At 51.0% G+C, this 69675-nt stretch overlaps 3 protein-coding genes across 3 annotated transcripts; 2 read left to right on the forward strand and 1 right to left on the reverse strand.

Moving 5' to 3' along the window:
* Positions 1-9090: 9090 nt before the first annotated feature.
* Positions 9091-22700, reverse strand: CLSPN (claspin; the record flags this gene model as incomplete). Its single annotated transcript, XM_080357806.1, has 25 exons — positions 9091-9618; positions 9827-9988; positions 10188-10270; positions 10410-10509; positions 10775-10902; positions 11117-11238; positions 11323-11487; positions 11900-11994; positions 12289-12370; positions 12747-12861; positions 13053-13279; positions 13376-13536; positions 14008-14213; positions 14585-14649; positions 15574-15776; positions 16100-16284; positions 17491-17682; positions 18348-18895; positions 19503-19611; positions 19705-19777; positions 19953-20042; positions 20385-20552; positions 20799-21262; positions 21802-21931; positions 22677-22700. The coding sequence occupies 25 exons, from the start codon at positions 22698-22700 to the stop codon at positions 9505-9507; spliced, it is 4011 nt and encodes a 1336-aa protein (XP_080213932.1). The 3' UTR covers positions 9091-9504.
* Positions 22701-24761: 2061 nt separating this feature from the next.
* Positions 24762-38994, forward strand: LOC308048397 (protein argonaute-4). The gene is made up of 19 exons (XM_080357545.1): positions 24762-25148; positions 27581-27746; positions 27851-27971; positions 28975-29156; positions 29540-29676; positions 29755-29889; positions 30066-30153; positions 30571-30718; positions 30798-30917; positions 31140-31268; positions 31408-31541; positions 31887-32071; positions 32357-32516; positions 33070-33385; positions 33604-33738; positions 34509-34610; positions 34798-34997; positions 35088-35598; positions 37935-38994. The coding sequence occupies exons 1-18, from the start codon at positions 25130-25132 to the stop codon at positions 35194-35196; spliced, it is 2586 nt and encodes an 861-aa protein (XP_080213671.1). The 5' UTR covers positions 24762-25129; the 3' UTR covers positions 35197-35598; positions 37935-38994.
* A 1579-nt stretch (positions 38995-40573) lies between these two features.
* Positions 40574-56695, forward strand: LOC308048550 (protein argonaute-1; the record flags this gene model as incomplete). The annotated part of the gene is made up of 19 exons (XM_080357743.1): positions 40574-40641; positions 46471-46654; positions 47357-47477; positions 47571-47752; positions 48011-48147; positions 48269-48403; positions 48651-48738; positions 49588-49735; positions 50004-50123; positions 50991-51113; positions 51566-51699; positions 52115-52299; positions 52443-52602; positions 52836-52926; positions 54126-54320; positions 54402-54536; positions 55232-55333; positions 56093-56292; positions 56587-56695. Exons 1-19 carry the CDS (start codon positions 40617-40619, stop codon positions 56693-56695), a joined length of 2574 nt encoding a protein of 857 aa, XP_080213869.1. The 5' UTR covers positions 40574-40616.
* Between the last annotated feature and the right edge of the window lie 12980 nt (positions 56696-69675).

Raw genomic sequence — 69675 nt, forward strand, 5'->3', positions numbered from 1 at the left:
ATAACGGAGAAGGGAAATCTCCCAAAAAGCTCTCAGAGAAATTAAAGTAAACAGCGTGCTGACCTCCAAGCCCAGGCTGCCCCGCCGCTGACTCGGCCCGGCTGCGCGGCCACCGGCTCCTCGGCCAGCGCTGTAATTGTAAACATGTTCAGGTAAATACAAGCGGGGAGTGTTGGGGGGTCCCTGGGGAGCCTGTGGCCGGGTGGGAGCAGCTCTCAGCGGAAACCACAGCCGAGCATCTAAGATGTGGCCATAGGGCATGCTGTGGACTGATGGCTCTGGGCAGTGTGGCCGTGCTGTGTCCCCAGATGCAAGGAGCTTGGCACGGCCAAGACTTGGGGACCGAGGTGGCCCATGGACCTAGGAGCCACCGGGACCATCACACTGTGGGGTTGGGGCTGCAAAACTCAACACCAAGAGCGCTGGCAGGTCCTGCTGATGGAGGGAGGAGGAGGATGCTCTAAAGGGTTTGTCCTCTTGGCCTCGCAACATATAAAACAACACTCTTATTTTTGTAGATGTTGGGTCATTTTTGTAGGCTGAGGGAAGGAAAAGCAGCCCCGGGCTGTGTGAGTGCTGGGGCTCCTCGCCGGGGAGGGGACGGCAAAGCCACCGGCATCCGAGGAGGTGGTGGGAGATGAGTGTCGCTGCCAGCCTGGCCCTGCTCTGTCCTCAGACCTGTCCCCATCCTCATCCCCTTCCCCATCTCCATCTCCATCCCCATCCCCATCCGCATCTCCATCCCCAACCCCATCTCCATCCCCATCCTCATCCCCATCCTCATCCCCAACTGCATCCCCATCCCCATCTCCATCCCCATCTCCATCCCCATCCCCATCCCCATCCCCAACCCCATCTCCATCCCCATCCCTATCCCCATCCCCATCCCATCTTCATCCCCATCCCCATCCTCATCCCCATCTACATCCCCATCCCCATCTTCATCCCCATCCTCATCCCCATCTACATCCCCATCCCCATCTTCATCCCCATCCTCATCCCCATCTGCATCCCCATCCCCATCTTCATCTTCATCCCCATCCCCATCCCCATTTCCAGCCCCAACTCCATCCCCATCCCTGTCCTGCGGTGCCCTCACATGCAGCATCCCCTCGTTTGCGTTTCCCGAGGGGATTTTTGGAGAAAACTCCCCTCCAGGGCAGGGGAAGGGGCTGGAGGGGGCTGGATCCGGGTGCCCCGCAGCCCCAGTGCCGGGCTGGTCCCCACTCCCTGCCATCTACCTGTAAAACAAATCATATTTCAATCAGACTCAAAGGCAGTGACAGATGCGCTGTATTTGGTGAAAAATGCCAGGAATCCACAGCCAGATTGGATTTCAGAGGAGCCAGGAATCCCATTGAGGCCAGAACATTTGCACAGGACTGGGGGGCAAAGCCCCCCCCCCAGGCCTCAGGGTCAACCCTGAGTGGTGATGGGGAGAGGAGGAGGAGGAAGGGGCTGCGGGGCCAGAGAGCCCAGCAGAGACGGGACAAAGCATCGGTGATGGGGACCCAGCTCTGGCCCAGGGACATGCAGCCCCATCAGAGACCCCGTCACCAAACCCCCGTGTTCGGGGAGAAACCTCCTCCCGAGCCCTCCTGCCTTTTTGTGCCCTGACCCCCAAACCCGGGGCTGATCTTGGTTTGGGAAAGGGGCTCTGCTGAGAGCGCAAAGCTGGGGTCCCACAGACATTTCCTCTGGGGTTTATCAGCTGCGGAGCTACAAATGGGGAATATTGACGGCAGCTCCACCCCTTCCAGCAGCCCGGGACCCAAAAATCACCATTTCCTCTTGGCCTGTGAATCACTAATAAACTCCAGACAGAAAGCTCTGATTAGGAAATTGTTTGGGAACCGGAGGGGAAGGGGGAGGGATGGGCGCTCGCCGCCTCAGCCGGGGGCTCGGGGCAGCTTTGGTGCTCGGTGTCACCTCCTCTTGAGGTCCCCATGTCTGTTCCAGCCGCGAGCGACACCCCATGCCCAGCTTGGGGGCTCCTTGGGTCTGGCTGCAGCCAAAGCTCACCAGGGGGTGGAACTGTCTGTCTGTGAGGATTTGGGGATGGAAATCACTCTGTACATACTTATTTCTTTGATGGGACCGTCCCCTCCCTCCCTGCAGATGAAAGGCTCAGGGCAGCTCCCTGCACCCCCCAACTGCCACGCACTTGTCCTGCAACAGAAAGGCTCCACATTTGGACCTCATAACGCAGAAAACTTCAGGATTTTGAAATTTCAGTCTTGGACACAAATCTGATACATTCCATAAATGCTTTAATTTATCCCTTTGTCACAATATTCGATAAAAGGTTTCATTTCAGCCACTCTGCTTTGATTAATAACTGTAACAGATTCTAACCTGAAGGAATCGTCTTATATTGCGTTCGTGGAAATTAAATGTGTGATTGCACATAGTCAGGATTTTCTGATGTGGAAACTGCCCCACTGGAGAACTCTAATCAAAACCCACTTTTTTTATTCCTCAGTCCCCCCTTCCACTATAACAAGTCAAAACATCTGTTAAAATTCAATCAGAGCAAAACTGGCTTAAAAAAAAGTTCAAATTCTGAGTGTACAATTAAATGAGTGTCCACGTTGCAGCCAGGTGGGACGGGGCTGACAGCCCTGCACGCCGGGTGTGGGTCTGGGGTCCTGGGGGGGTCCCACTGCCCCGTCCCCCTGTCCTGACCCCGTGTCACCGGGAGCCGTGCGGTGCCACCGGCACCTGGTGGAGCTGCCACTGCTGGGGCCAATGGTGACATCCCACCAAGGCTCGGGGCATCGCTCCATCTGTGCTGGTACCGAGCAGGATCTCCCCAGCAGAAAAGGCCTTTGAAGCAGAAGGCGCCTTTTAAACCGAAAAGGACGTTTTCCTTATGTTTGACATCCTCTACTTTTTAATAAAAATAGAAACACTGGAATTCCAGCGTTGGGTTCCTTTTCCTTCCTCTTTTGTCCTTGCCCATGGCCAACGTGGGGTTTAAATGTCCCTAAGCCATGAGAAAAGGATGGAAAAGCAAAAGGGAAAACCCAGAGCCCAGAGCATTTGGGAACAGCAGCACTTGTGTGAGCGGCCGCTGCTGCTGTTCGGTGCCGATCCGGCCGTGCCGCAGGTGCCCCTGTGCTGGCCGGGGAGCGGTGGCACATTTTTGAGGTCAGAAAGCAGAGTTTTCAGCAATTAGAGCAGCATGCCAAGACAAACCCCGACTTCCTGGCGGGTCCGTTCCCACCAGCCGGTTTGGGTCCCGGCGAGACGGACCCGGCGTGGGGCTCTCCTGGCGGGAGCAGCCCGGCAAATTCTCTCTGCATGGGTGAAATTCCCTCCGCTACCGAGGTTATTATCTCCCAACAGGAACCAACAATATCCTTTCATTTAGGCACTAATTTGAACAATGTGCGTGGCCGGGGGAGGAAGGGCACTGGCTGCTCCGGAGCCTTTGATAAATCCGGGCAGGAGCCAAAGCAGAGGGAAAACCAAACCTCGCGGTGATGCGAGCGGCTCAGCAATGCAGGGCCACCGGCTGGTGCTGGTGTACACGCGTCCCCAGCAGCTCCCCAGGGATTGGTGACAGTGTCCCACGGGCTGTGGCCACCTTGCCCTGTGTGGTTTGCAGCATGATCAGCGCAGTTCGCAACTGATCCCAACAGGGATCTGCCACATGGCCAGCAGCAGCAGCATCCCCATTCCCACCCCATTCCCCTTCCATCCCACCTCATTCCCACCCCACCCATTCCCACCCCATTCCCCTTCCATCCCACCTCATTCCCACCCCACCCATTCCCATCCTATTCCCATTCCATCCCATCCCACCCCATTCCTGTCTCCATTCCCATCTCCTATCCCATCCGTATCCCCATCCCATTCCATCCCACCCATTCCCATCCTATTCCCATTCCATCCCATCCCACCCCATTCTCATCTCCATCCCCATCCCACCTTGATTCCCACCTCCATTCCCATCCCATTCCCATCCCACCTCTGTCCCCGTCTCCATTCCATTCCCATCCCATTTCCACCCATATCCCCATCCAATTCCATTCCATCCCTATCCCCATCCTTATCCCCATCCAATTCCATTCCCATCCCTATCCCCATCCCCATCCCATTCCATTCCCATCCGTATCCCCATCCAATCCCATCCCCATCCATATCCTCATCCAATCCCATTCCCATCCCATCCCCACTGGCCACCCCAGTGCTGGTCCCTCCTGTGCAAACCCTGTGGGTGTTTGCAGGGGAATTTGGGGGGGATTTCTACTGTATTTACTCTTAAGGTGCAGCCGTGATGAATATTCACACCCGTGTGGGGAGAACAGGCGCGTTCCCCACCAGGGATATCAGTTGGAACATCATCTAATTGATTACGTGGAAATTGCTCCTGGTGGAAAGGGAAGCCCTCGCCTGGCTCTCGGTGAATTCATTTAGCTTTCGCCATTCTTCGCTGTGCTCAATTAATCTTGTTAAAGTGATATAATTTTAGCTTGCACTTCACACACAGGGGTATGGGGAAGGCCCTGGCTGATAACGAGGGGAGGTTTGTTAATGAGGGGGTAGCGGGGGCTCAGCCCCTTTGCACAGGGTGGTCAGTGGTGGGATAGGGGCTCCTATCCCGATGTGTGGGATCAGCCCAGGGACCGGTGGGACCCCAGGGTGCCATCCCAGGGCCACCGGGATGCAGGACGCTGGGTCCCTGTGCTGTCCCCAGCCCCAGACAAAGAGCGTTGGCTCCGCGGCCCCCCGGCAGCTGGCGCGGGGACACGTAATCCCACAAATGTGCTGCTGCGGGGGGCTCAGCGGGAGAGCGGGGGGACACGCCGCCGAGCCCCCGCCGCCCCTCTCCATCCCCGCTATTGACTGCCTAAACAGTTCTTTGGTGATTACAATGTAAATATAGCTTTTCATGGAGTAAAGGCCTTTTATGGGCTGCACACACACTTAACCACTTAACCCCGGCACAAAAAGAGCAGTGAATGAGCTGGTTAGAGGCTGCTCGTGCAGAAAAGCGGCCCCTGAATAGGATTTGGGGAGCTCTGTGTATCAATTGCTGCGCTCCGGGGGCCTCAATGGGGCTTCCCGCGTTCGAGCATGTGCCAAAGGGCTCGCGTGGGGATGGATGGAGCATCAAAAAGAAAGAGAAGAAGAAAAAAAGCAGCTGCTTCTCTTTTATAAAACAATGATTTATTCATAGCGACTTGGGGAAGCGGCGGGGGGACGTGGGGAAGTGCCAAAGTGATGCTCGTCCTGCTCCATGCCCAGGAGATGCTCGGGGTTGAGCACAGGGACCCATGGGGACCCCTGGACACCAGCAGGTACCATCTACACACCTGGGATCACGAAGGGCTGGGGACAAGCAGATTGAGTCCGGCTCCAGCCTTATTTTTAGGCCTGTGCAGCTGGAGGGATAAAAGGAGAGGGGGAGGCAGAGCAGGAATGGGAACAAGAGACAAATAACGGCCTGGCAGATGTTGGGACTGACGCTCTTCCCCCCGCAGGATGCGGCTCCTGGTGACGCTGGGTCTGATGGGGGCTTTGCCAACAGCGTGGACCCCATCTAATCTTTCCTTTCTTGCCTTTTCCCGTCCCAGCAGAAGGGGACGGGGCAACAGGTTGGGCTGGGGGCTGTTTGCAGCAGCACCTTAGGAGCCATTATCAAACTTCGGGGCTCACGTTATCTCCTCTCCAAAGATCGCACACACTCGGTGAGCCGCCCCACAACTGCCACATCCAGGCTCGCTGGGCTGGGGAGGAAGATGGAGAAAGGAAAATCCTTTTATTTTTTCTCTAATCTGGTGTTTAATTGCAAAAGATCAGGGAAAACGTGGCATCGAGGATGCTGGGTGGGTGCGAGGACACACGCGAACACACGCACGTCTCGCCCTCCAAAGGGAACTCACCTCTCATGTGCTGATCCTGCGGCACCACGAACATCGTCAAACATTAACAATCACTGTAAGGGAAGCAGCACAGAGCGTGTTGCATGAGAACAGCCTTGAGGAGCAGGGGAAAAGAATTAGATGAAAATAAAATGAACCTCTTGCAAAGCTGTAAGATTTGCTTCTCGCCCCTCCCCTCTGCGGCGCAACCTTTCGTGGTGTTTTCTTTAATTACAGCTGGTTTAGGTCTCTGCTGCCTGGAGAAGCGTTGCTGGAGTTGGCCATAAATTTGGCTTCGGGATGCTACAAGAGAAAATAATAACCCCCAAGGACTGAACATCTGTCCACGCGGAGCACGTGCAATGTTATAATTAATATTAATGACTAGTAAATACAGAATGAGACTCGTGCTCTACGGGTCACCTAATAAACCCAGCCTTTGCACCGTCAGTCCTATAAGGCTTTTTTATTCTCTCTGCTGTTGATTGTTGCTTCTCAGTGAGGAAAGTGCTCACCTGTTAATAATAGTGAGCTCTCGTTTTCATTTTCCTATATTCTCATATAGTATTTCTGTATTTTTTGGGTTACCTACTCTATTTCAGTTAGGCTGGGGCCATTCCTGCCTGTTTCTGCTGCTCCATCTTCTTCATTTCCTTCTGTAATAACGCAGAACCCAAAGGAAAAGAAGCAGGTGTTGCAAACATCACCTGCGCTGTGGGATTATTTCCATGCGCCCAAACCCTAGAAATGCCACCCTAGCTAATGAGGAGGGTAAAGAATCATGACCCAGGCACTTACCCGGGTGCCCGGGGGGCTTTTTGTCCTTTAACACTCATATGGGGTCTGGGATGACCGATGGAGGTTCCAGGACAGCCGAGGCGCAGCCTCGTGAGCATCGCACACCAAACACACCACACGCTTCTCCTCGTGTGGCCGCTCGGACAGAGCTTCCCACACGCTGGAAATACAGATGATTTTAGCCTGGATCCATCTGGTTTCCCAAATAACCTGTCTATTTGATGAATAACATAAATTAAATTAGACAAGACAAACAAATAGTTGTTTGTGGTTTTTTTTTTTTTACTCCTCGCTCCCTTTTAGTCTCTTGGCAAAAAGGAAAAGAGAACATAATTCAGTGAGTACCTTGAGCCCCCGAGGAGGCGCGTGGTGGTGGAAGCTCCGGTTCTGAACGTGTCTGCAATGCCAACCTTTAACACGCACCCAGGGCCCTTCCTGACTCCGCTGCCAAGTTCTTCTTTAATTTCTTCACTGTCATTTATGTTCCTATGAGCTCATTTTGTCTGCACCCTCAGCAGTTAACACCACAGAGCTCCTCTCACCGAGGCTCCACGGTGCAGCCGAGGATCAGCTTTTATTCTCCCTGTCCCTTGAGCAGGTTGGGGAAACTGAGGCAGGGAGAGGGGCAGTTTTACAGCTGCCCAACGGGGATGAAACCTCAAGCTGCTGCTGTTTTTGTGCCTCAGGCAAAGCCAAAACTGAACATCACCAGCCGGATCTGCTGGGAGTGCACCCAGGATGTGAGGAGCGGGGAGCAGCAGGGAGGGAAGGAGCTCGTCCTCCAGCCCAGGACCCCCATTCCCACCCTGTCCCCTCTCTCTGTCACCTCCCGGGGTCAATCCCCCCACCAGACCCCTCCAGCAGCAACCCAGGGGGGGATTTTTCTCCCCGCTAGCACAGCAGCATCATCTCAGTGCCAGGAGGGGCGAGCGGAATCAATAGGTGAAAATGAGAAGGCAAAACCGAGTTAATGTGCCAGACAGGAGGTGGGAGGAGCCCCGGGGGATGCAGAGGGGCTCAGTGAGCAGGGGGGGTCACCCCAAAGCCCAGCGGGGCATTTCTGGGGTGCAGCACCGCACTTACCAGTAATATTCAGCAAACCCTGAGCTCCTGCAAGGCTCTAACAGCAGAAACATTTACTCTGGACAACAGCAGCGCGAAATCTTCCCACTCTGAAGTATTTCAATGTATAAGCTCTTCAGGGCCAACAATAGTTTTGTGCACTTGGCTCTGGAACAAGCGAAATACATTTTGAAGGGAAAAATTCTAAAGGGAAAGCGAAACAAACGCCGTGGTTGTGGCTCGCAGATGCTGAGGTCAGTGTGCTCTTCAAGCCTTCACATGCAAAAATATAGCAATTAGAGGTCTATATCAATTTAATCCTTTGCAACACTAAAGAACACTGAAAACTGTACCAATTTCCTCTGGATTCAAGAGGGGAGTTCAAGGTTTAATCCTCCTTCCTGGCCCTTTTGCTGGAGGAAGAGCGTTCTCTTGCTGCTCTCTAGTGGCAGCCACTACTCACAAAACTGAGAAGACGCTGAGATTTTGCAGCTTCGAATGTTTTTGCCCAGTAAATCTGTGCTGAAAAAAAAGAACAAACCCAACCAACACACACACACAGATTGAAATGAATACCAACTGCCTCCAAAATTAAAAACGTTTTATTGTAAAATTGCACTCCAGCTAGTACCATAACTCTTTATAAACATAATATACAGTAAAATATTTTACACGTGGCACACCAGGTGTATGCGGATGATGTTACAAAATGTACAGTTTAGGATAGTTCTCTGACAGAGCTGACAGTTTAAATAGGTGACCTCAAGTCCCAGAAAGAGGTTTAGTATCACAGAGCCGGCCTGTTCTGCTGGTACTCGTTCTCTAACACATTCAACGTGCAATCAGAAATGTCATATATTCTGTCTTAAGTTTCTTTCACACTATTTAGTTGTGAGCGATGGCTCCTTACTATTTAATTTCTGCATTCTAGAGGCCTCTTGCTACTGCTCACAAATGGATGGGTTCTCCTGGATGGGCACAGCTTGAAACAACGGAATAGATGATTTAAGTCTTTAGTTGGGGGGAACGAAGCAAACAACTCCCCCAATCCAAGCAAACAAAAAATCCCGACACATCTCCACTTCCTCTCCCACATCTGTTATTCACATTCTTCCCTCTCCACACACCGACATTCATCTGGATGCATAAGAATATGAACAATAATAAAAAACACGGAAAGAAAGCCTTATCGTGTTGCCTCATGAAAGACTTGGACCTTTTTCAAAAGCATACATTTCAAATATAAATTAGAGCTTCTCAGAATGTCAAGCTAATAAATGCTTTAACCTTAGAGAAAGAGAGACACGGGAAGGAAAGCAGCGCTACCTTCGCACTGCACGTGTAAACAGCATGTCCTGGCACCACTAACGCTGCTGCCTTCTCCAAAGCTGCAGAAATACCTTTGAGCTACCTGCGGTGTTTCTGCAGCACACAAATGGTGTTTCCAGGTGGAACCAGCACCACCGAAACACGCGAGATGCTGGGAGGACAGAGTTCCGTAGTGCGAGTTTCCTTAATGCCTGGGAAAGACCAGGTTAGCGTTTCGTTCCGAACCAAGTGTGGATTTTGTGCTCACCTTTGTCGCAAAGCACTGAGAAAAAACCAAAGGGGAATAAACAAGATCATTGCCCAGAGATTCCTGGAACCTGTGAAAGAAGCAGCAGCAGAATGTGCAGCGATTTGTTCGCCTTCCTGATGATCACCGGCAGATTTGCAACACAAACAGCAACTGGCAAAGACACGAGATAGAACCTCCGGCCCTAACCAGGGATGTTCAGCTCTCCAGGTACTGGAATATGCTTCGGCTTTGACTTGTTTCCTCTGTGCTCTCCACCCTGGGCCGCTTGGCCACAGATGTTATTGCTGCAGCAGGACCTCTTTTCTTCGCCTGTGGGGGAGTGGGGTACATTAGAATTCACAAAACCTCCACAAAGCTTAAACTCTGAGTTATCAGAGAATTATTTGGTGCAAGAGCACACACGAGGCAATCACAGAAAATATTTCAAGCAGCAATGCTCTTAACTACTTGGCAGTGCTTAGTGCCTGTACGTTGAAATAATCTACACGTCAGCAGCACATTCCACACAAATCTTTACCTGAAGTTTTGATTTCTCCTTTGCCTCTTCACTCTTTTCTGGGGAAAGAGTGTGGAAGACAAAATTCCTTGAATTTCGAGGTGCGTTTGGATTCAGATCCGACATTGCTGCCAGTTTCTGAAGGACAGCCGTAGGTCTGTTCAACAGAGACCCATTTTTGACCTGAAGAACAATGAAATGCTGTCGTTAAACCACTCACACGAACAAGACAGCTCTTTATTAGTATGTTACTCCTAACAGAAAAGCTCCTCCCTACTAAAATGTTACTTGCCACCACACAAAGCAGAAACGGCTGTAATCTGGGGTCAGTTGACCGCACAGACACAGTTTGGAAATACCATTTTTCAGCCCCATTCCTGACCTGGACGTCGCTGGTGGGTCTGAACGTCTCAAACGGGCTGCGGGGTAGGAGCGCTGTGTCCTGTACCACGGCTGCCGGGCTGGCTGCAGACACAAAGCGGAACGCGTCAGCCTCTGAAGTTCATTGCAAATACCACAAATTTCATATAGAACTGAAGAGCTTAGAACTGAGTGGCCACGCTTGCTTTCTCTTGATTGCCACTTGGATAAAAAGTGAGCTTACCTTTCTTCTGCAGGGATTTGGCAGTCACTTTTTTTGCTAGTTTCATGAATTGGCTGTCTTCACCAATTTCCTCCTCCTCCTCCTCTTTATTTTTCTCCTTCTGTAGCAGAGAGAAGGCACGTTGTAAAATTGAAGAATTCATATTAAGAAGGAACATTCCGTTCGGTATTTTAAGTAGACAGAGTCATTTCCTCTCCCTTCTGAATTAGCTCCTCTCTCTGGACAAAACTTGTAGAAGAGAAGGAGCAGAATTCACAAAGACATTTATAAATGGTATTTTTTTCCAGATTTTAACTTGGGGAACTAACAATTTCACATCTAGCAACGAGACTGAGCAAGACGCCTTTCCTGAAGCTAATGAATACCTGCTCACGAAGCCACTGCTCTCGTTCAAAGCGCTCCTTCCTCCATTTCACTTCTGTCTCGTCAAACTGTTCATTTTCATCATCATTATCTGAATCTCTCTGAAACAAGTCAACCTGTGAATCATAATCTAGACAAAGAAAGAGAGAAATAATTAGGTATCGGTTTTAAAAGAGGCATAAAATACAGACTAGTAAACAAAGAAAAATCAAAAACACATCCCACCCCCCAATTTATGTCTGAAACTCTGTTTCCTTCTGGAGGATGACTGAGTGCTGTTTCATACGCACGTTCTTCCTTGTCAATATTTCACCCCATCTATTAAGCAGGAATCAGAAAGGTACCTATGTTTTTCCATCGGAATCTCCTCGTCCTGCCAGGGCCGTCGCTGTGCAGGTCCCCATCCAGCAGGTACCTCTCCTGGTACAAGCGCAACTGGCGCTTGTCGTCATCCAGCATCGCTTTCCTGCCAGCGCGGGAGAGAGCAGGTTAGGCTGGCTTAGAGCCCAGAGCTTCACACGCAATAACACACACTAATACTGCCACTCACATGTGGAATTTCTGTATTTGATTTTCTAATTCCGCTTCATTAGGGAGCTCCTCATCAATCACCTCTTCTTCGTATTCGTTCAGATCTTCGCCATCATATTCATCCTCGCTTCCCACGTCGCTCCCCGACAGCTCTGCTTCATCTTCCATGAAATCCTGCAGTTTTCTATAGAAGAATGTTAAAGAGTTTGCTTTGGTAGACCAATAATCACCCAGACCTTCTGAAAGCAAGATTTCTCTTTTGATGTAAAATTAACATCTATCCCACATAAGAAGTGATGATTCATTTTTAATTTTGGAAAAGACTAATTTGGGTCAAAAAACCATTGCGTTGCTGTCATCCCGGCCTTTTGATTTCCACCTACAATGGAAATTATAACAGAAACCCTCTATAGCCCAGCAAAGTAGTTAAATTCATGCAACCCAACAGCACGAAAGCAAAACAACAACCACCAGAGCCAACGCTGTACAAGCATTAGCTACTAATGCTGGGGAGGGAATAATAACAGACTAAATTTCTAGTGCTGTTAATATTCTATTCTGTCTGGCAATCAAGATACAAAAAAATATGTACTTACAGTTTTTTCTTCGAGCCCCATCTGGGTCTCAGCAGCTCTTCTTCTTCATCACTAATTTCTGCTTCTGCAGGATCACTGTCTCCACTTTTTTCATCCTATCAAAGAGAAATTAAGAGATTTCTGAGAGCGCATTGCTTTGTAGGGACAGTTTCTTCTGTTCTTTAATCAATAAGCACAGACTAAAACACCACAGGTATTTCAGAGGATTTTCAATGCCTTATCCAATTTATTATAATGTTAAGTGGGCACTTTAAATGACACAAACATTGCTCTTCGAAATGTTTCAGTAACTTGTTCTGGAAATCACAATACTTATAATGAAAAACCTAATAAAGAGAGTTCTCATAGTCAGAAGGCTGCAGCAGTTGCCTCACTCCATCAGTTCATACCTCGTCACTGTCAAAGGCGTTGTCATCTGTTACAAGACGAAAATCACCAAATTCTTCTTGCTCCTCCTCATCTTCCTCTTCCCTATGGGAAAAGTGAATGAAAAAACGCAAGCATCCAACTTCCACCTGGTTATTGTTCCTGTAGTTTGGCAAGAGCCCAGAACAGAACCCCAAAGTCCTACATTCTGACAATCTTTTCTCAGTTTGATGGGAGTTCTTCAACGTTTCTTTCACTATTAGTGAAAGACAAAGAATTTCCCTTCACAGTAGCTGTGGGAAACAGTACATGCTGCTCATTTAGAGTGATCACTGAGCAATTTGCAATATTCATCTCCCTTCACCCCCAAAACGGTTTTGCTTACAGCACTTTGAACTGGTATTGAAGAAGACAACCCATTAAGAGTGAAACAAAACAACTGCCACTATAAGCTTCTGTAAATTTTTGGAAGAATACTAACTTGTCTGTGGGAAAGGAGCCTGAACAAAGTGCCAGAGCTTCTGCCATTGGATCTTCTATGTCACTGTCTTTTTCTGCCTTGGAAGACACTGAAGATGCCCACGTTGGAGAACCTGCTACAAAAAGCAGTAAGATGGCAATTTAGGAGATAGAAATGACAGTCAGCACGCTCCCACATGGGCAACCAAGTGTTAAGAGGTCTCAGAAGTTCTGTGTTCTGCATTAGTGCCCAGAACTAATTGGTTCCTTAGTGTAAAGCTTATAACTCAAGCAAGCAGCAAAGCTGACAACAGAATTCAGGACCTACTCTGAGACGTGAATTTTCCTGAGCAAAGATTGAGCAACTCTTCCATATTCTGCTTTTTGTTGGTGCTGGTGCTCGGCGCGTGTTCAGCTTGGCTGCTGAACTTCCCAGAACACAAGTCCAGCAGTTCATCCATGTTGGCATCCATCGCGTTCTCATCCATACTGGCCAGAGTCAGCTGGTGCTTTGAGGACTGGTATTTATTCCTGTGCTGTCCAACGTTCAAGAACCTGAAAGAATATCTGTAGTTAGAAAAAGCTTGCTGATCTGTATGTCCTATTTTTGTTAAAGGGCACAAACCATCATCCTTTACACCTATTACTCACCCATCTGCGTCAAGCAGCTGGCTCTGAGTGTCATCTTCTAGAGAAAATTGAAACTGTGACTCCTCAGCCCCTGGAAATAAACTCTTGGGCTCAGGAGAGGCGTTATACAGGTCCTGGGAATCTTCTATGGGAAGAGAGGGCTCAGACGCCTTTCCTGAGCTCTAGCCAAAGCAATGCAAAAATATACAGGTTATTCATTTTGCAATCCTAGCAGCCAAAAGGAAGAACAGGATAAAACGTTTAAGCTATTTTAAAGGATTAACATGATGCAAGTATCAAGTGTGCCCCCACTGCTTTGATAAATCACAGGAGTTCACTGACATCAGACATTGTGTAGCCCACATAGCTAGGCTTCAAAAAATATTTACAGTGCACATATTTTAGATATCAAAACCAGATGACAGCATCTTTTCTGTAACGTAAGTTTTTATCATGTCATTTTTATCCATTCCAATGTGGAGACATTTGAAACTCCAGGGACAGTTGGCTTTTCTGAAATCTTACATACAAGCACTTGGCTAGATGCTGTCTCTGGTATTATCTTTTGTGACAGTCAGGACAAAATACACTTATTCATTACTGCTATTAACACAATTGTTAGTATGAGATGGGAGTAGGACTGAGAACTTTACCTTGGAAGCAGAGCTGATAAAGCTTGTTTTGAAAAAACCCGGGGAAGGTGACCTGAAACCTCCTGCTGCAGATAAAAAGTTCCCTCCGCGTGACATCTGTTTGTTACAGGGTTGATAGGACGGAATCATGGAGCCGATCAGCTCAAAGCTGCTGTTATGGCTGTTGTCTTTCGCCAGCGTTGGCAGAGAAAACGAGTCATCGTCCTCTGAGAAGAACATAAATATTGAAATAGAGTGCATAACTTCTCTTGTAGTGATCCAGTAAAACCTCAGGATACTGTCTTGCAACACCAACACCTTGCTAAGAATTCAATATTCTGTGCTCAGGTCAGATTTCATTCTTCACAGAGGCATATTGCACTTTTGTACTGAATTTTGTCTTGATTTCTGACCATTCCTATATTTTTTCCAGTATCATTTTGAACTTTGTTTTCCTCTAGTTTTTTCAAGCCCTCCCATTTCTTTCAGTCTAAACTTCTATAGCCATCCTGTACAGCTACACAGACAATGAAATACCAAAAGTATTGAATACCAAACCCAGACAGAAATAATAGCTACAATAATGGTTCTACTTTACCTAACTTGGTAGGTCCTTTGTCTCCAGTTTCTTCCATTTCAAGTTTCTCATCAGGAAGAGAATATCTGCAATTAATGACATAAAATGTATTTGCTAACGTATACAAGATGAATTGCTATTTTCTGTCAAACCTAACTGCAAAAAACAAGGTAACATACAAAAATACATCTAGTACAGTTTGATTAAGAAATAGACGATACCACTAAATATTTACAGTCACAGAATCCCAAAATGTCAGGGGTTGTAGGGCCCTGCAAAGCTCATCCAGTGCAATCCCCCCCTGGAGCAGGAACACCCAGATGAGGTTACACAGGAAGGTGTCCAGGCGGGTTGGAATGTCTGCACAGAAGGAGACTCCACAACCCCCCTGGGCAGCCTGGGCCAGGCTCTGACACCCTCACCCCCAACAAGTTGCTTCTCATCTTTCACTGGAACCTCCTGTGTTCCAGTTTGCACCCATTACCCCTTGTCCTGTCCCTGGTTGTCACCCAGAAGAGCCTGGCTGCATCCTCCTGACACTGCCCCTTTCCATCTTGATCCCCATGAATGAGTCCCCCCTCAGTGTCCTCTTGTCCAGCTCCAGAGCCCCAGCTCCCTCAGCCTTTCCTCACACGGGAGATGCTCCACTCCCTGCAGCATCTTGGTGGCTGCGCTGGACTCTCTCCAGCAGTTCCCTGTTCTGCTGGAACTGAGGGGCCACAACTGGACACAAGATTCCAGGTGTGGTCTCCCCAGGGCAGAGCAGAGGGGCAGGAGAACCTCTCTGACCTACTGACCACCCCCTTCTAACCCACCCCAGGTACCATTGGCTTCCTGGCCACAAGGGCACACTGCGTCAAGTTTTTTAAAGGAAATATATATGAATGCACATATAACTACTGGAACAAGACAGAAAATACTTACAAAAAGTACTTTAAGTCAAAACACCTACAAGTACTGATAAAATTTGAAATTGCTCAGGCACTGTTTTCAAAATTTGGTGTATTTACCCCATTTTTGAGGAGCTGTCCTTAAAAAGCATCAATGTAGATTCTGCTGATGGTGGTTTGGGAACAGAATCACAGTGCCTTGATTTCTCCAGCTTGTCTCCATCAATTGATTCTTTGTCAGTTTCTTTATCACCGTCTTCAACTTGTTTCTCTTCTATATCTTCGTTATCTTCCTCTGCTTCGTCAAGAAGAGATTCCACATTCTAAAAAGCATTCCCAAACACAGCAGATATGGTGATTATTGCTTTGATCCATCAAATTCCTTGCATACTTCAAGAAAATGTTTTAATATATGGAGGGTGAAACTGAACGACATTCACTGCTCTTACACATACCTATTCCACTTTGAAGCAACTGACATAGGTGCTTGAAACTCAAACGTGCTAACTGTAGCAATTTTTTAGCTTCTAGGAAGAATTCTTGGCAATTTTCCTAATATTATTAGTGTACAAAAGCCTAATTTCACTGGGGAGAGGCCACAGAATTGAGAAGCTGGCTAGATGATGTAAAAATGTTGCATACAGACCTCATTATCACCTTCTTCCTCTTCCTCCGACTCATCCGTCATCTCTTCCTCCTCCTCCTCTTCTTCTTCCTCCAACATCTCCTCGTTATCCAGCTTAAACAGCGCTTGCCGCTTCTGCCGTTCTTCAGTCCTGCGCAGCTTCATGGCCTCCTGGAGTTTCGCCTTCAGCGTCTGCAGCTTCTCACCTGGCCAAAAATGAGCACATGAATATCTGAGACGAACCACAGTGAACCCTTCACTTCATTGCCTTCAAGCATCCAACCCAGTGTAACCACGCACATTAAAAGGGAATTAAAAAGTTACTTGTTTCCAATATTTTTTGAGTTGATCTGCCAGCTGTGAGAGCTGCAGTTGGTTTCCAAGAGCTTGATTTAGAGAGAGTGCAGAGCCTCATGAATTATCAAGATGCCTCATTACCTACCCATGCAGTGCTCGGAATGCAAGCAAGGTCTGTTTTCCCTCCAGCCAGTTCGCAGTCCACCTCACTACCCGCTCATCCAGCCCGCATTCCCTCAGTTTAGCTGTGAGGATGCTGTGGGAGACTGTGTCAAATGCCTCACTCAAGTCAAGGTGGATCACGTCCACCGCTCTGCCATCATCCATCCATCTTGTTACGTCCTCATAAAAGTCAATGAGGTTGGTCAAGCACGACTTCCCCTTGGTGAAGCCACGTTGACTGCCCCAATGACCCTCTTATCCCTGATATGCCTTGAGGTGGCACCAAGGAGAAGTCGTTCCATCAGTTTCTCAGAGATGGAGGTGAGGCTGACTGGTCTAGAGTTCCCCAGGTCCTCCTTCTTGCCCTTTTTGAAGACTGGAGTGACATTTGCTTTCCTCCAGTCCTCAGGCACCTCTCCTGTTTCCCAAGACTTGGCAAAGATGATGGAGAGTGGTCCAGCAATGACCTCAGCCAGCTCCCTCAGCACCCGCGGGTGCATCCCATCCAGACTCATGGATTTATGGATGTCCAGACTGCCCAACTGCTCCCTAACCCAGTCCTCATCAACCCAGGCAAACTCTCCCATTGTCCTGCCTTCCTCTGGGGCCTCAGCGGTACGGGATCCTCAGGACAGACTCCAGCAGAGCAGATGGAGACAAAGAAGGCGTTCAGTAACTGCCTTCTCTGTATCTTCTGTCACCAGGGCACCCACCTCGTTCATCAGTGGCCTACATTGCCTCTGCTGTTAGTTTTACCTGCCACGTGTTGGAAAAAGCTCTTCCTGTTGTCCTTGACCCCTTTCGCCAGGTTTAATTCTAAGGAGGCCTCAGCTTTCCTGGTTGCCTCCCTACACCCTCTGACAACAGCCTGATATTCCCCCCAAGTGGCCAGCCCGTCCTTCCATGATCTAGAAACTCTCCTCTTCCGTCGCTATTTCTCCTGCTGCACCCACCTGGCTTGGAGGGGCCAGTGTCGCCCAAGGTCTCCGCAGCCAACACCGCGGGCACCACGTCGGCTCTCAGCTCCTCTTTGCCTTCGGACGTCATCTCCTTACGAATAATGGGCATGTTTATGGTCCTTTCAGCTTTGGCTTTTGCTGTTTGAAGACTGTGCTTCAAGAAACGTTCTTTCAAGGCTTCTAATTCTTTAAAATACATATGAATTACATTTCAAAATGCAAATTAGATTAATTTGATAGCATTTAAAAGCATTGAGTGTTAGAGTTTCATCAAGAGTAGGTCTTGAGAATTTTTTGTCAAAGGAAGTTAAACTCTAATATTAAAATATTTGCAAAACCATTCTATTTGACTAATAAACGAATAAACTATTACTGAGTATTTTTGCTATAACTTGTTCTTAATTGATACTAGCTAATATTCAATTACTTTACCACTATGATTTATGCACAAGACTTCGAATCACTTCTAGTCTGGCCTTCCAGCCACCCAGCACCTCTCAGTCTCTGTTAACATACACACCTAAAGCCAGACTGCCAGCTGACAAAAACACTATTTCTCAGCAGAGCTCAGTCTCCTGAACACAGGGGAGTAACAAGTCAGACATGTATCTTCATCATTTAATAGTTAACACCGCATTCCTTCAAGCTTTCAATTATTAAGGACTCAATTTCCTTTATAACATCGGCTGAAAGGAAATGGATATCAACATTACGCAAAGAATCTGTGTGAGTAAGAGAACGCACCTGACTGTTCTGTCACCCAAACGTCTCTCAGAGACTTCCCAGTCCAAGTCAGGTGAACTCTGCTTACTCGGACAGCCCTGACAGGGTGACAACAAGAAAAGCGATACCTTTATTTGATTCAGATTCGTCGAGGTTAATGAAGGATTCATCACCAGAGCAGATCCTTGGCTTGACGGACAGGTCTATTCCCAGTTCACGGAGTTTCTCCAGCTTGGATTTCCTCGCTTTTTCAGGCTGTGCCACCGCTCCAGCCCCCACTTGCCGACGGCTTTTTTCACCATCTGAGTCTGGCGCCGTTTCATCTCTTTGCTCAAGGGCATCTCCTCCAGAGGCTGGAGGAATTTCATTCTCTTTTTGTTCACTGCAATCAGCGCTTGGGAAGTCAGGGCGCTGCTGCTGTTCTGCGCTATTACCAGTCCCCGCGGTGTGAGAATCATCACTGTCCTCCCCGCGCTTTTCCGCACAGTTTTCTGCCAAGTTCTTCCTCACATCAGCAAGAGGCTCGTTCGCAGCAGGTTCAACATCTCCACCAAGGCTCCTTTCTGGTTCATTAGCTGCTGGTTGATTGCCTTCTGCTTGCCCATCTTTGCAATCCGTGCCCATGTTCTTAGTGTCTGCAGATTCCTCATCTAGGGAGAGCTGGTATTTAGTGGACCTAATGAAGGCAGAAAGAAATGCATCAGCTGTGCCTGTTGTGGGAGGGGAGAAGAGGTTGAGAACAAACCCGGAGAGAAGTAAATAATTTTCTAGTTATTGTCATGAATGTGTAGGAAGAGGTGAATAAGTCTCGAAAACTTCATTTTGAGGAGATAAGGAAGATGAAGCGTGGAGCAGTGTAGAGTTTGTCCTAGTTACATTATCACAGTATAAAATTCCTGAGAGATTTTGTGACAACAGTAGCTGAATTATTTCACTATGCATCACACAAAAGAAGAAATAGCCCAAGTCCAATAGCCCAGTCTAAACCACATTAAATAACTTTGCGTGAGCACGTTGCTTCATCTGGAGAGCAGCACTGCCTCATGTTAACAGCAACACGCTCCAGGTGTTCACAGAATTAAAGGAGCCAAAGAAAGTTTCCTAATAAAACTTCCCAGGCAAAACAGCTAAAACGAAACCAGAAGTGGGATGTGACTGCACATAGCACAGGTGTGGACATCATACAACGCCTGCAGCACGCAAAAGCCTGTTTATCTTCAAAAGCAAAGCGGGGGTATCCTTAAAATTTATGAAAAGGACATGCGGAAGGTTTAAGTCCTTACTTCAGCAAGGCCATTGCATTTCCTTGACATATCGGTCGAGGTCTTCGCTTGTAGAAGTCATGAATGCTTTTGGTCTCAGGCACGTGATATGGGAGAGACACAGATGATTCTATCAGAGAAACGAGGTGAAAGAAAAATTAAAATGTCACCCGAGGCATTTATTTATTTTACTTGTATTTTATACAAGGAATTTAAGTTTTACCTCTAATAAGTCGTTGGGTCTCACTATGTAATTGCTTAATGGCTTCTTTACTTAATCTTGCTGCTTTCCGCTCCTTAAGGAAAGAAAGGGTTGTGAAGTTAGAAAACAAAATACAGGACTCTATACTTTCTAAACAGATTATTTTTCCCTTTTAAACAGAAAGGAGTCAGAATAAAGCAGCCAGATTAACAAAAAACATTTGAGTCGCTACAACAAACAACAGAGCTTAAAAAAGAAGAATACTTCACCTTCCTTTTTGGTTCTTTTAATACAGGTTCCTCATTCTCATCATCAAATACATGTTTGTAGCCTTCTCCCTCAGAAAACCATTCTTTGTTCTACAGTGCATGAAAAGAGATTCATTTATTTGTCTAGATACACAGACACTACCAAGGGCAAACAAAGCAAAGGTAAAAAATAAGTGTACACATCATCACTGGTCAGCAAAACCAGCAGATATTCTCCTAAAACAACACAAATCCCATATAACACTTATGGTAGATTTTCAAAGCTTCTACTGTAGCATTATCTTTACAACTTTCCAGACAACATCACAGCATCCTTAAGAACAAAGAGCAGAGGAATATTCTCTCTTCTGTCACAGCAGTAGAAGCACAACATGCTCAGGTACAATACTTCCCACTAATCACCGATAAGTTTGCATCACTATCAAACGTTACCTTATATTTCTTTATTTTGTGTTTCACTGCCTCTCGTATTGATTCTATCGACTCTTCATCCTCTGGGGGGGAATCATTTTCCTCTTCTAAGCCATTATCAAAAAGCTCTTTGTCATCAAGAAGACATCCGCTGTCATTAAAGGGATACGTCTCGCCACCATCTACCTGCTTGCCATAAGAATAAAGTATTTGTGTGATTCATTCCAGATGCCATCTTTAATGCAGCTGCAACACCAATCAAAAACGTTTGTGCACGCAACAAACCCCAAGGAACCCAATTTCCACCTGGGTTCCACACCTGCTACAGGAACGCAGGCACCAGGAGTGCCGAAGCACTGAAGCAGGACAACCAAATGCAGCAATAAATTTAACTTGGTGGAGAAAACACCTGAGATTTGCTGCCAAAATATATACCTCTGCTCGTGGCTTCTTTTCCTTTTTCAGCTCTTTAAGGGACTCAATTCTTCTCTCCTTCTCCTTTCTCCTTCTAGATTTTCCAACTGCTTTTTTTGCTGTCTCTTCTTCAAAATCCTCTTTATGTTGTTTATGTTTTCTGTACTTTTTCCCAGGTTTTAGGGGTCTCTCCTCTTGTGGCTCATTCTCCAGCAAGCCAGACTTTCGGCTTGTTTCAAGGCTTTCAACCTGCAATTGGTCACCGGCATCACTGTCATCACTATCTAGCAGACCTTGGTGAATCCGATGAGATTTCTTGTCCCTCTGAGTGGTAACATTCTCTTTTTCCTCCTCATTTTCATTGTCTCCACCCAGCACATCGTTCTGCACAAAAGAGCCACCATCCTCTCCATCTTCGCTCTCACTGTCTTGAAAGACCTTCTTGCTTTTTGCTTTTTTACGTACAAAAATCTCCTCCTCCGAATCTGTCAAAATATATTAAAAGAAATCATGCGTGCAACAGAGAGGAAATTTCCACAAGTTAATTAACAAAGGTAAAGATACAAATCTATTGAATTTTACAGATGTCATCATCTATAGCAAATTAGCTTCAAGTCGTTTTCCAAGCCCAGCTCTCCCTGCAGCGCAGTATATAATTGACTCAAATGGGTGTTATAGGGTTTTAACCCTTAAAAAAAAAGGCAAACCAGAAAATCCTTTACCAATAGACTAGTGACTTGCCTTAGAACAATAAAAACATCCACAGTAAGTAACTAAATATGTACATAAGTGAATCATAAAAAGAAAGGGAATAAGCCATTAAGACGCTCACATCCCACTTTTTCCTTTTTGTACCTCAACCCCTCCACCACGTGTCAGCGATTTACAAATGTCTACCCGTGTTCTCAACAACAAGAAAGGCAGTTTGGATTCACACAGGCCAAGCAATGTAAAACGGTGTTTACAAACAAGAAACACACTGCTCAGGGCAGCACCCAGCACAGCCCATGGGGACGGCACCGACCTCTGTCCTCCAGCGCCGCTGTCCCCAGGGCGCCGTGTCCCGGAGAGGCCGTTTGGCAGCTGCCCTGCCCGCTGTCCGAGTCGCTGTCGGGGCTTTTCTGTGCCCCTGAATTCAAATCTTCTAATGGAAGCTACAAAGCAAAATCAAATATTCCTCACTGTGATAAGTGTTGTTTATGTGGTAACGACTTCTAGCGTCTGGCTTCACTCCAGAAGCTCGGGTAGCCGCTCAGACATGATTTATACACACACATTGTCATTATAGTTTAAGAATTAACTGGTATTTATATAAAGTGAGATGACATAATGACATAAATGACATAATGACATAAAAATAAAAACTTTATTAGTATTTAAAGGTGAGTTTGCATGCAGAACAATCAGTGCACGGGCTGATCTCCAGTGATTATCATTCAAACCCATTAGAATTAAAAGGATAATGAGAAACCTATAATTCTATTATTCTCTCACATCTGCATCTGCCTAATCAATTAAACCGGGGACCTTCCCGGCGTGCACCGCGCCCGCGCCCTCCAGCATGCACCGCGCGCACGGGGATTGGCCGCTGACAGCCCTCCCAGCATGCACCGCGGGCAAAAGGCGGAAGAGCGGCCGCCGGGCGTGCTGGGAAGTGTAGTCGGTATGGAGCGAGGCCGGTGGCGCCGCGGTACCGCCCGGCCTCAGGGGCGGCTGGGGAGGTGCCGTTACCGCCGCCGCTGCCACTACCCTGCCCGCTGCTCCTCGCTACCCTTCCCGACCCTCCGCCACACCACGGCCTGAGGAGCTCCAAGGCCGCAGGAAGGCCGCGACCTGCCGCTGCCACCACCGCCGCCGCCGCCACCAGCCGGCTACGCAGAGCGGAGCGACAGGACTCACCTCAGCGAGGGCCGCTGCCGCCATGGCCCCAGCCGACACAACCCCGCACTCCCGCCAGACAACCGCGTAGGAAACCGCTTCAAGTCTTCGCGCGCTGCCGCAGCCACTCCCAGCCCCGCAAACAGCCAATGGCTGCGCAGAACTGCCTCGGAAGCCCCGCCTCTCTCCTCTATTGGGCTATTTTTCCGCCTAGCCCCGCCCTCTCCGCCTGGCCCAATCATGACTCGCGCTTCAAGGCCACTCAGCACGCCTTATAAGGCCGCGCTGTAGGAGCGCCCTCGTGTGGTTGGGGTGGCGGTGCTGCTGCGGGCGGGAAGGTCCTGGAGCGGGAAGGTCCAGAGCGTTCAGCCCGTCCATGGCCCCGCGGGCCGGGTGGGTGTCAGTGGGTGTGCGCAGCCCTCCCGGTGTGGCACCAGGCTGCGTGGGTGCCTTGAGGATCTGTGGGCACAGATCCCTCAAGTATGGTGGTACCTCAGAGCTCAGACTGTGGCCTACAAGGCACCTCAGTTGTGAGGGCAGCCTGGGCCTGTCCCCAGAGCCTGGGTGAGCCAACACTGCACCTGGCGCTGCTCCTGTGAATCTTGCTAGTGGGAGTACAAAAGCTTTCCTGTTGTGATCCAGACCGGTGAGTACGGATGAGTCTGAGCGTCACGCCTCAACTCATTTCTCTGTCTGCTCCGTGTAAAGTGCTGCCACCACATGACACCACCAAGCCTGCGGGTCTTGGGCTTCAACATCACCAAAGAGCAGAAAGGGTGGTGGGTTGAGCTCAACCCTGACACTCAAGAGGCTTCTCCAGAGCTGTAGGAAGTCACAGGACAGCACAGAACAGTTTGGTTTGGCTTCAGTGGCTGTGAGGTGCGTGTCACCTTCTTTCCCTGCCCAGAACAGGGAACTTTGAGGTGTTTGCAACTCACTTCCTAGCGCTGGCAGCTGGAGGGAGAGCAGCGAGCTGGGCTGGACATCGGGGGCCTTGTTCTGGACCAGAGTTTGGGATGTTTGGCACATTTTCATTGTTACATTTGCCCTGTAGAAAACACTTCTGCAGTTAATGATTTTTGTCTTCCAAGTCAAACAGCAGTAATGTGCTGTCACTGAAGGCAAACCCAGGAAAAATAATATTTATCAAGTTAATTGCTTTGCTGGCTTTTTAAAAATTTAATTTATAATGCGCTAAGTATAGGCTTGAATTGTACTCAGCATCTTACAGGACCAAGCCTTTGTATTGCAGATTTCTTCAGGCAAAGACTGTATCTTGGTGGGTTTTTTTTTAAGTATTGTTTGCGTAGCCCTACAGGGCAATTATATGAGAATCTCAGATTTCATTTCATTTTAAAATATGTTTTTGATGTTTTGACTTGGAGAATATCAACCCTGCAGGTTAAAAAAGGCAAATAAAGGGGCCTCGGTGTTTATTATTTATAAAATGTTCTGACTTCTGACCTTGTGAGTCAGTTGAGACTTGTTGGCTAAACAGAATGTGAGGGGCGAGACAGGGAGCAGCTCAGGGCAGCACCAAAGCTGCTTAAAAAGGCAAAAAGTCAAGAACCCGCTTATTCTGGGGATCTTGACCCGAAATGTTGGCCGGTCCGTGGTCACAGCCCCGAGGTGCCCGGTGCTTTGCCGGACTTGTACAAATGCTGCTTTTCCGGGTGTTTTAAATCACGCCGGGGCTGTTCAGCTGGCCCGGGATGTTAATCAGGCTGTAATTAACGAGGCTGGGCAAAGTTCCCCACGGCGGGGCGGTGGAAGGCGCCGGCGGGGCCGCCCGCACGGAGCGCGCCCGAGTTTTCGGTGACCGTTCGGTTAATTATTAAACCTGCGAACAGGTGTCGGGCTCCGGGACGGGAGCGCGCGGGGAATAAGGGCGGGAAGGCGCGCGGGGAATAAGGGCGGGAAGGCACGCGGGACCGCTCCCTGAGGCGCGGGGCGGGGCCGCGCGCGAGACGCCGTCACCGTCACCTGTTGCCGCCGCGGGGCCGCGCCGGCGTCGAAAGGGTGCGGGCGGCGTGCGCGCCCCCGCCGGCAACGGGCGGCGCGCGTGCGCGAGCCGGCGGCGCCGGGCGGCGTGGAGGGGCCTGAGCCGCTTCCTCCTCCTCCTCCTCCTCATCCTCGCCCGGGGGGCGCGCGCGCGCGCAGGGGAGGGCAGGCGGCGGCGCGTGCTGGCGGCGGCGGGGGCGCGCGCGGGCTCGGTCTCGGCGGCGGCGCAGCGGGGGGATTGTTTGCGCCGCCGCTCGGGAAAGCGGAGCGCCAGGAACGCTCCCCGCCGCGCCCCCCCCCACTCCTCCTCCTCCTCCCCGCGCCCCGCCGCCGCCGTTCTCACGCCGGGCACCCACCCCGGAGCCAATATTCCCGAGATCAAGCGCTACGCGGCGGCGGCGGGGCCGGCGGCGGGGCCCGGGGCGGTCGTCGGGGCCGGGGGAGACCGCAGCGAGGCCGCCGCCGCCGCCGCCATGGAAGCGCTGGGACCCGGTGAGAGCCGCGGGGGCGCGGGGGGGGCGAGGCGGAGGGGGCGGCGCGGGGGCCCGGCCGCGGCCTGGCGGGCAGCGGCGGCGCGGGCAGGCGGGGCCCGGCGGGCCGTGGCAGCGGCAGGAGCGAGCGAGGCCGCGGGCCCGGGGGCTGCCCGCGCCATCCCGGGCGTTCGCGGCCGTGCCGGCGGCCACCGCGGGCTGTGGCGGGCGGGCCGGGCTGTGCCGCAGGCCGGGCCGCCGGTGACCCGCAGCAGGGCCCGGGCGCGGGGACACGCGGGCGGGCTCGGGGGCGGTTGGCAGCCCGTAAAGAGGAACTGCAGCGGGTCGCTGAACTTTGCGAGGAGATTTGCAGGTGTCCCCGCTGTCACCCGCCCCGACTGGCGGGGACTCGCCCGCCCGAGGGTACCGGGGTGGCCAGGCCGTGGGTGCGATGGTGACAGCGAGGGGACAGGGGAGCACGTAGGTCACTCAGTGCACACGGCAATGTGCTCCCTGTGCTGGGCTCCTGTGAGCCGTACAATAACGCGCTTTATTTTTGACATTGAGCCGTTATGGAGAGCCTGAGATGATACTTTCTGAAAATATATCCATTATTTTAATTTTTTTTAACAAGCTCTAGTGCTATTTTGCATGTGGCATTTTCTTACTTGTGTCTTATTCCATAATTATTCTTCTGTCAAACATCTCCAAGATGTATTTCTTGAGTTAAGTGGCCTGCACGTCTTATCAAGTTCCCCTTCAAACTATTAGTATAATCGAAGTAGCGTTAATTTTGGTGTGATAGGAAGGATTTATTGACACAAAGGTGCAATTCCAGAAGAATGCAGGTTTTAAGATAGCGGAGGGGTGGCTTGGCGAGCCTGCTCTGTGTGTGTATGATGTTGGGCGGCCTCTTTGGAGATCCTCTTTTAGTTCTGTAAAACTGCTTCCTGTCTGCAGTAACTTGGTTGAGGGTGCTCAGTATAAAACTAACAGAGAGTAGGAGAAATTAAAGGGCTAATTAGAACCCTAGAACTAGAACCCTAGTCAGGTAAAAATCCTGGTAAAATCGGTGTGACTTGCAGTGGCTTTCAAAGGGGAAAATAGTTCTTAATCTTTGAAAGTAAAACTTTAGAAAGGAGAAGGTGTTTTATCTCCCTTCATCAAAAGCGTGTGAGGTCAGTGTTGCCATGCCTGTGTACAGAACTTGTCAATACCGGGGGAGGAAAATGGGTAAATATAGTTGTCATTTAATCTCTTGCAGGAGGTCAGCGCCTGCACTTCAGACTAATTAGCACGGGATTAATGGATCATCTCTCTAGTATCCAAATAAGCATGGCAAACTTTGATTGCCCTGGATGATTCACGCTTGACCAGGCAGCTGTAGTTTTTAAAGTAGTATCTGAACCCCGGGATGGGTGTTATGGGGACGCTCATGGGTCTAGTGGGCTACAGGTGTTATTTCTGCTTAAAAACTCTCTGGGGTTTGTGTCCTCGGATAATTGTATTTGATAGTGTAGTAGCCACTGTAGTAGCCTGTAAGCCCGGTGTAGAAGGCTCCTGAGGCTGTGATAGGTTTTTAAAGCATCTTTTTAATGTTCTCTTAACACTGTGAGGAAGACTTAACTAGTGACTAGCTTGCGTGTGGGTGCTTTCTAAAGCCTCTAATAGTTTCCTCCTTATAACTCTTCCTGAAGCTCTTACTTTTGTATAAAGAAGTTATCTTCTCCAAATCTGTTAGGAGTCTATAACTCTTCATGCTTTCTCCCATATTCTTCTTTTTAGAAGAAAGCCTAAACCTTTCCTCACTCCTTTCTTCATATTGGAATTTTAAATTGGCTGAAATTGTGCTCTAGGGGAAAGGTGTTTAACTATTAACAAAAACGATGTGTTCATGATGTAAGGGAAATGACAAAACTTTTAGCTTAGATCCAATATGGAAATACAATTTTCATTTAGGTTAGAATAAAAATATCCCTTACTCACTTCCAGATAATATCAATTTTCAGGTAAAAATTGGGGATGTATGTCCTACATATGCCAAGAGTGACAGCATTAACATCTGAACTTTAAGCCTAGAGTGACAACAATGAAAAAATGTGGCTTGTGTGGCTATTGGCTGGTTCTAGAACTGGTGGTAGGAATGTATTTATCTTTACATTACGTAAAAGTACATAATACGTAAGTGGTTGCATTCTGTCTCAGCTCTCTGTGAAGTTCACAACCACAGTCGTGAATGAATGTCACTAGAACTTTCAGAATGAATGATGGCACTAACCTATACGTGCTTTGGGCAACGTGGGTTTTTACCTGTAAGTTCCAAGCAGCTGGAAGGCTGAGCCACTTGGAACGCTTCCATTTGCAGCCTCAGAACGCTGCTTAAGGCCGCTGGAGCACACCTGAGTGGCTGCTGCGCACAGTGACATCTCAGACGTGTCCCCTTGCTGTCCCCAGGGCCCCCAGCCAGCCTGTTCCAGCCCCCGCGCCGCCCCGGCCTGGGAACTGTGGGGAAACCCATCCGCCTCCTGGCCAATCACTTCCAGGTGCAGATCCCCAAGATCGATGTTTATCACTACGATGTCGATATCAAACCGGAAAAACGCCCCCGGAGAGTGAACAGGTATGATGTGGTTAATAAAAAAAGTTCTTTAAGAAAATGAGAAAAAGGAATTACAAAGTGTATAAGATTTTCTGTTCTTCAACCTAACTCAAATTCCTCTGCAGAGAGGTGGTGGATACTATGGTGAGACACTTCAAGATGCAGATATTTGGTGATCGGCAGCCTGGATACGATGGCAAACGAAACATGTACACTGCGCACCCGTTACCTATTGGCCGGGACAGAGTGAGTGTTGCTGTCAGGACCCTTAAGTGTCTGTGGGAAAACGGTTACAGTGTCATTTGAAAATGACATAAACCCAAATGCTGTCATGAGCGTTAGTGTCATCTCGGAAATGACAGACAGTGCCAGTCAGGGATTTCTAGGGACTTAACTGGTGTTTTAGTGAAGTTTGTGTTTGAGTTTCTAATTCCCAGCTCTTCAGTTGGAGAACTTGTCAGTGATACTGTGAACTAATATGTTGTGCTCTTTTGGCTATTAATAGATTTTTTTTTTTCCACCCTGGTAGAAACTTCCCGTTTCTCTATTCTAACCCTTGTTCTGTTGCTAAATGATAAAGTAGTTGTAGATAACAAATACGTTCGTTTGGTTTGGCTGAGCTGTTGAGATACATCCTGCTGGTCCATGAGAACGATGAGATCGGCTGCACTGGCCCTTGGTGCTCTGGGCTGTGCTCACCAGCTCCCCGCAATTCAACCAGTCCTGATCCAAAACTTCACCCCCATCTACTCTCCTCCCCGGGGATCTGGTTCTTGTTGGTACAGCGCCACGGGGAATACACAGGATGAGTTCACTTTTACTCTTTGGGCTGACCCTGTGTGAGAATCATCTCAAGTACTGTGCTACAACTCTGAGATTTGTGTTTCCCACTTAGTCTATTTTTTGGACCAAAAGGTTTCCTTGCCTTCCCATTTGGTTCACAAGGCATATTGCTGTTAATTGGCTGACTTAAAAAAATATGACTCACAGTTTTCCAGAGCTTTGATGTCACCATACTAATTACTGCTTAAAATTTACACTTCAGGTTACCTCAGTGTGGTTTCTCAGATGAATAAATTACAAGCTTTCAAAATCCGAAGGAAACCGATTGTAATATTTTAAGAGAACTACACATACTAATTGTCAAAAATATAGATTCAAAGGATACCGTAGGAGAAAAACATAACATTGCTTAGCGTTGTTATGGTCTGCAACCTGTAACAAAAGCTTGTGCTTAATTCTGTATCAGGTGGATATGGAGGTGACGCTTCCAGGAGAGGGGAAGGACCAGACGTTCAAAGTGTCCATTCAGTGGGTGTCTGTCGTCAGCCTCCAGCTGCTGCTGGAAGCTCTGGCCGGGCACTTGAATGAAGTTCCTGAAGATTCCGTGCAGGCGCTGGACGTGATCACACGGCACCTGCCCTCCATGAGGTGGGTGCTGGCGCTGCCTTCCTGCCTGGCTTCATCTCCTCTGTCTTACCGTCTGCATTAGTTATTACTCGCTGCTGTTCTGCTATTGCACTTCCCTACGGTAGAAGGGATGAGGGATGCGATTGTGTAATCCAACACCTGCCTTACAAATTTGCACTAGAAGAGGGAAATCTGATCTGAACTCGGGACTTGTATCTGCTGGTCATGTTTCTAACAGGAATTTGCTATAACCTTCCCAGCTGCGCTGTCATTAGAGGCTTTGTGTGCTTACCATAAGTTATCTCAAACAGTTCTAACGTACTGTAGAAATGCGTTTTAAACACTGTAGGAAAAAGGCGTATCAAAAAGAATGATCAAAATATAAATGTTGTTGATTTTTTCAGGTACACTCCCGTGGGTCGCTCCTTTTTCTCCCCCCCCGAAGGTTATTACCACCCCCTGGGCGGCGGCAGGGAGGTCTGGTTTGGTTTCCACCAGTCGGTCAGACCCGCCATGTGGAACATGATGCTCAACATTGATGGTATGTAGGAAATTCTGTCTCACTAATGTAACGGAGTTCTTTCTGCTTCTAAATTAAATGTCTTCTCTTTTATCTTAGTGTCAGCAACTGCTTTCTATCGTGCCCAGCCTATCATTGAGTTCATGTGTGAGGTCTTGGACATTCAGAACATCAATGAACAAACCAAGCCTCTTACAGACTCCCAGCGTGTCAAGTTTACCAAAGAAATCAGAGGTAAAGGCTTGTTCTGAAGCTGCTGCAACAAAATACTGGAAACCTGCTCATATTACACTGTCATGAAAATTTGCAAGGCACTTCGGAAACTGGCCTCTTCCTTTTTGCCTTCATCTTTTTCAAAGGTGACTCCTATGCTTGAAGTTATTTAGATGACTTTTGCGTTGGCTTTTCAGGTCTAAAAGTAGAGGTTACCCATTGTGGCCAGATGAAGAGAAAATACCGGGTTTGCAATGTTACTCGGAGACCAGCCAGTCATCAGACGTACGTATACGAGCACTTTCTGAGAATCTTTTAAATCTTGGACATCTTAGATATAGTAGGTAGATTGTTTATGGAAGAATAGTTGATTCTGGAGGTGAAGCAGCTGTGTGGCTTTACCAGAATGTTTAGTTGTAGTGGAGCAGAGGAATAGTGTGGGTTTAGACCACTGCTTTATTTCCTTCAATGCAGGAAAATGGAAGCTGTATCCTGATTTTAAATATAGTTATCAAAGGCTATAATTTTTTAAATGGCTGTGAAAAAATCAGTATATAGTCTGTAAAATGTTTTCATAAAGAAGAGATCCAGTAGCTAAGGAAAATAAATGTTTCAAGTCTGGAATAGATTTGTTTTTTCCATACCGTTTTTTCCTTTAAAAAAAGTCTTGAAAAGTCTAACCAGAACAAATGGCCTTTGTAGGTTTCCTCTGCAGCTGGAAAATGGGCAGGCAATGGAGTGCACAGTAGCTCAATATTTTAAGCAGAAGTACAGTCTGCAGCTAAAATATCCGCACCTTCCCTGTCTCCAAGTAGGACAGGAACAGAAACACACATACTTACCGCTTGAGGTAAGAATCTAAACTTCCTCTTGCACGTAGTATATCCTCTGTTAAACAGTGTCAGGCCACCTCCGCTGTCCCTGTGCAGGTGTGTAACATCGTGGCCGGCCAGAGGTGCATCAAGAAGCTGACGGACAATCAGACGTCCACTATGATCAAAGCAACTGCGAGATCCGCGCCCGACCGGCAGGAAGAAATCAGCAGACTAGTAAGTGTGTTTTCCAGCCAAACAGTCTGTTGTCGTGTCTTACGGCTCTCCCAGAAGCATTGTAGCATATAATGATAAGCAGAATGACCAAGAACTGCAGAAGTTAAAAAATCTGACTTCTTTCAAACAAGTCCTTTTCAATAGAAAGCCTATTCATGGCAAAGAAGACAGAGCCACTTGAAACGTGCAGTGTAGTTACAGAAATACTTTTCTTCTCGCCAGGTGAAAAGCAACAGTATGGTTGGTGGACCTGATCCGTATCTGAAGGAGTTTGGCATCGTTGTCCATAATGAAATGACGGAGTTGACAGGCAGAGTTTTGCCAGCACCGATGCTGCAATATGGAGGCAGGGTGAGCTTTCATGCTGTGTAAAATACCTCGTCCTGAGACTGTTCCCTAGATCTTCTCATAAGGTTTCCTTTGTACGAGCACTGTTCGGCTACAGTCAAAACAGTATTTTATGTTTAATTTGCCTTTGGTTTCTACCTAGAACAAGACTGTGGCCACACCAAACCAGGGTGTGTGGGACATGAGAGGGAAACAGTTCTATGCTGGCATCGAGATTAAAGTCTGGGCTGTTGCCTGTTTTGCTCCTCAAAAACAATGCAGGGAGGATTTACTAAAGTAAGTATTTTCCTGTTAATTCCAGATACCTATTTCAACATTTATTCTCCTCATGTTTCTGAAAGGTGATGTGCAGTACAAGTTGATTTTAATCCATGTAATAGTAAAAAGAGGAAATGACAGTTCTGCAGTGTTTTAAATATTTAGAACTTGAGAGAAAGCTACGAAAAAGTTCATAACCTAATTGGCCAGCCAGGCAAAGCATTAATTCCCTTACAGCCGAGGCTGCGTTTCCTGCTCTGGGGGCTGCATTCCACTTGTATTCCGTTGTTTTTACAAATAACCAATGATAGTCTTTCATTCTAAAACCCGAACTTTATTTTTTGCCATGTATTTAATTTACAGGAGTTTCACAGACCAGCTGCGCAAGATCTCAAAGGATGCGGGGATGCCCATCCAAGGCCAGCCCTGTTTCTGCAAATACGCCCAGGGTGCGGACAGCGTGGAGCCCATGTTTAAACACTTAAAACTGACTTATGTTGGTCTGCAGCTGATTGTGGTGATTCTACCCGGGAAGACGCCTGTGTACGGTATGAAGAAGAGGCTGTAAAGTGTTAATGAATGGCACAGCAAGTGGGCATCTTGTTAAGCACTTCAGCAGTAGGAAGGAGACGCAGGCAACATGTTCTGTTTACAGAGGGGTTTTGGAGTTGGGTTTGTCAGGCCAGGGAGAACTTGTATGAGGGCAAACAGAACCTGTGTCAGTAACTTCTAAGGATCTGAATTAGAATGACGTGAAAAAAATATAAGAAAAAGCAAATGGAACTACTGGCTGTTCAGGTAGTTTGAAGTACTAAATTATTTTTCTGTCACAGCTGAAGTAAAGCGAGTTGGTGACACTCTCCTAGGAATGGCCACTCAGTGTGTTCAGGTAAAGAATGTGGTAAAAACCTCACCGCAAACGCTGTCCAACCTGTGTCTGAAGATAAATGCAAAGCTTGGAGGAATCAACAATGTGCTTGTGCCTCATCAAAGGTGAGATTAAATCTAAAGTTCTTCTTGAAGTCTGGATTGTCAAGCAAAACGGTGTAGTTAGTTTCGTTTGCTAAAATGGTATCTTTCAAAATACGGCGTGCTATGGAAATACCCACAGTCTGAAGTGGACAGAGGATGCTTCTGCATTCCGAATGTGCTGAGGAGCACCTGCTGCTAGAGCTGTCCGGCAGTGTGTGAAAACAAGCTCACACAGGCTTTTTTTTCCATATCTCTTTGGGTTCACTCAATCTTACCTGTTCCCTTTGCCACCTCCCCAAGTGTACTGTATGTCCCTCCAAACGGTGAGAAATTAGTGAGGAGTAACTTGTGATAAATGCTTGTAACTTTGTCTGCCTTTGCTCCTTCCCTTTTCACTTTCTGTTCTCTCTGGACTGTGAGAGATGGAGGCAGAGACCTTTGTCCTTAAACATTCTGACAGGATTTCGGTTCTCTTGAACAGTTTGGATATACCTTGGTTGTCATTTTGTTTTCCTTCCTCACCTGCCTTCTTTGTATTGTTATTTATTTAATGAACCTCAACCCTGTTGAACAGGCCCTCGGTGTTCCAGCAGCCAGTGATCTTCCTGGGCGCAGACGTCACTCACCCTCCCGCCGGGGACGGGAAGAAGCCGTCCATCGCCGCGGTGGTGGGCAGCATGGACGGGCACCCCAGCCGCTACTGCGCCACGGTCCGCGTGCAGACGTCGCGCCAGGAAACCTCCCAGGAGCTGCTCTACAGCCAGGAGGTCATACAGGACCTGACCAACATGGTGCGAGAATTACTCATCCAGTTCTACAAATCCACTCGGTTCAAGCCCACGAGGATCATTTACTACAGAGGAGGAGTATCGGAAGGACAGATGAAGCAGGTATTGTCTAATGGTTTCGTGTTTGCTTGGGAAAAGGGATTCGCCCTTGAAAATACGTGTATTTATGCGGATTGCATTTAAGCAGTTTCATTGAGTTTTCCTGGGCAAGCACAATGTACAGTTATCCTGTCTGATCACGCATTCGTACATGGAAAAAAATGCAAATAATATTATATGTACTGAATTTAGCACCTTACAGTGAAATCTTCTACTTCTAGGTAGCTTGGCCAGAACTGATAGCAATCCGGAAGGCCTGTATTAGTTTGGAAGAAGATTATAGACCAGGAATAACCTACATTGTTGTGCAGAAAAGGCATCACACCCGACTATTCTGTGCTGACAAAACTGAAAGGGCAAGTAATGTTGACTACATAAGGAGGAGGTGATGGCAACAGGAAAGTAAAGTTGTTGGTTAAGTGGGGTGGTGTCCATCCTGCCCACTGAAACAGAATTAATCTGTACAAGCAGTAGAGGTTTTGTGCAAACCAAAATAGCCAGTTCCTCCCTTTTTTATTGCTCTGGATCAAGCGGTCAGATGGAACAGCGAGTTCCCAGCCCCTTTTGGAGCAGGTGTACCCTATTTCCCTGCAGCTGTACCTTGGGATTTTATAGCCTGGGTGGGATTCCTGACTAAAACCTGAATTAGTTGTTCAGTTTGTCGCCCGTTCTGTCTCTAGATGCATCTGTAAGATTTGCCCATGGCACAAATGCACAAGCCAACTAAGAAACCTTTTTTTAGGAAAGTTATGGATCTCAGGTTTGCTTGAAAAATACAGATCTCTGGGGTGTGAGGGCAAACAAGGGTATGAGAAATAAATTTATCTCAGAAAACCTGCGTTTTCAGATCCCAAATGACTTGCGTAGGCTTGATCCCACTCTGCAATTTTAATGGTACTGGCAAGTATTTTATTTTTCTCTGATGACGCACCAATTGGATTTGGCGAAGTTTCTAAAAATGAACTTGCGGAGAACATTTTCATTCCTCCCGTGTAAACGACCTTAATATTTTCCACCTTTTTGAGCAGTAGATTCTGAAACAGCTTTGAGCAGAGCCTACCTTAGGAGCTATTTTTGTGTCATTTCCAAAAAAACCCATAGGCTAATAATAAACTTTCCTCGATAGGTGGGTAAGAGCGGCAACGTACCAGCGGGCACTACTGTGGACAGCACCATCACGCATCCTTCTGAGTTTGACTTTTACCTCTGTAGCCACGCAGGGATTCAGGTAATGAATCGAGCTCGGGCTGTGCAACTAAATCTTTATCATTGTCCCCCTGAGTAACGTCGCTTGGCAGCCGTACAGGCGCATCAGTTCACTCGCTCTTCAGGGTGCTGGCAGAAGGTACAACCTTCAGGTCCCCTCGTGGTTTTTGCTGCTGCTCTGCAGCCGACCGCTCCTCTGTTCTCCGCAGGGAACCAGCCGGCCCTCCCACTACCAGGTCTTGTGGGACGACAACTGTTTTACGGCAGACGAGCTCCAGCTGCTGACGTACCAGCTGTGTCACACCTACGTCCGCTGTACGCGGTCGGTCTCTATTCCAGCTCCTGCCTACTACGCCCGGCTGGTGGCGTTCAGGGCCAGGTACCATCTGGTGGACAAGGATCACGACAGGTAAGGAACTGCACCTTGTCTTGGTGGCTGGAAAACGGCCCTGAATTACTGCTCGGTTCACGGCTCTGTGCGTGTCTCTGCGTTTTTCAGCGCCGAAGGCAGCCACGTGTCGGGACAGAGCAACGGGCGCGATCCTCAGGCTCTGGCGAAGGCGGTGCAGATCCACCACGATACTCAGCATACCATGTATTTTGCTTGAGAGCGTCTGGGGAGATGGGGGCAAAACCCCCAACCCGCGCAGTCCTGAAATGTTGCGAACGGCTCCTGCTGCAGCCGGGGCCCAGCTTGGCTCAGGCTGCCCAGTACCAGCAGCTCTGAACAGTCGCACTGAGTCTGTGCTTCACAGCGATGTCTGATGCACCAACACAATTGAGCCATTTGTTTCATTGTTTTATGTCATAGAAATTCATAGACTTGTCTTTTCTGATGCATTGGACTGAATTTTTACCTCAAAGCGCAAAAGGCCGATCATCCTGAAATTTTTAAAGGACTTGGCACGAAAGGTTTCTATTGAATATTTTGCTAGCTGTCATTTTTAAGTTATATTCTCATCCCATGAGTTTATCACGACGACTGATTCCCCGTCTTCATGCACTGCTTAGTGAGTATGCGTGTTCCGGCAAAACGTTTTACTCCGGTTCAATGTAATTGTTCTATTGTGTGGGGCCATAGATTTTTTTAATGGAGATTTTAGACTTCACTACTGTAAATGCCTTTTAACAAACATAACTTTCACAGGTATTGCAGTTTTTTGTCGGTTTTACTAATTATCTTTTTAATCTCTGCAGACTTTGGCTGCAAAGCAATTGCACTATATTGCGAGTTCAAATAGGTGGTTCTTGTTCTGTGAATGTGTAATATAAGCAGATAGTGATGCCTGTCAGTAGATTTTAATTATAATGGTGATAAATAATACTGCCATGGTATCGTAACAAGTTCTGAACCATCGTTTCCCCCTCTAAAAACGATAAAAAACGACAAAAAAATATTAGCTTTTAGGTATTTTGCAAACTTTTACAAAAGTGCCCACTTTATGCTGCTGTGTGGTTTGATAAATCGAAATGATTTTAAGACTTTTTTCTCATAGGAGGTTTAACTTTGGCAATAAATAGTTGTTTTTTAAGCCCCCCCCGACAGTGTAGTTTTCTAGCTGAGGATTGTGCATGAGTTCAACCAACGTTCTCGTGTCGTTTTCTCAACACACGATTTGGCAGTTTCTGAAACCAATTAGAAAAGACACGCTTCCATGGTTTTTTTTTTTTAAGAATTATTTTTAACTGTTTTATATTCACTGTTGGTTTCCTGTCTACAACGTGTTTTTATAAGCTTGGAAACTGGGTGTTACGTGTAGGAAGGCTCGCCAGCCTGTACAGTCTAAATGTATCGTGTGACAGGCAACCTAAGGACTTGTACCAGCATTTTAAGCTCTTTTTTCCCCTTTTCCTTTGTTTTTCCCCCCCCGGGAATGGAGGTTGCGCACACAACTGCATTGATGTCTAACCAGTGTACAGCTCATTTACTGATTGCATCCCAGCCGAGAAATTGGGGGATTTTAAATCCGTTTGGCTTTTTTTAGAATGGAGAATTCCAGAATTTATTTCTGGAATAGAGAACAGGGGCTTGGTTGCACAGAATCCACCAACATCGTACGTTCAGACTCGATTCCTCGCAGTGTAAACCTGAGTTAGAGCAGATCAAAAGCCTGTTCCTAAACCAATTAGAGCCAACGGCGCCACTTTGGTAAGAGAATTTGGCGAATCTGTGCTGCCCATGCGGGGTTTGCTGCTGGTCCAGAATCAAGGAACCAGCCCCTCCGCATTTCCACAATATAAAATGCTGTTTCCTTCAGTCTTTAAGCTTGTAAATAAATTAAAGTTTACATTTCTAAATGCTGGGTTTTTTCAGTTGTACCAGAGTACACTGAACTTAGTCTTCAAACAGTTTTATAACCTTCTATCAAGTAGTATGTCTCATTAAATTAAGTTTAAACTCTTGTTTCTTTTCTGTTGAAAACGGGACTGAAGGGAACTCTGCTCCTGGCCCATGCTGTGGACAGGTTTAGATTGAAAAAAAAGAAGAAAATATATATATTCTTTTAAGTTTTCTTTTTTTTTTAAAGAATACCTCACTTGTGTAATAAAATCAGGACATGTGGGTGAGAGACTGACCGCTGCTTCAGCTAGATGGCTGCTTTTCTCAGTACTCGTTCAGGGAGAACACAAAAACCCCCTTTTTAGAATGAACTCTGACTGACCCAACACATACAGAGAACTTTTGGCACCTTGAAAAGGAACCGCGCACCCTTTTTAGGTTCTAGGATCCAAGATCGCTATTTTGCATTTGTGCACTAGGCGAGAATGTGGCTGGTTTAAACAAGGGTGCGTAAGAAGTAACTTAATTTTATCACCAGTTCGTTAGTTGTCCAGTGCCAAGCACTCCCAGCTCAGATCAAGTGACGCGAGAGCCTCTCCTTTGTTTGCCTGAGTATTTAAGCTCAGACTAGGGGGCTGTTAGACCTCGACTAAGGCCAGGACCTGAGCTCAGTGTGGTGTTAACCCACCGCACCACAGGGCTGGGGCTTTGGGGGCAGAACACTCGAGTTCAGGCCCGTGATGAGGCCGAGATCAGAGTTTGGGCAGCGCTGTCCTACACAGGCCTGAGTCTGAGTCTGATGGTTGGGCTGGACGATCTGGATTAACCCCTTGGGACTGACTGAATCATGATGCATGTGTCAATCAATGGGAAGATGTGCATTCTGTAGCTGTAGTTCTTAGGGTGTTTTGGGTTTGTTTTTGTTTTTGGTTTTTTTTTATAAATAACGCCTGTTGGCCACTGTTTAGCTCTGTGGTGTGAAAGGTTTTAAATGTAGCAAAGTTTAAAGAGTTGGGGAAGGGGGTGGTTGACGTAAGACAAAGGCAGAAAATGCCACTTTTTCAGCCCAGTTCTGCTTGCTTTGTGACCAGCTGGACTCTGGCCATCGCTCGTTCGCCTCTCGCCGACCTGCCCAGCCGTAAGTACCAATCTTAGCGCCGTAAGTACCGACCTTAGCGCCGTAAGTACCACAAGGGCAGGACGTGTCACCCAGCGCGGCTCTAGCCCCGACACGGCGCCGGAGCCCTTTAATCCGCGGCGACAGCTTTGCCCCTCGGGCGGGGATACGGGCACCTTAGTTCAGAGCCAGCGTTTAACAAAACCGACCCCCAAAGTACCTTCGTGGATGTGCTGTAGGATTTTTCTTGCTCAATAGCAAGGGAGTAGCTCTGCTTTCATTTTCGGAAGGCAGGGTGGGAGGGCATTGTATCAATACTGTCTCAACTGCAAGGTTTTTTCCTTGTGCACTGGAGGAAAGATCTTGTAATATCACGTACAGATTTTCTTATACCTTGCTATTGACATTTTCATATTTCTATGTCTAGAGGCTGAAACTTCAATGTAAAATGTTTGCATTTGTTCATTTTGACTTATGATGTAATTTTCGTTTCTATATTGTTAGACTTGTAATGTTTAAAATGGTATTTTATTAAATTTGGACTGGATGTATGTCTATAGCAATACGAGGTACTCTTTCTAAACTGTTATGGGTGGGTTGCAGCCCCATGTTGCGATAAGATGCTGGTTGTGTACAATTTGCAATGTATTTCTTTTCTTTTTTTTAGCCTGCAGGGATATTTTGTGTTCATGTGTCCAAAAATGAGAAGAATAATAATAAAAATTGGCATTATTGTGCCAAATGTTCTGTTTTTCCTCGTTGATGTCTATTAAATGCAATGTACAGAGTGAGCAACCGATACTGTTGCCTGTATACAAATGTCTTAAATTATTTAACTTTTAATTAAAACTTGTACACAATGTGTAACCTGTGGAACTCATTGCCACAACATATTTATTTCCGATGTGCAAGGATTTAGAAGGCGCTAGAACTACGGATAATATCCCGTGGTACTAACGCGGGGTCAAATTGCTGTTGGCAGAGCCTGCGCCAACCAGCGGATGTTCACAACGGGCCTATTTATTTTATTCTTTAATGTTCTCAGAAATTCTATAGCAATGTCTAGAGAAAATATGGTGTCGATAGACTCTGTATCTGCCTGGGGATGTGATTCTATATTAGAGAGTCGCTAATTAATAAATGGAAGAGCTGTTTGCTTTATTCATCTTCTCTATTTCAGGTGAGGGGTGGTTGTTTCCTCAGACAACTGGACAGAAAAAGCTTTTTGGATGAGGCTGCAAGTGAACTCGAGACACAATTAAAACAACCTGCTTTTCCAGCAACCCCTGCTCTGGGCTCTGTGGGGTTGGCAACCAAGGTTGTTCAGCCCAAAAGCAAAGGCTGAGTTTATCCTTCTGCCTCCTGAAAATGATGTAAAAATCACCTGGACCAAACCCAGGAACCTGGAGCTGCAAAGAGCTTTAGTGACCTTGCGCTCAACTAAGGAGTGAAAACATTTCAATAGTTTGAATGTCTGGGGTTTTCTTCCATGACCTGACGCTGCCCAGTCAGATCACAAACCCCATCTCGCTCAGCCCTGCCCGGAACTGACTTGATGCCCATAGTTGTGCTCTGGGTCAGTGTCTTCACCCTGCACACTCACTATGGAGGGTGAATCCAACAATTATGGTCAAAAACATGATGTTTATGCCCAGTTTTGCTGGGTTTGGGTGGACTGGGGCCACAGGGCACACCTGAGGACCACAGAGAAGCTTTAGGTCAGAGAGGTTCTCCTGCCCCTCTGCTCTGCCCTGGGGAGACCACATCTGGAATCTTGTGTCCAGTTGTGGCCCCTCAGTTCCAGCAGGACAGGGAACTGCTGGAGAGAGTCCAGCGCAGCCACCAAGATGCTGCAGGGAGTGGAGCATCTCCCGTGTGAGGAAAGGCTGAGGGAGCTGGGGCTCTGGAGCTGGACAAGAGGACACTGAGGGGGGACTCATTCATGGGGATCAATATGGAAAGGGGCAGTGTCAGGAGGATGGAGCCAGGCTCTTCTCGGTGACAACCAGTGACAGGACAAGGGGCAATGGGTGCAAACTGGAACACAGGAGGTTCCACTTAAATTTGAGAAGAAACTTGTTGGGGTGAGGGTGTCAGAGCCTGGCCCAGGCTGCCCAGGGGGTTGTGGAGTCTCCTTCTGTGCAGACATTCCAACCTGCCTGGACACCTTCCTGTGTAACCTCATCTGGGTGTTCCTGCTCCATGGGGGGATTGCACTGGGTGAGCTTTCCAGGGCCCTTCAACCCCTCACATTCTGGGGTTCTGTGAAGCTGCCAACATCAGAGCTGGTTCAGCCGTTGCCTCCTCGGCCTGGCAACACAAAATGAGCCAGAAAAAAAACCGCAAGGCTAACATCAAGCCTCCTTTCTGGCGGGAAGGGGAGTTCCTCGGGGCCGCTGTCCCCGCCGGGAGCGGCCGCGCCGCGTCGCCCGGACCCAAGATGGCGGCGGGTCGGGCGGGCGCCGCCTTTGTTGGGCGCGGGGCCGGGCGGCGGCGGCGGCGCCTGCGCGCTGGGGCGCGGCCAGAGGCGGCTGCGGCGGGCGGCGGAGCAGCCCCGGCCCCGGCCCTGCCCGGCCCTGCCCGGCCCCGGCCCGCGGCCCACGGCTCGGAGCGGCGCCCGCGTGGATGGGATGGAAGCGGGACCCTCGGGAGCAGGTTCGCTGGGGGCTGCGCAGCGCGGGGGCGAGCGGCGGGGAGCGTGCACCGGGGGCTGCGCGCTGAGGGAGGCTGCACCGGGGCCGCACAATGGGGCCGGGGGGGCTGTAACGGGAGCGCGGGTGGGGGCCATGCGGTGCGGGGGCTGCAGGGGGGGGCCTGCGGGGGGGTGCGGGGGTGCTGAGCGGCCCGGTGTGTCTGTGCAACGGGGGTGCAGGGAGCGCTCCGGGCTGGGGGCGATGGGGGCGCCGAACACCCGCAGGAGGGGGCGCAGGGTGGGGGGACGTTTGTGGGTGCGAGGCTGAGAGCGGGGGAACCCCCAAAGCGGGGGGACCTCCCCAAAGCGGGGGGACCCCCCAGAGCACGGTGTGAGCTCTGCGCAAGGGGCCTGTTGTGCACAGAGGAGCAGCAGCAGCGTCCCCCCAGGTCCCCGTGTGTCCCCCCCCAAATCCCAGTGTCCCCCCCCAGCTCCCCCTCTGTCCCCCCCAAAATCCCAGTGTCCCCGCAGGTCTCCATCCCCCCACATCCCTGTGTCCCCCACCCAGGTCCCCGTCCCCCAGTGCAGTGTTTTGGGTGATATGGGGGACGGGAGCAGCTGGCGGTGCTAATGCCCCTTGGCACCACGCTGCCCCATGGGGTCTGAAGAGCCGCTCCCCAAAACTCGCCATCCCGCCTGTCACGTCGGCAGATGCTCCCTCCCGTGCCTGGCTGAGCATCGCGAACTCGCGCCGCTCTAATTCACACAATTTTGGTGCCTAAAACAAGGCAGGGGCCGGGGGGACCGCTGCCCTTTCGCGGGTCTGGTGCTGGCAGGTTCGCCGCCCACTGTAACGCGTGAGGTTTCCACACAAAACTGCTGCACCTTCACGGTCAAACTTTGGTGGTTCCTTGCGGTGTTTCATTTGAAGCGTGGCACGGAGATCCCTTGGTGCGCGCGTTACCTTCTGGCTGCCAGCGCTTTGTGTTTGGGGCTGATTTATTGGCCTCTGTGATTTGGCGGCTGCGCGGGGGTGTCGGGGCTTTGCCGGCGCCTCGGGGCGACGCGGATCAGGATAACGCTGCCGGGGCGCCCGCGCCCTCCTGCGCCAGCCCTGACTCTTGCTGAGCTGCTTTAAACCAATCTCTAGGATGGGGCTGCGCTCAGGGAGGATAGTTTGGGGTTTCGGTCCCGCTGATGACACGGGGATCCCCAGGGCGGTGGGCGCTGCGCTGGAGTGGGGGTCTGATGCTGAGCTCTTGGGATTTTGCCTTTTCCTCCCCAAATCTGGCTGGGGGGCGGCTGCTCCCACCCGGGTCACCCGTGTGCGGGGGAGACGCTCGCCCTGTGTCGCAGGAGCCGCTGTGGATCCCACCCTGCCCTCATGTCCCTTTGCAGCCCAGGGATGGCCTCGTGTCTGGGCTCTGGCGATGCCGGGCTGTGACCTGTCCGGGTGGTAAAGCAGAAACCCAGCGTGTGCCTGGTGGGAAGATGCCTGGAAAGGAACCTGGGACATAGTGTGACCCGCCGGCACTGCTTGTGGAGGCACGTGTGTGCTAGTTTTAAAAACTGAAGTCGTTTTCCCCCCAACTTCTAGTTTGCTTCATCCTTCACAAACTTCCTAAACGCTGTTAATCTTAACCGTTGTCTTCCTGTGCTAAACCCTGCAAAAACCCCAAAGCTGTTCCATCTGCTGGATCTCTTTATCTTCAGGAAACATGAAATCGCATGTGCCTGTTTCTGGGGCAGGATTATACCAAGAAACAAAGCCGGGAGAAGCACCTTGTCTGGAAATGCGGCACGTATGATTTATCTCTAACCGTTTTCTGCAGCCTCTCTCTAAACCCCAGGAAGAACAAAACGGGGACAGGTTATTAAGATGGCAGACGTTAAAATGAAGCCGAATCAGGCAGAAAAGCTCCGTTCTCTCGGCAGGGTGATCTGTGGCGGAGCCGTATGTGGGTTTTAACATCCCCACCAGGAGCCGGTGGCTCCGCAGGGCAGTCCTGCCATGGTGGGATGCGGAGGGGAGCTGGTGTTGCCTTTGTCCTGTCCCCCCATTACCAGGGCTGCCTTTGTCCATGGCTCCCAGCCCCACACAGCCACTGGGACCTTTGCCCACTCCTCAGGCTGTTCGTGGGGACCCCAGGCGAGCCCGTGGCGCGTTTGGCAGAGGTGGTGGCACAGCCGGTGCCTGCTGCTTCTCACACCCCATCACAGGGACCAAAAAGGGGGACACGGAGCCGCTGGGCAGCCACAGCAGCTGCGAGCGGGTGCGAGGGGGCTGGTGATGCTCTGGCTGTTTGTCGTGCTCCATTGTAGCACCCGTAGCATCGCTCCCTGGCGCAGCCCGGACCGTGGGCCCGCGGGGACACCGACCCCGGCTGCGACGGCAGCTGGGAAGATTTTTGACTTGACGCTTTTGAGTTTGTCACCTGCGATTTCCACGCGGAAAGCTGAGGTTTGACGCGGCGCAGCGATGCCCTTTGCAGCGCTTGGTGTTTGGCATCGAGGGTGCAAAGAAGTAAACTGCTTGAAGATGTAAATATCGTAGTAAAACAGATTAGAGCCCGTTTTGGTGCATTTCCTGGATGCAGCCACTACAGCGCCGGGCAGGAGCAGCTCGGATGTTCCATGGGAAGGTGAACTCTGCCCAGGACGGGTTTAAGGATGTTGAGCCTGGAGACTGGGAACGCCAATTGCTCACCCCACCAGCGCTGCTGTTCCTGCTGGTGCAGCTTTGCCTACCAATGGGGGGTTTCCCTTCCCTGTGCGGTTTCTGGGGCTGCTTTAATGTGGGAGGTGGCTCGGGGTGAGGACGGACCATGTGTCGCGCAGTGTTTGCTGTGCTGCGGCCCTGCTTGCTCCTCTCCCATCCCTGGCTGTATTTTGGTGGGGACGGGGCCGTCGCGGACCCGCCGCCATAAAACCCCCTTTTGTCTCGTCCCCGTTCCCGCGGCCCCTCGGCTGAATGCGGCACTGGGGAGGTTTTAAATGACATGGTAATTTCATGCCGTCCCACTGGCGGCTTTGCCTGGGCGCGGGCAGCTGTTGGGCAGCGGGTCCTGTTCCCCAGCTGTTACAATAAATAACAGAAACAAAGCGTATTCCAGCACTAATTACCCCAAACAGACTTTCACCTTGGCAGCGGTGCCCTTGTCGCCGTCTCTGCCCGTCGGTGCTTCACCCGGTGAAGGGACGTCGGTGGCCGCGATGCTCCCGCCGCCGGCGTGTCCCCAGGGCACGGCTTTTGTGTGCGAAAGTCTGCGATTCCTCCCGGGCCGCTGAATTTATAATGGCCGGCGGATTTCATCCCGCTCACTGCCCGCATTGTGCTTCGGGAACAACGCTCGCCCCGCAGCCCCTGGCCCCGGCGCCTGCATTTACATGACAAAGTGGGAGCCTGTGCAGCTTCCATGGAGAGCCGAGGTATGCAGGGGATGCCGAGGATGCAGAAGGCCCCGTCTCCACGGTTTGGGTCGCTTTTTAACAAGGCTTCTCATACTGAAGTGGAACCGGCGCATCCAGGGCCGCGGGTACGAGGTGCCGGGGGTGCCACGTCGTGCTGCCCGGGGCTCCCTGGCACAGGCGGCTTTCGGGAGGATTAGCACGGAGGGCAATTGTGGGGCACCCCGAGCATCCTGGGGCTGGGATGTGATGCTGGGAGGGGTGACCCCAGGCTGGTGGGCACCAAAGGGCCATGGGGTCTCTCCCAGCTGGACCAAAGCAGCCAAGGGAGGTGAGAGCCCATCTCACACTGGAGGTGCTGGATGCTGCTGAGCGTCCCCCTCCCTCTGCTGGCTGTCCCCATGTCACCCTCCTTATAAATAGCTGTGTCCTGGGTAGGCACCGCTGTGCCCGGCTGTGCGCAGGCACTGGGTGATAATGGCTGTTTGAAACTCCTTGGATCTCAAAGTAGTTTAGAAGGGAAAAGTCGTTACAGCTCTCCGCTTTGCTGGGTGGGTGGTGTGTCTGCAGTCGCCAAAATAAACCCCTCCGAGTCAGCCTGGGGCTGGACTTTCCCATCCTCGGTGCTGCTCTGGTGTCCTGCCCTGGGTTTTGCAGAGCATCTCCCGGCCACTGCGGTGCTGCTCCCTCCAGCCCATTTACGTTATCTGGCTTTTGCAATATCCCAGGGCTTGCACCAAACTCCTGAGCCAGCTTGTGCATAGCTGACACCTTCATCTGATTCGTGATCCCAATTGGGAGGCTTTGCATCCATAAAGCATCTGGTGGTCCTCTGGTGAGAGGATTTGTGTGGCACAGTGTTATTTTGGGGTTGACGGGTGCAGCACTGGGGCTGTGGGGCAGTTCGGTCACCACTTTGGAGCGAAGCTCCTGCTGACCCCAGACCTGCTCCAGCTGCTGCCCTGTGTCCACGGGGACACCATGGGCACCTGGAGATGCTGTCCTATTCATGCATGGCTGCCAGGATCTTCTGGGGGGTGAGAAGGTCCCAAAGAGGAGAAGCCTTTGGTGCTGGTCATGCCGTGGGTGCCGGTGGAGAGCCCCGTCCTGTGGCACATCTCGCGGGTTGGCCGCGTGGTTCCTCTCTCGAGAGGCAGAGCAGGGAGTGGAGGCTCCGGCAGCGCCGGCAAATACCTCTTTGATTGCAAACTGCGGTTGAAAAATGCATCAGCTTGCAGCCAGGGAGCCGGCGGGTGCCAAGAAATGCTCGTCATGTGGAGACATGAATTACACCCTTAGTAGCTCATCCGAAAATCATGTTTTTAAGAGGAGCTGCCCCCGGCGTGCAGCGCAGCCGTTTGTCTCAGGGGTGCTGGCGACCGAGCTGCCCGGAGCAGCTGTGTCAGGGGGTCTGAGCCCCACATTGGGCTTGGGGATCCCTGTCTTGTTCCAGGTCCTGTGTGGCCTCGTCCAGGAGGTGCTGGGGCTGGGTGAGCCGCAGGCTCAGGCTCCCGGCAGGTTCTGGAGCTCCGGGGCTGCTGCTGCAGGGCAGAAGCAAGAGCAGAGCTGGGCTTTGCAGGAGTTAATGCTGCGGTTTGGTCCCTGGACGCTCACAAGGGTCATCCCATCCTTACATCGGCACAGATCAGCTACAAAAACGAACAGCAGATCCGAAGTCTGCTGCTCTTCTCTTCCTCTGCTTCTGATATTTTTAGCCTGGAGTTGAAATTTGGGTTTCAAACCAAAGTGGCTGAGAGCAAGGGGTGCTAAGAGCACCATGTGTTCAGGAGCCTGAATTGGAGCCGGGATGCTGTTTGCAGGCTGACTGGGACATTTGGCCGCCCAGATGGAGCGTTCCGAACGTCCCCCGCGCTGCGCTGCCGCAGCCGGCCGAGCTGCCCGCACCTCACGGGCTCCGAGACACGGGAGCTACAAACTGGGAAAAGTGTGGACAGGATGGCAAGGGCACATCTCACACATTGTGACATTCCTTGCGCGAAACACAAGTGCAGCTCGGAGGCGGCGCAGCAGGCGCTTTTGGTGTGGACATTTGGTACGACCTGACCTTGGTGTCAGGAGAAGCGAATGTGGCCACCTGTCCCTGCGTTGGGTCAGGGGATGGAGTGATGTGTGTCACAGATGTGGGTGTCCCCTGTCCTCCCGCTGCATGTGGCCCCAACTGAGTCCCCGAGGCGAAGCAGAGCTGGGTTCTGTGCCGGCGGATGGTTTGACGCTGTCACAGCTGGTGGAGCGGGGACTTGGCGCTGCCCTGCGGCTCGGCTGGCGCCGGCGCTTGCCGGATGGTGCCCAGGGAAGCTCCTTCCCCTTCCTGCTGCGCTGCTCTGAATTCTGCCACCGCTGCTGTTCTTCCCACTGTGTCTGCACCGTCTGTCTGTCTGTCCGCGGGGTTTTTGCAGCCCCGCTGACCCGTGTTCTCCCCGCAGCTGCAGGCGCGTACCTGCCCCCCTTGCAGCAGGTATTCCAAGCGCCGCGTCGCCCCGGGATAGGAACCGTCGGGAAGCCCATCAAGCTCTTGGCCAACTACTTTGAGGTGGACATTCCCAAGATCGATGTGTATCACTATGAAGTGGATATCAAACCCGACAAATGTCCACGCAGAGTCAACAGGTAAGGCAAGTATTAGAGGTTTTGGCACTTGTTCCCCACTTCTAGTTCCCTCGTGGAGGCTCCATAAGTGTCTGTCTCCCTCGTCACCATCAGGGTGACATGGTGGCCAGGGTGGTGGCGCTGCCTGGCACCCGTGGGTGGCTGGACCCATCAGCAGCGCCGGTTCCTGTCCCTGGCAGCCCTGGAGGCCCTGAACCTCAGCACAGTCCCCCACGTCTTCATGGCAGCTGCGCTATTTTGGCAACAATCCTGTATTTAAAAATAGCAAGGCCAGAGCTCGGGCCATGGTGTACTTTTCTTTGTTTTCCTTTTTGACATCCTCTGCGCTGCCTGTCCCCTCCTGCCCCAGCAGCTCGGGTGGTTTGTGCCCTGAAGCAGATGCTGTAGCTGCTATTCCTTGTGCTTTTGCTCCCTCTCACCCTCCCAGCACACGGGTGGGTTTGCAGCAGCTCTGGCAGCTGCACGTTCCTGCACACTGGGTAAAGTCATCCTGCCAAAGCTGACATGCTGCGCTGGGGCAAGGCTGCTTGTGTGGGGGGACCTGGCTCTGCTCCGGGGTGCCCTGTGGCTCAGAAGTGCGACGGGTGGGGACACCTGGGACCGGGCAGGTCACAGAATGTGTTGGGCTGTAAAGAAACGGGCAAAATGAACCTCACCCCTCCCTCCCCTTGCCCCTCTCTCTTGCTCTGCTTGCCCGCGTAGGGAAGTCGTGGAGTACATGGTGCAGCACTTCAAACCGCAGATCTTCGGTGACCGAAAGCCGGTCTACGATGGGAAGAAGAACATCTACACGGTCACGGCCTTGCCCATTGGAAACGAGCGGGTAAGAGGCTGCGAGCCCTGTGCAGGCAGCGCGAGCGGCTGGGAGCAAGCTGTGCCCGCGGGGACGCCACGGTCGCTTCCCTTCTGCATCCAGGTTGACTTTGAGGTGACGATCCCGGGGGAGGGCAAGGACAGGATCTTCAAGGTCTCCATCAAATGGATGGCCATCGTCAGCTGGCGCATGCTGCACGAGGCGCTGGTCAGCGGGCAGATCCCGGTGCCGCTGGAGTCTGTCCAGGCGCTGGACGTGGCCATGAGGCACTTGGCTTCCATGAGGTACCTGCACCCAGGGCGGCCCCGTGGGGGACACAGGGGGTGACACTGGGAGGGGATCAGCTGCCCTTGGTGGGTGGCTGTGGCTGGGACCGGCCTCAGGGGTGTTTGGGAGGAGGCGGCTGTGGCTGCTCTGCTGCTTGGTGCCATCCTTCTGGGACCTCCTGCAAAAGAAATAAATGGGGTGGTGGAGCCGGTGGGCTGAGCTGGGGCTCAGCAGGCTTGGCGGTGCTGTTTCATGCAGTCTGTGCCCATTCACAGGTACACTCCCGTCGGCCGCTCCTTCTTCTCCCCCCCCGAAGGTTATTACCACCCTCTGGGCGGTGGCAGGGAGGTCTGGTTCGGTTTCCACCAGTCGGTCAGACCTGCCATGTGGAAGATGATGCTCAACATCGATGGTGATGTATTTTTCGTGCTGTGGTGGGGCTGGGCCTGTGCGGAGGCTGGATCTGGCCAGTTCTCGGGCCAGGTCCATCTGCAGGGAGGGAGCAGAGATGCATCGTGGTGTCCATCCTGCAGTGTCGGCCACCGCCTTCTACAAAGCCCAACCCGTCATTGAGTTCATGTGTGAGGTGCTGGACATCCGGAACATCGACGAGCAGCCCAAGCCCCTGACGGACTCGCAGCGAGTGCGTTTCACCAAGGAGATCAAAGGTAGAGGCCTGGGGACCATCCCCAGACACCAGCTGTGGCTACAGTGAGGTGGGGGCACAGGGGGTGCACATTTAAAATATCTCCTGGGTCACCATTGCCTCCCTCATGCACTCGCAGGGTGTCTGTTCGCATCCCTGCTCTGCAAACGGTTCATTATTGAGGGGAGGTGGCCATGGTGTCCTGGGGAAGGTGGGTGCATGGGACTCGCTCCCGCCATTCCCGGTGACTCCATGCTGTCCCACGGCAGGTCTGAAGGTGGAGGTGACCCACTGCGGGCAGATGAAGAGGAAATACCGCGTGTGTAACGTGACCAGGCGGCCGGCCAGCCACCAGACGTAAGGCGGGGGGAAGATACCCTTGGAAAAACTGGAGCCTTTCTCCATGCGAGCGCCCACTGGGGTCATTAGGGAGAGCCGGCTGGGAAGTGGTGGTGGCACAAGGGGCCGTGTTGGTGCTCTGCAGCATTTTTGGGTGCAGCAGCTCCGTGTCACGCGCGGTGGCAGCGAGCGGGATGCAGGGGAGGGCGGGAGCGCAGAGGATGCTGCGTCTGGCAGGCGGCGGCTGCAAACATGCCAGGAATTGTCCTACTTTTTACCTCCAGGTTTGGTTTTCTTCTTTCTTAAAACAGACGCTCCCAAAGCAGGAATTTTGTCGGGGATAAAGCGATTCCCTGCATTGAGATAATTTGCCTGCGTGTGGGAGCAGGCACCCCTCACCTGGGAAGTTGGGTTATTATTTTTTCCCTGTGGTTTTGAAGGGAGATGTGCCCTCCTGCCCTGCGCTCTGCCCACCCTGGAGCCGCTGCCCTAGGCCCACATAGGCTGGTTAAGCTTCGCCTGGAGCTCAGCTCGGCTCTGGGGAGAGCACCAGGCACAGAATCCTCCCGAGTGCCAGCGCGCTGTATTTCTGTACCTGGCAGCGGCATGCGCGGCATGTCCTGCAATAAACATTTCCCCTGATGAGCTGGATTAGCGAGGCAGAGCTTTATTTAGGGACCTCAGTCCCTCACTGAGGTCAGAGTATTTCTGCCTCCATATCTGAAAATGCCGCTGTCGTGCTTTTTGTTTTCTTTGACGGGAGCTGGAGTGGGAGCCTGCCAGCTCCCTCTGCCCCGGCAGAGCCCGGCTGTGCGCTGCGGAGCTGCGTTCTGAGCCGGCGCGTCCCTCGTGTGCTGCCCCTGCCAGGTTTCCGCTGCAGCTGGAGAGCGGTCAGACCGTGGAGTGCACTGTGGCTCAGTACTTCAAGCAGAAATACAACCTGCAGCTGAAGTACCCGCACCTGCCCTGCCTGCAGGTTGGCCAGGAGCAGAAGCACACGTACCTGCCCCTGGAGGTGAGTGTTGGCTTGGCGCTGCTTGGCTTTTGGGCACCCTGCAAAGCAAAATGCATGGCAAGATTCTGTTATTAATATGTCGTGGGTGCTAATTGCCTCAATGTTGACCTGGTAAGAGCCATTTCTAGTAAGTGAGGGAGGAGTCCATGCTGTAAAAATGTCGTTTCTGTGCAGCTGCAGGTTTGGGCCCCGTTCCTGTGGGCCAGCTGGATCCTTCGTGTCTCGCCTGTCCCTAACATGCGGCTGCTGTCTCTCCCCTCCCATGCAGGTGTGCAACATCGTGGCAGGCCAGCGGTGCATCAAGAAGCTCACGGACAATCAGACATCAACCATGATAAAAGCGACAGCCAGGTCTGCCCCAGACCGGCAGGAGGAAATCAGTCGCCTGGTAGGTGGCACGAGTCGCTGGGGGGGACGTTGTGGCTGTGGCTCTGTGGTAGGTTATGGCATCATGTCTGTGATGGTCCTTGTCCTGCTCCTCAACTGCTCCACACTGGAGAGCTGCAGCTTGCTAGGAGGAGAGGAGAGAGCTTTGGAGAAGAGGAGACTGAGGGGTGACCTTATTAATGTTTATAAATATATAAAGGCTGAGTGCCATGAGGATGGAGCCAGGCTCTTCTCGGTTGGAAACAATGATAGGACAAGGGGTGATGGGATCAAGCTGGAACACAAAAGGTTCCACTGTAATTTGAGAAAGTTACTGTGGAAACTCGCGTGCAGCAGATTCAGGTCCTTGTGCTGGTGGAGCCTGACCCAAAGGGAGCTGGAACTGAAAATAGGAAAATGAATTAGAGAAGTGATCCTGGCTCTGTGTGTGCATGGAGACTGAGCAGTGTGGGACTCTGCAGGTCAGGCTGGGCCAAGCCAGAAAACGGCAAACCCGGCTGGGCAGGAGCTGCTTAGCGGTGCTGCTGGGACCCAAACAGGCATTTCTGGGCTTTCAAAGCCACAGACATTTGATTTTCCTTCTGAGGCTGCTAATAACAGTCTCTTGCCAGTGTGAACCTTCCTGTTGAAGCCTTAAATCCCCGCTCTCGGTTGCATTGGTCAGTGCGTTCAAAAATTGGGTCCCCCATGAGTCAATTTGGAGGACGGGGTTTGGCCCTTTGTGTTAAACCGCCTGCCCTCCCTGATGGGAGAGACCAGCACTGCAGAGAACGGGACTTGGGGTGCCCATGTCTCCCGGGCAGCTGAGGCTGCGTGGGACGCAGCCGTTGGTCTCGCTCCCTCCCACGGCCCTTCCTTCCCTCCGCAGATGAAGAACGCCAGCTACAACCTGGATCCGTACATCCAGGAGTTTGGGATCAAGGTGAAGGACGACATGACGGAGGTGACAGGGAGGGTCCTGCCAGCCCCCATCCTGCAGTACGGCGGCAGGGTAAGTGGGGTTGCGTTGTGCAAAGGCGCTTTCACACCAGAAAATGCCATTTCTGCATAAAACTTGTGCTGCCTGCAGGTTTGTAGGTTAGAGCTGGAATTTTTTATCACAGCACCTTGGCTTTGGGTTTGGTTTGGTTTGGTTTTGGTATTTTTGCAATATAACTGTTCTGAAAGTGTAGCCAAGAGTCAGTCGGTGACAGTGCTGGGCAGGAGAGGGATGCTCAGGGTGAGGCAGCTTGGGTGGATCTTCCATCATATTTGAGGAGCTGAGATTCCGAATTGCCCATTGCCACGCAGAACCTGGCAGCGCAGGGGGCTGCTCCGGCGAGGGCACTGGTTTGGTGCTGGGAACAGGGTTTGATGCTGGAAAATGGGTTCGGTGCTGGGCAGCACAAGCCAGTGCGGGGCCGGGGGCCGCGACAGCGCTCTGACCATGTGTTTGCCTTGCAGAACCGCGCCATTGCGACCCCCAACCAGGGCGTGTGGGACATGCGGGGGAAGCAGTTCTACAACGGCATCGAGATCAAAGTGTGGGCCATCGCCTGCTTTGCCCCACAGAAGCAGTGCCGGGAGGAGGTGCTCAAGTAAGGAGGGGCAGATCTGATGCTGCCCGCATTGAACTGTACGGAACTCTTCTCAGCCGAATCTCCTCAGGGAGACGGGGTTGTGAGGGGTATTTAATTAACAGTTTCCCCAATGGCCTATTTGAACTAATGTAATTCATGTATGGGTTATTACAGAGAAGTCTTAGACTTTAAGCTTAGAGATTCTCCGTTTCATCATCTGCATGACACAGAGCAGGGACAGTTTATTTGATTTAGGGAAATGGTCACCTTGGTTTTTGGATTCCAGTGGGGGTTCAGGTTGCTTCTGACCGAGAGTGGATGCATTGAAGTGTGTTTTATGCGTCTGTCCTGGTGTTTGGCACGGTTCACGTTTGGGCTGCACCTGGGCTGCCGTGACGGGTGCTCGGGGCTCACGGCTTCTCCTCCCGTGCAGGAACTTCACGGACCAGCTGCGCAAGATCTCCAAAGACGCGGGGATGCCCATCCAAGGCCAGCCCTGCTTCTGTAAATACGCCCAGGGTGCGGACAGCGTGGAGCCCATGTTTCGACACCTCAAGAACACCTATTCGGGGCTTCAGCTCATCATTGTCATCCTGCCGGGGAAGACGCCGGTGTACGGTGCGTCTGGGGCGAGGAGAGGGGCTTTGCTGCGGCTTGGCAGGGCTGGCTCTGCTCCTCCTGCCGTGATTTCTCTCCCTGCTTCCGAGGATGCTGCATTGCTGTTTGCCTGTGTGTTCATGTTCATCTGCTTCTGCCCGCAGCCGAGGTGAAGCGCGTTGGGGACACGCTCCTGGGAATGGCCACGCAGTGTGTCCAGGTCAAGAACGTGGTGAAAACCTCCCCGCAGACCCTTTCCAACCTCTGCCTCAAGATCAACGTCAAGCTTGGCGGGATCAACAACATCCTTGTGCCTCACCAGCGGTTTGTACAGCGTCTCACGTTTTTGGGGCTGGTTTCCCGAGTCCCTGGTGGTGCTGCCCGCCTGGAAGAGGTGGCCTGTGGGCTGCTTGAAGTAGCTCTTTGAGCTGCGGTTTTGTCCGACCTTGTAGTGAGGTTGGGACATGTCCTCTGTGCGATCTCGCCTCGGATGGGCCATGCGTCACCCTGAGATGGCCCTGAGAGGTTCACGGCTGCTTTCTCTTCTCTCCCACCAGCTCTGCCGTCTTTCAGCAGCCGGTGATCTTCCTCGGGGCCGATGTCACTCACCCACCGGCGGGAGATGGGAAGAAACCCTCCATAACCGCTGTAAGTTCCCTGTTAGTGGCCAGGCCTGGTGTCCACCGGCCCTGCGGGGACACAGGAGCTGGGACAAGACTCGTGTGTCACCACTGTTCCCATAGTGACACTTCTCAGGGCGGTCCTGTGCCCTGTGGGGTGTTTCAGTCCCACTTCTGGGGTGGTGGGTCTCCCATCTCCTCCTGCCTCACCGCAGAGGGGCTACGGTTTTGGGGAGAGGTGGCAGCTGCCAGCAGATGGGGCTGGTGACCCGATGGACACCACAGCACAGCCAGACAGGTGTGTGGGGTCTCCAGAGTCATCCCTGGTGTGCGGGGAGCTCCAGAGATGTCCCCAGGTGTCCCCATCCTGCCGGGCACCCCTTGGAGGGACCTTCCCTTGGCGGGAGAGCTGGGGTTTGTGAGATGGGGAAACAAGGGTGGTGGGGCTGCTTCAGAGCCATTTGGGGAGGAGGGTTTCCCATCACGCCAGGGGAACCAGGGGCGCCCATCGCTCACGTGCTGGGTGGCTCTAGGACGCTGCCTCATGCTCACTGCGGCCAGGACAGTGTCAGGTTCTCGTGGCGTCTGTTTTAATTAAGCATGTCAGCGTTTTCCTATTAAGTTCTTAACTTTCCAGGACTCATAGCTCAGGTTTTCCTTGGCATGCAAATGTGGCTTTGCAGGAGTGTGTTTTTCTTAATTAGAAGGGGTTGGGAAATGCGTTTGGCTGTTTGCTGTAGGTGTGGGTGGGACAGAACAGTCTGTTTCCTGGCGGCAGCACTTCCACTCTGAAAACACATTTTTCTGGGTTTTTTTTGTACAGGACCACTGTGAGGTTTTTTTCTTTTCTTAATTTTTATAAAAGCCTTTTTGAAGCTGCAGGGGAGGAGGAGGGTTGAGCCTTCAGATGGCCTCGATCTTGCCCTCGGTCTGTTGTTAACTAGACAGTAGAAGGTGATGGGTGGCCGAGGCCAAAGGACACCTATAGCAGAGCTGGCAGTGCTGTGGCAGAGCTCAGCAGGGACATTGCAACTGCTGGGGGATGTTGTACAGGGGGTGTCATTGCCTTGGTGACACAGCGGAGCGGGGTTTGGGCTCGCACAGTCTGTCATGGAAGCCCGTGGGCTCGGCAGCTCTGCTGCTGCGTGTGTTGGAGGCAGACGGGGGTTGGGAATGTCCCGTGTCCCCTCCATCCTGCGGTAATGCGGCCTGAGGGGTGTCCCACAGGTGGTGGGCAGCATGGACGCGCACCCCAGCCGGTACTGTGCCACCGTGCGCGTGCAGCGGCCGCGCCAGGAGATCATCGAGGACCTGTCCTACATGGTGAGGGAGCTGCTCATCCAGTTCTACAAATCCACCCGCTTCAAACCCACCCGCATCATCTTCTACCGCGACGGTGTTCCCGAGGGGCAGCTCCCTCAGGTGAGGACCCCTCGGATCCCCCAGCCCGGCGGGACGCTGGGTGCCAGCGGGTCCCCTCACCTTGTGTCCTTGTCCCTCCAGATCCTTCACTATGAGCTCCTGGCGATCAGAGACGCCTGCATCAAACTGGAAAAGGATTACCAGCCTGGCATCACGTACATCGTGGTCCAGAAAAGGCATCACACCCGGCTCTTCTGCGCAGACAAGAATGAGAGGGTGGGTGCAGGGAGGTGCCGATGGCGGCTGGTTTGTCCCTGGTCGTAGGGAGCGCTCACCGTGGGCAGGCGAATGAAACCTGCTGCCCAGATCACATCCGTGCAGATTAGGCTGCTTCCAGAAACCCCGACAGCTGTTTGCTGTTGTAATGACGAGTTGCTGGGTGCTAGTGATCCTGGGGACTCTCTTGAAATAGCCCCTGTCAGCTGGAAAACATCTGCTGTTTTGGTGGCGGCTGCAGCCGCTGACGTGACAGGGTGAATAAGCCCTCGCTGGCTCGCAGCTTCTTGGTGTGTGCAGGGCAGCAGCACTGTTTGCTGCAGCTTTTCCTAGATTTGATCTAAATTTAGTGGTTAGATCTAGTCCAACCAGACTCTGGCTATACCTGAGCAGGAAGATTTAATCTTGAGAACCGAGGACAGTTTTTGATCAAGATGCAGAGACTGTAGTTCACACTGTCCCCAGAGATCCTTGGAGTTTTGCTCACTTAATCCTCCTTGCTGCGGTGGGCTGGGCCGGTGCCAGCCCTCACTCTCCTGCTTTCCTCTTGGCACCGTTTGCTCTGTCTCCACGTCATGCCTGGTGTCACCCTGTGCTGTCCTCCGTGCAGGGCAGGTGTGTTACACACAGTGCTCTGGGCAGCAGGAAATAACCAACCTCTGCAGCGCTTGGGTCTCTCTTTCTGTCCCCTGTAGATCGGGAAGAGCGGGAACATCCCAGCAGGAACAACCGTGGATACAAACATCACCCACCCCTTTGAGTTTGACTTCTACCTGTGCAGTCACGCAGGCATTCAGGTACCGCGCCATGAGCCAGCTGTTGCAATACCGCTGCTTTTTGTGGGCTGTTGTTGCAGATCACACTCTGGTGCATCTGACCCAGCCCTGGCGCGTCGTCCCCCCAGCACCGGGGATGCGGGCGGTTCGGTCCGAGCTGCCGCTGCGGTGGTTTGGCGAGCGGATGCTGGCATGACACAGCTGCTGTGCTGTGTGACATGTACTTGGTTTCTCTCCTGGAGCCAAGGATCTCTCCTCTGAGAATTTCCTCCTGCAGAGCAGCCAGCTCAGCAGCTGGCAGGCCGGTGTGTGAGCGTGCCGGGGCGCCTGGCCGGCACCGGGATCTGCCATCTCGCTGTGGGCAGGAGGGCTGGGGACAGCGGCCGCGGAGCAGGCGCTTGCTTTGCAGCTGCGTTTCTCCAGGCAGCCAAGATGAGTCAGAAACCAAACTGGAAAAATTGCACTCGTCTAATCTACAGCTGCTTCCACCAGGGAGGCTTTTTGGCTTCCCGTCCTCCTGCGAGGACAGCGGGGAGCTGGCCGGTGCGGCAGGGAGCCAGTGCCATACACGGTACAGCGCCCTGGCACGGAGCAGTGGCGTTAATGCCAGTTTGCACCTCGGTGCAAAGGGCTTTCCTGCCTCGCGGTGCCTGTGTACATCGTATTCTCACAATGAGGAATTGCAGGCGTCTCTCCTGCCCAGGCTGTCTGCTTTGATCGGGGGGAGGTTGATAAGGATGCGAAGTGATGCCTCTCACCCTGTCCCCTCTCCCTTCGCAGGGCACGAGCCGACCGTCCCACTACTACGTGCTGTGGGATGACAACCGGTTCACCGCGGATGAGCTGCAGATCCTCACGTACCAGCTGTGCCACACCTACGTGCGCTGCACCCGCTCCGTGTCCATCCCCGCCCCGGCGTACTACGCGCGGCTGGTGGCGTTCCGAGCGCGGTACCATCTCGTGGACAAGGAGCACGACAGGTGAGGGGGCTCTGAGACCCCGGGGATGGGCAGGGGCCATCGGTGTCCTCTTAGGGCCCAGTGTGGGGGAAGTGGGGGGTAAGGGAGGGTGAAATCCCACCCTGAGCTCATCCCAGGCCTGGGGGAGCATCCCTGGGTGTCTGAGCACCCCGAGGTGCTGCGGGGTCTGCAGCATTACACTGAGACGCCGTCCTGTGCTGCCAGTGCTCACGGACTCTCATTTCCAAGGGAGTTTCTCAGCATTCCCAGAGGGAAAATATGAAATAATTACACCGCAATTTCCTTGCTTTTCAGTGGCGAGGGCAGCCATATATCTGGCCAGAGCAACGGCAGAGACCCCCAGGCCTTGGCGAAGGCTGTGCAGGTTCATCAGGACACTTTACGTACCATGTACTTTGCTTGAAAGCCTAACTTTTGTTACCTCACTCAAGAAAGCTTTCAGATTTGTAGGAGCCATACAAAAAAGGAAGCATTGGGACACCTTGGGTTTTTTTCCAATGAGAAATCACTGCAGGGCAGGCAGCGTCGATTCGAGGCAGGAGACCAGCACCACGGGACAGAAAGATCCGACACCCTCGTAGGATTGGAAAGAGACTGATGATGATTTTTTGAATTTTTCTGGCTTTGCAAAATTTTGACCTGACCAAACACATAAAGGCATTCGAGGAAGGGATAAAACTCCCAGGAGGCGGACGCAGGTTTTCATTTTTAAGATGCAATACTATAGACTCCTGACTGTGAAAGGCGGATTTGGTCCTCCGTTGCCCACCGGGCGCTGGTAGGTATTTTTTGTGGGGGTTGGGGGGAGGGGATTTTTAGAGCCTTAAAAACAGAAGACTAGATTTATAAAACTAATATTTTAGAATATGAGATGCTTTAATGGGTTAAGGGGGAAAAAACAACTAGTTTATAGGAGAATTCTAACACTAACGGTTCCCCGCCCCTGAATAATCCCCCCCAGATAAGGTAAGGCACCCTAGCACTTAGCTCAGAGCTGAGAACTGTCTTCCTCGTGTCACAAGCTCGTTAGCTGCTGCCATTGAAGCAACAGTCACAGACTTTTCCATGGGTGAGTGCCTTACTATGATGCTGCAAAATTTCCATGTTTTTAATCTCGTAAGGAAAACAGTAACCTTGTCTTGATGGTGGTCCGTATTTCCATCGGAAGGAGTTAATTTCTATGGTCCTAAGTTGCAGTTTGTGTTCGATCACGACCTCACGGTGGTTAAACTCCATTGAAAGATGTGCACTTTCATATAGGACACGTTTAATGGCTGCTGACCCATTTTTGTTTCCAATGTACTACTTGTTATTTAAAACTGTTTCTGACAAATGGGGGCATCTTCATCCCATGAGGACAGAAATCTCTTAGCGATTTATTTTCTTCCTTTTTTTTTTCTTTTTCCTGAATTTTTATGATGGACACCGGGATTTTTTTACTAAACATTATTTTTATACGATAACCGAGTCTGTTGCCAAAACACACGAGTCATTAACATTCTCAGAGTTTACATCCCCGCAGTTCCTGAGGCTGCGCGCTCACGCCAGAGGTTTCTAACGGTTCCCGTTGCTGAGCGTTGGGCACACGGCTGCTTTCGGAACCACCACGCACCCCAACTCCAGCACCCCCAGCCTGTCGCCCTCTCTGCTGCTAGGATTTGCTGCTCTTTGTGTCATGGTATCACTCATGCACAGGGTTTGTTGTTTTAATTCTGAAAGCACACCAGATTTGTTCCTTAGTCAGAACGATGAAATCCTTGTTACCGTCACGGGGGAAACTCCTGTTGATTTGTGTTTGTAACAGGAAAAAAAGCCTTGTTCCCGACAGTAACGTAGGGGCTGCTTTTCAGACTCATTTTCTGCACAGAATGACCGTTGTGCACGGCGGGGCAGTGGTAGCAACTCATTACCAATATCACGTGGGCAGATTATCGGGGGTTTTTGATATGAAAGTGTGCACGGCGCTTCCTGCAAGAGAAAAAGTGAGACGCACGCTCCTCCGAGCTCCTAAGGGGAAGAGCTCTGTTATTATATCATGTCACTGCCCGAGGTGAACGCGTCTCCCAGGCAGACCCACCCGAGCGCTGCCCCGTGTCCGTGGATAGAAACTCACCCTTTGGGTTTGCACTTCCCGACGTTTAAACTTGCCTTCATAAAACCACCTCGCTCGTGTTGTCCCGTTGACGTGTCCTGACAGCGGGAAGTCACTCGACCCGTTTTCTTTTTTGGGCGACGCGTTTGTGAAAGACGCCGACATCGATAAGCTATGCAAACTCAGTGCTGAGCCCGCTGAGGTGGCGTTGGGTGAAGATCCTGCGTTTAGCACAGTCCCATTTCCCCTCCGGACCGCAGTGTTGGGCTCCTGCGCTCTCCTTGTGCCGACCTCAGTGCTGTACGGGGGGCAGAGCGGGTGCTGGGGGCACCGGTGGGCTTGGGGAGCTCTGGGAGAGGCTCTTGGCGAGTAGGGAACGCACCAACACTGAGTGTCGACAGGAGAAGCGACATTCCGATACACAAGTGCCTGCATGGTGACACAAATCGGCACCTCCATCTCATCCTCCGAACTCTGGCTTGGGCTCGCTGACAGCAAAAACGGCCTCGGAGGGGCCGTCCCCGCTCCCCTGGTGTTAGGAAGCCCCTCGCTAAGCGCACGATGGGGGTTTAGGTCAAGGTTCTCTCTGCAAATCGGTTTGTTCACCAGCATCACGACGGAAAGTGCCCGGCTGCTGCCCTGCAGCGAGGGGCAAGGGTGGTTTGGTTTCTAGTTCTTATTTTAGTGTTTTAGTTGGGTCTAGAATTCTGAAACGTCTTTTAGTAGCTGTGGCATTAGCACATGCCGTTTTTAACCGTTTGAAAAGAGATAGTGTGGGCATTTACAGAAACAGCTTGTTGCTCTGTAACAATTTTTTTTTTAACCTTGAGACTTGAAATGTAAAATGGACCTTTAAGATTTGCACTCATTTGTAAGGTGGCTGTTCGTAGAAAACTATGAATGAAGACTTGCTGATGTAGCATCTACTTTTAACAGCGATTTTAACTACACAAAAGCTTCACAGCTTCTGAAACGCTCAGCTGTTGACTTGCAGATCGCGTTCTGTCCTTACTGCACCCTCTGCGCCGGGTTTTCATGGTTTTGAATCGATAAAACAGCCAAACATTGTAGCTGCTGTGCCCTTGAAACCCTGTTTTCCGTTTTGAAGAAGTTCAGAAGGGGTTTGAGTTACCGCACGTTTTGTATGACGGACTATGCATTGCACCTTCCCCGCGGCTCCGGCGTTTGGCGTTTCTCCCCTTTTCTTGCATGTTGAGGTGCTGCGCGTTTTGCTGCCCGTACACATCGGGGTTCGCCTTGACGTGTTGCGTCTGTGTTCACCACACACCGGCCCCGAGTCGCGGCCTTCGCCACGTGTTCACCCATTAAACAGCTGGACGCGGCGTGGGGCAGTTTGGGAGAAACGGAGTGATTTTGGTTCACCCATCATCCATTGGGCGCCGTCGGTTCCCTGTGTTCATATCTGGAGGCGATGGGCTGGGGGGTGGTCGCGAACGTCCAACCTGACGTCTCGGTGTCCAAACCCAAGCGTTCAGCGTTGCCTCACGGGAGGTTTTCATCTTGGAAAACGAGTGTGGAATGAAGGAACGTGACTCTTCGGGAAGGGAAGCCAGACAGCAAGACAGCAATAAACCAGTGAAATCCATATCTTGCCTGAGTGATTTGCACTTCAATAGTTGTGAACGAAAACTGACGGGACTCCAGTGCTTTTGTGTTCGTTTCTAGCCCCTTTCGTACCTCCTTTATACAAGCCAGTGTTGAACTGCACATAGGGTGTTTGCCAGACACTCTGTTTGGGTTGTTATTTTTCTTGTGGGTTTTTGTTTTGGTTTTTTTTGGGTTATTTTTTTGCTTTAGCTTGAACTCTGTATGGTCCATTTGTTGAATAGACGTGAACAGTTGATGTACAGTACTTACTAAACAAGCAGCAGCACAAAACTTATTTTATTAAGAAAATATGGCTTATATTTTAAAGGTTGAATATCAATTTTTTTTCTTTTTGTATGCGTAAAATTAAGACTGGGAAAGAGTAACAAAGTCCTTGGATTAGGCCAAAAGAAAATACTGTAAGATCATAACCACCTCTTTATTAAAGAAAACGGTATGATTAAAGAGCTCCAGAACATTGTATTTATATTTGATTTGATTGCCTTTGTGGATTTCTTTTTTGCCTTGGTCCTGGTTTTTGCTTGCAACTTTGACTTTGCAGTCCCAAGTGTCTGTTACCCTGTAACTGTTGGCAGAAGACCTAAATAAAAGCAATGTGAACACGCTGGGGTGACGCTCCTGAGTCGGGTTGGTGGGGAAGGACCGTGCGGGCTCAACGACACCCCGGGAAACGCCGACCGGAGCTGAGCTGCGCCCGATGCTGTGGAGGAACCAAACCCCCCCTTTTCCAGCCTTCATTGTAATGAGAGAAACGCAGAAGTGGACACATGCGTGTTCAAAACTTGCGCGTTGTATCGGCTCCGAGAACAGATTGCAAACTCCTCTTGGGTTGGGCTTAAACTCGATCCTCTGCGCTGCGTCAGGTTTTACGTTCCCAGCTTTGGAGTTCCTGGCAAGCGTGCCGGTTGGTGGTTGTGGCTCAGGGTCCAGCACCGGTTGGTTCCGTGCTCGGAACTCTGGATCTGCTTGTGCTTTACCTCATGCATCGACGCTCCTGCAGACGAATTATTAAGCAGCTGAGCTGTAACTGGAGGTTTGTCAGTAACACAAAGCAGTTTTAAGGAAGTGCTTGCTAATGGCATGTACTCGTTAGCTAATTTCCGTGCGCTGTTGCAGGCAGAATGTTGTACAGAACTGAGCATCGGTGCAGGTTCTGCGCAAACCCCCCTGCTGCTTTTCATGTTATATCACCTTTAACATCCTACCATATAACAGAAATCTCTCATGGTTTCAAGGGGTGTGTTCCCTGAGCGGAGTATAACAGAAAATTGTGCCTATGTGACTGGGTCTGAAGTCCTGGAAAACAGGTCGGAGTCCCTGGTTTCGCGTGTTCAATTGGCATTTGAGCCCTGGCCCTTGGCTCTGGTTACGGTGGCGGCACCGGCGGTGCCTCGCGGCCGCTGCATCCCGCGCGTCCCGCAGCGATGCCGCCCTATCTGCTCCATCTGGGCGATCGCGTTTCCCCTTCCCTCTCAGGATTTCAGTTAAGGAAATAATCTCGTCGTTTACTGCTGATTTGCATGGGTTTAGAGTCCTTACTGTGTAACTTACCCGATAACTAAATTCACACTTTTTAAGACAAATTTAGCTGGCAGTCTCCAGGGTGATCATTCTCCATAATGATTCTGAAATTGGGATTACAGGTCTCTAACTGCTCTTCTGCTGGCCCTGAGTTCCAGTTCTGATAACACCTCTCCCTCTGTTTAGCTGGGGAAGTGTCCCTCATAACCAAGAAAGGTGACATCGTTTCTTCATAGCGAGTAGGAAAAGACCTTTAAGACCATCGAGTCCAACTGTTCTCCCACCCCTGTCCCTGCCCCATGTCCTGAGAACCTCATGTCCGTCTGTCCAACCCTCCAGGGATGGTGACTCCAGCACTGCCCTGGGCAGCCTGTTCAATGCCCCACAGCCCTTTGGGGAAGAAATTGTTCCTAAATCCAACCTCAACCTCCCCTGGCGCAACTTGAGGCCGTTTCCTCTGCTCCTGGCGCTTGTTCCTGGGGAGCAGAGCCCGACCCTGACATTGATGCTGATCTAGTGAATCATTCTTGTTTACGCCCAGTGCTTTGTGTCTCATAGCTCCTCTGCAAATGGGAAAAATAAACAGAAGCCTTATGTCAATCCTTTGGTTGTTATGGGAATGCCGAAGGATAATGTGCATTTATTGGGTTTTTCAGGCAGTTTAATGTATGTTGTCCACTGGAGAAGGTTGTTCGCTATCTGCAGTGAATGTTTCAGCCGGGTTCTGCCAGCCCAGCCCACAGCTCTCCCGTGTTCTCGCCGTTCCACGGGTCCCCACGCCGCGTGTCTCCCGGTGTCCCTGCGGAGGGGACGGTGGCGGTTCAGCCCGTCCTGACCTGTGCGGAACATTCCGGAGCGTCGGCTGCTGCGTCCTGCACGTGTGGAATCCTTGCAGCGTGCGGGTGTGACGGGGCTGGGCCGCGGGTTTGCGTCCGGGAGGTTTAGCGGGGATTAGGGAAACAGCAACGTGCGATAATTGACGTGGAACTGGGTGAGTGGCGCCACAGCCCGTGGTGCTGCAGAGCGCGGCCGGCGGGCTGCGGGCGGGGGGACGCGGGGGCTCCGGCTCCAGCTGCCCCTGCAAACCCTCTCAGAGGTGACGGGAGAAGCCGAGTCCGAGGGGCCCGTGCTCGGTCTCTCCGGCGCTGCCGGCGGCTGCGGGCCCAGTGTCCCGCCGCGGGCACACGCAGCCCCGTCCTTCCCGCACAGACACCCTCGGGACCCTCAGTGCCGCCGGGCCCCCCGCCCCGTTCCCGAGTTCCCCCCGTTCCCGGGTTCCCCCCGTTCCCCGCTCCGGCCCCGGTGGCTCCGGCCGCTCCCGTTCCCGCCTCCGCCCCGTTGCCGGGCAACCGCGCCGGGCTCGCGCCTCCGCCGCGCGGCACCCGCCCCTTCCGGCCCCGCCCTCTCTCATCCCTCCCACGCGCGTGCGCCGGGAAGCCCCGCCCCCCTCCCCCGGAAGGGCACGCGCGCGTGCGCGCGCCGCGTGCGGGGGCGGGATTTCCGGCGGTTGCGGCGCGCGCGCGCGCGGCGGGGCAAGAGCGGCAGCGCGAGCCCGGGGCTGCGGGCGGCCACGCAACTTCCGCCCGGGGGCTCCGGTCGCCGCCGCCTGAGGGGACGGGACGGGACGGGACGGCACGGCACGGCACGGGACGGCAGCTCCGGGCGAGGGGCCGCGGCCTGCGGGGAGCGAGGCGGCCGCCGCCCAGCGTTGCTCAGCGCGGCCCCTGGCCGGCCGGCGGGCCCGGCTTAGCGGCGGAGCCCGCAGCCCCGGGCGGCTGCGCCCAGCTCCATGAATGGAAATCGGCAGCGCAGGTGAGCGCGGGCGGCGGCGGGGCGGCCCGGCGGGGCTGGGCCGCGGGCGGGGCAGCGCGGGGGGAGCGGGCGCCGGCCCCCGCCCGCCGCCGCTCGGCCGGAGCGCGACTCACCGCGCGGTTCCCCGGGGTTCCCCGCAGTCCCCGCGGAAGGGCCGGTGCGGGGCTGCGGCGGGGCCAGGCCGGGCGGGGTCGCCCCGAGAGGGAAGCGGGCGGGGAGGAGCCCTGTCCCGCCGGCCGGGCGGGGGGAGCCGCCCGAGCCCTGGTGCTGCAGCTCCGGTAACCGAGGGGAGCGGGAACCGGCCCCCGCTCTGCTGCCCGCTCTCCTGTGCCGAGCACCGCGCGGAATTCTTGTTTTGGATTTCATAACGGGTGTTTCCCAGGCAGCGGCCGCAGGCCGGCTTGCATAACCCGGTAACTGCGGCCATGCCGGAGGTGCCGCCGCCACCGGAGCCGCTTTTCCCGCGGAACAGCCGGCGAGCGCCCGGGCCCGGGGGTTCGAGTCAGTCCCGGGCTGCACAGCAACCCCAGACCTGTGTGTCTTTGGCCGTTTGACCCTCTTACTTGGGAAGCACATGCTTAGTGTTCATAAGGTGTGTGTAGAAATTGTGCTTTTAGAGTTAAAGAAGCAACTTTTACTTTAGTTTATCCAACAAAGGTGTCTGCTGATGGTGAGGTGGATCGAGAGTTCAGATTTGGGCTGTGTTTAATTGGCGACATAGCCAGATGGCAAAGGGAATGTCAAAACTACTCGGAATTCCATTTCTGTCACTTCAAGAGGTGCCACAGCCTGTGAAAATAAGACTGTGATGTTAAAGGTGTCAACGTATGATGTATTTTCATCTCTTTGTGTGTAGGTACCTTTGGAATGTACATGGAGTTTAAGTTAGTGGTGGGTTTAATGGTTAAACCTGTGACCTGAGCTCTGGCCTCGCTTAACGAGGTGTGTGGTGGAGCTGAGACCATTTTGGGAAGATGCTGGATTTTAACAATCTGGTGGAATTCCGATGGTGTCCTCATAATCCGTATGTCTTAAATAACCTCTCATTATAACCTGGTGTAATTCTGGTTGACTTATAATAAGGAATAGGTTTGCAAGAGTAGCACGTAAACCTTTTAGTTTAAGTTTGGGGCGGATTTCCCCGTTTTTAGGCTGTAAGGTGTCAGATTTGAGCAACACATGCTCCTGGTGGGCTGGATGGATGCTGCCATGGAACAGGGGATGTTCCGTGTTCCAGGGAACCTTGTGGCCATCGGACACCAGGAGGACACAAACCATCCCTCGACAGAGCGAACAAGGGTTAAAGTTCTGTCGTAAAAGGGAGAAGGACATTGCGATGTGCTTCCTTTTCTGTGTGTGAGGGGAAAATATGTGATAGAATAAGCAGAGTTTGTGGCGTAAATAGGGGAACAAAGACAGGGTTGAGAGTATTTCTGGAGCCAGGATGTTTCAGGTGAAGCAGCGCTGTAGGCGGCTTCCTAGTTGTGAGATAGGCTTAGCCTGGGAAATCTAGCAAGCGTGCCTCTTCTGGTCTAAATAATTTGAACATGTTATAGTTTAAAGTAGGATGTGAAGCGGCTGTTCAGGGTGCAGGTTGTGGTGAAATCGAGTAAACGGGAATTGCAATAAAATGCTCGCTGTAAAAAAGATGAAGCAAAGTAACAGCAGCTCTCGGTGGATTAAATCCAGTGTCGCGCATCGCACTTTCAGCAGGAGAGCGCTCAGTGAACTCCTAACAGGCAGGAACAGACCGTGGGGCTGAGGATGCTCGGTGGTGCCATCGAGTCCAATCGGTGCTGCACGTGTCTTCATTTACATTTCGGAAATTGTTCCTTCAGAGTTCGCAGCTTGTTAAGTGTCAAGCTGGGTTTTCTTGACTCTAGCATGGTCTGGTTTTCATGAAGCGCTGCAGACATCTGTAATCTTGTTTGCTTTTCTAGACAGACTTTGGGCTGCTGAAATTCTGAGAAAGGGCTTTTTCCTTTGGGTGTTAGGAGCAGTGATTTGGGAGGGCATTGGAAGTTCCGTTCCTGTGGGTGGGGTAGCGGAGGGAAGGGGATGAATCACAACTTGCGCTGCCCCACAACAGTGTGACGGACGTTCGTGGGACTTTTCCTCTGGAGTTGCAGCGGCAACTGTTTGACTCACAGCCTGACCTTTGCAAGTTGTTTCATCCTCGTAGCTTTACTTCCTCAGTGGTAGAGGTGTCAGAATACTTCGTGAGCGAATTTCCCGTCGAAATGTAAAGAAATGACAGGAATATACGGCTTCTATGCGTTTCGACACATCTGGTACGTGTTTAAACGACGTGCTAATCGAACCGCGGTCTCCCACCGCGTACTGCTCCAGCAGAGTCAGCCTAAAACCGACGTTTTACAATCTTGCTGGATAATGTGAAAATTCAGCTGATGGTCCAAAGGCTCGTATTGAATTCGGAGCGAGAAGCAGCAGCGAGCAGGCTGACTTGCCGAGTGATCGGAGATAACTTCAGTTCTCAAGCTATTTTCCTCTATCGTTAGATTAGACTGTACAACTGAACTGTCACACAAAGCATTTACTTCTTAATTAAAGGCTACGATTCATGATGAGTCTTCACAGTTTCTCATTTTGTGAGATGGTCAGTTCACCTTCCTGATTTTGCTCTCTGGAAATACCTTCAAGGGAAAAGAATTGCTGTGTTTTGGGGGTTGTCGTATTCTCCTAGAGCACTTAGGTATTAACTCTGCAATGTGCATATAAACTGCTTTTTTGAGCTAAAGTTCTTTATGATGAGCTTTTTTAAATGGTTCAGAGGCAGCTATTATCTCATAAATCCTTCCAAACGGCTTCACCGTGTTTTCTGTAACGTCCTTAGAACAAAACAAGTTAGCGCACTAGTACATACTTGTGCAGTTGGCCGTTGTTGAGCATGGCATCGAAATGTTGGCTTTTGATGAGTTTTAATATGGCTTATCTGAAACCTTTAAAAAAAACAAAAAGCCTAAATTGCAAGTAGGAATGTTTAGAAAACGGGGATTGCATTACTCATAAATAATGTAATACCACCCAGCAAGGCCGCTGCTGCAGAAATAAGGCAATTCATGCTTTCTGGCAGAAACAGAGCTCAATTATTGAAACCGGCATTTAAATATAATCTTTCCTATCTCTCTTTTTTTTTAAAATCTAGCATTAAGTTAATTTTCGACAGCGCTGGGGTTTTCTTTTTGCTCCTCGGGCAGGGCCTCTGAGCCCACGCGAGGCCAGGGGCCCCCTGCAAGGGCCCTCCCTCCATGGAGACTTTTCCCCAGCCTGAGGACAGAATCTGCCTTGTGTTCCTGAGCCAGACTTCAGTAATATTTTACCTGCTAACGGCTTCCATCATGTCTTTAAGGCTGTTCAGTTGCCCATTCAATTAGAGATTTAGAACTGGTTTATAACCAGAAATAAAACTATTAAGTAATCACAGAATCCCAGAGTGTCAGGGGTTGGAAGGGACCTGGAAAGCTCATCCAGTGCAATCCCCCCATGGAGCAGGAACACCCAGATGAGGTTGCACAGGAAGGTGTCCAGGCGGGTTGGAATGTCTGCACAGAAGGAGACTCCACAACCCCCCTGGGCAGCCTGGGCCAGGCTCTGCCATCCTCACCCCCAACAAGTTGCTTCTCCTCTTTCAGTGGAACCTCCTGTGTTCCAGTTTGCACCCATTGCCCCTTGTCCTGTCACTGGTTGTCACCAGAAGAGCCTGGCTCCATCCTCCTGACACTCAGTCTTTATAGATCTGTAAACATGAATGAGTCCCCCCTCAGTGTCCTCTTGTCCAGCTCCAGAGCCCCAGCTCCCTCAGCCTTTCCTCACACGGGAGATGCTCCACTCCCTGCAGCATCTTGGTGGCTGCACTGGACTCTCTCCAGCAGTTCCCTGTCCTGTTGGAACTGTGGGGCCACAACCGGACACAATATTCCAGGTGTGGTCTCCCCAGGGCAGAGCAGAGGGGCAGAACCTCTCTGACCTACTGACCACCCCCTTCTAACCCACCCCAGTGCTGGCTCATGGTCACCCTGCTGTCCACCAGGAGATATCTTAATATTTTTTGGTTTTATAACGCTGAAGCCCACAGTAAGAAAGAGGATATTTTTGTGCTGGAAACTCAGTCCCGATGTCTCTTTCTGTAAGGAAATCTGTAATTTCTATTAGCATCTTGCTAGAAATCACACTGTAAAACTCTCCTGTGTGCCAAAAGCTTCAGTTTTCCGTAAAATGGTTTTTGCTGAAAGTATTTGCAGATTTGTGCTCTTGTGCTCAGGCTTTATTGTGACAAAGGCTCCGTTTGCTGCTGGGTGAGTTGCAGCCTGGCTTGGATGCATGCCAGGTATATTTTACCCTGCTGTATACTTATTATTTTTATCAATATTTCTATATTGCCATAGAAATCACAGTCAGGTTTGGGTGTGTTTGATCTTTATTATAGCATCTTGAATTCCACAGAAGAAAATACTCTGATTCAGAGCGCATTGAAACCTTTAGTGGGACTTCCATATTGGTCTTGAATACCATCTGTAGTGAGGATAATATTGTTGGTCTGAATACCAGCAACTGCACATTCCAGCTATTTTCATGTTTTGTTGAAGTAAATGGTTCTGTTGGCAGAGGTGCCACATAATTGCACTTGAAAATGATTTCATTGTCTGTGTGTTTTTAATGTTAGCCCACACTTTAGCTCTTTGAAAACGTTGTGTTAGTATGAGGTTTGTCTTCAGAACGTTATGTAGTTGTCACTACAGATCTTGTATCTCCTTGAAACTTATTCCCTTGCTGTGTGAAAACCTTCCAGGAATGCGTCCGAGGCACCAGTTTTAGTTCCTGTCTGTGTATTCATAGTTGTGTTAATTAGTTGATTGTCAGCACTGGGGATTTTCTTTAACGGGGTTTATGAATTGAGCACTATCCTGGCACGCCAACCAGCCCTGCTTTCTGGTTTTATTTCCTGCATTTTTAAGAACACACCAGGTATGTTCTAAAACTTCTCATGGGAGCAGCTGATTTCTGGGGACACCCCAAGACGGGAGGTTCCAGCTTCTCCGAGCTGTTTGAAACACCAAGGGTTTTGGTTTAGCAGCACTTAAATAACGTGAAGGAGCCAGTCTGCCAATCAGTCCTTCCATTCTAATTGGAAGAATATTACTTTTAGTGTTTTTGCTCGGTGTGTTTATTTCCAGGGGCTTGACACAGGGCTTAGGCATGAGGCCGGGTGAGTCAGGATGCGATGGGAGCAGCCGCTGTCCTTGGAGCGTTATTTGTTTCGTGTGTTTGAGTCACAGCTTCGAAGGCAGTGACACAGACTTTCACAACGCAATCCCGCATATTTTGGAAGCCGGAGATCCTGCGTGGGTGCCGGTGTATTTGGGCAGCGATAGAATTGAGTTACAACTTGTTTTTAAGTTGGGGAGCGTGTATATCACACCAAATGATTCCTGAATAGTGTGTAGACCTGTGATTCTTATTCATGTTGGTCGCTTTGTTCCTCTTTGCCAAGATCTGCGTTCTGCCTCCTTGCAGATGAGTGTGTGTGGTGCAGCTGGACAGGTGAAAGCTTTTGTCTGGTTTTTGTCTGTTCTCTGGTTTCCTCCCCCCATGTCCCATGGCAGAACCTGCAGCCCTGTTTGCACACTTGGCTTTGGGCAGAGCGTTTCTTTTATCCCCCCGGATTTTAAAGCGCACCCCTATTAGTAACTGCAGATCGTTCTCTGTGTCGGGTTTTTGCAGCTGAGCACTAGGATTCTGTGAATCGAAGCGCAGTTATATAAAATACATAAATATAAACTTCGGCGTGTGTGTCTTTGTAATATTAAAATAGGCTATTGAGTCATTTACGCCACTCAGATGTTTAGTAGTAACTTTTCGCACGTGCTTATATTCTGAAAATATATCTGGAGTAAATTGTAGAGCAGCTTTTACTCGCGTGACAGTATAAAAATGAAGAAAATGCTGAAGAGAACAGATGCTTGGAACAAGTTTTGCATAAGCATAGTCTGTGAGGGTGTGTTAAATGATGCTGCTTGCTCTGTGTTTTTGTTTTATGGCCCAAAGCCAAGCCCACTCAGGATTTTTTGGTAGGTTTCTGGGTAGAGCCAGGCAAATGTTAATGGTAGAAGTAGCTATGGTGTTCACCTCTTCTCAGAACATGGTTTCCTTCAAAATAATGCTATTTTCTTCCAGGAATGGTGGAGATTAATCAAAAGGCAAATAAGACATTTTTACCAGCCCTTGACATTTTAACTCTTCTATGAAAATGAGTGGGCTGGAATTGCTGTCTGCGTCACTGAGTAGGAGTAGGGGAAGAACTTTTAACT

This window comes from Nesoenas mayeri (genome assembly GCF_963082525.1).
Source record: "Nesoenas mayeri genome assembly, chromosome: 21".
Lineage (NCBI taxonomy): Eukaryota > Metazoa > Chordata > Aves > Columbiformes > Columbidae > Nesoenas > Nesoenas mayeri.

What these genes read in the sequence shown, in the direction of transcription:
- LOC308048397 (XM_080357545.1), top strand. An exon ending in GTTTACCAAAGAAATCAGAG is followed by an intron (nt 29,890 to 30,065) that starts GTAAAGGCTTGT and finishes TTGGCTTTTCAG; the next exon opens with GTCTAAAAGTAGAGGTTACC. An exon ending in GTGCTTGTGCCTCATCAAAG is followed by an intron (nt 32,517 to 33,069) that starts GTGAGATTAAAT and finishes CCTGTTGAACAG; the next exon opens with GCCCTCGGTGTTCCAGCAGC.